Source organism: Diceros bicornis, chromosome 13, assembly GCF_020826845.1.
Source record: "Diceros bicornis minor isolate mBicDic1 chromosome 13, mDicBic1.mat.cur, whole genome shotgun sequence".
NCBI lineage: Eukaryota > Metazoa > Chordata > Mammalia > Perissodactyla > Rhinocerotidae > Diceros > Diceros bicornis.
The window spans coordinates 46,764,835-46,836,923 of record NC_080752.1 but is presented as its reverse complement, the minus strand read 5'-3'; the positions used below and the strand labels follow the sequence as shown (position 1 = coordinate 46,836,923).

The following is a 72,089-nucleotide window of genomic DNA, read 5'->3' as shown; positions in this document are numbered from 1 at the left end:
TATTCTTTCAGGTCTGTATTCTTTCAGGTCTGGCTTCTTTCACTCAACATTTTACCTGTAAGATTCATCCATGTCAGTACTTAGTTCTTTGTGTGTGTGTGTGTGTGTGTGTGGTGTAGTAACGTATTGAATGAACATATAACAATGGACATTTGGTTTGTTTCCAGCTTTTGGTTCTTCTGAATAATGCTGTTATGAACATTCTTTTACACATCTTTTGGTGGACTTAATCACTTATTTCTCTTGGCTATATATATGTGAGTAGACTTGCTAGGTCATAGAGGATACATATGTTTTGCTTTAGTGAATACAGCCAGTTTTCCAAAGTGATTGTGCCAATTTACACTTCTATCAGTGTTGTATCTGGAGTTCCCTTTGTTCTACATCCTTGCTAACATCTGATATTGTCAATCCTTTTAATTTCAGCCATTCTGGTGGATGTGTAATGGTATCTCATTGTTTTCATGTGTTTACCCTAATAAGTAATGGTGTCATTTTCATATGTTTATTTCACGTGCTTATTGGCCTTTTCATATGTGTATTGGCCATTTGGATGTCCTTTCGAAGAGTCTGTTAAACCTTCATCCTCTTACCCAGAGATGTCTCATCCATACTTCAGTGACCCTGCTTGTGCTGATCACATCCTTGTGCTGCCTCCGGGGATCCTGCTCCTAAACTCCACACCCACATATCCAGCTGGCTCTTTGATATCTCTAACAGGATGACTCACATACTTCTGAAGATCAACATCCCAAACTCAAATCTTCATCTTGGCTTCAGCCCAAATCCATTTTCTTCCTTTCTGTTCGGGCCCACTTCATAATCTGGCCATTATCTTCATTCTCACTGCCCCAGTTAATGTCCCATCCACAATCTCACATATCTCAAGAAATTTGCACGATCTGTTTCCTTTCCCCACCCCGCACCCCTCCTTGCCCTGAGACCTCCTCCTCAAGTCTCAGCTTACATGTCACTTCCTCTGGGTTAGGTGTTTCCTATGCACTCCTCCAGCACCAGTTCCTTCCTGTCATGTCATTTATCACACTATGTGGTAATTACCAGTATCATTGCCCCAATCCCTGGATCAGACATCTGTTGTTTTGCCTACTCAGCATTCATTCCTCACTTCTTAGTTAGTACATACTCCAATTTTCCCTGGAAACCATCCCTCCATTCTCAATCCATGTGGTCTGGGTGGGGCTGCTCAGAAGGGTGTACATATCTCCCAGGCCTTGGCTAGTCAGCATCTTCCGTCCTTAAGCCCCGTAACTGGGGCAATGTTAAGCATGGAATCAAGGTAGGTAATCAGAGCCGGTCTTAGGATTTTTACTGGAACAACTGGGAAGGAAACATTCTTTTTCTGGGGGGGTTACTGACAGGCTAAGATGAAAGCCCGGAGCCAATGGCAGCCATCATGCCACCACAAGGAGAAAGGCTGCCTGAGAATGGAGGAAACCCAGAAGAGAGCAGGGTCAAGATATGAAGAGACTGACTCCCACTGACATTTTTGAGCCCCTGGATCAACCAGCCTGAAGCCCATCCTACCAGCCGACTTTTCCATTAAGTGAGCCAATAAATTCCCTTTTGCTTAAACCAACTTGAATTGGTTTCAGTCGCTTGTAACCAAAAATGTGCTAATACATTCTCCTACTAGACTACAAACTCCGTGAAGGCAGCAGTGCGTGGCGTGGAATAGGAATTCAGTAAATAGGGGTTTAAGGAAGGAAGGAAGGAAGGGCTCCTCCTCTTCACTTGGCTGGATTCTTCCTCCCAACTTCGCTCATCCTTAAGTCTCCCCTTGCTGGTCCGAGGGTCACTCACTCATTCTGGGCTATGGATCTCTGCTCCCTGATTCCTCTTTAAGCTTACCTGCCTCTCCCACTAGAGACTCTGATGGCTGTTCCTTGGCTGTGTTCTCCAGATTTTCTTTGCTGGTCAGTCCTATCAGCCACACATTCTAGGTGGGAGATCTCACCTCCACATTACTAGAGCATATAGACTCTACAAAAAAGAACTGCCCCCAAGCCCTTTTCTGATTATATTTACTTAGCTGTATGGTCAAACTACAGAGTAGCAGTTGTTAAAGCACAAGTTCAGGAGGCCGACTCAAGGGTTCGAATCCCAGCACTACCACTTACCAACTGTGTGATTTTGAGGCAGTTACTTCACCTCTCTGTGCCTCAGTTTCCTCACCTGTAAAATGGAGATGATATATCATTATAGTATTGTTGTGAGAATTAAATGAATTGATTAATGTAAAAAGACTTGTTTACACTGGGGGAAAAATACCATATAGGACATTTCACAGAGGAAGTAAAAACAAGTCCAGGTTTCCAAGTGACTAAAAATGGTTTTGTTGGCAGTGGCAAATGCAGCAGGCTAATAGCCTGAGTGTCTTACCAGTAACTTCTAGTGAGTTCCCTTGTTTTCTCTATTTCATGTGTAATGTGTTCTTAATCTCACGAAGACATCACTAATGAAATTATTTTCAAATGTTTAGCATCTTATTGGGGTTTGAGAGCCAGAGTGGTGCCAAGTGACTTTAACCACAAAAGAATGACAGTGGTGTTTGCTGCAAAAACTTCGGAGCTAGCATTATTTACACTGTACAGAATATGTATTTCATTTGTATAAGGTGGGTTCACCCACTGTGATTCCAGCACACGCTCCTCCAGCCACTACCTTACTCTGGGACTGCACATACCTGGGATGCAGTAAAACATTGCAGTTTTAAGAGCATGGGCTTCGCAGTTGGTCATACATGGGTTTAGGTCTCCTCTCTGCTTTTTGCTTGCTTGTGTGAACTTAAACTAGTAATTTATCCTCCCTGAACTTCAGTTTTCTCCTGTGTAGAAATAGATAAAGTAATTGATCCCAAGGTTATCTCCTGGCACAATCCAAGGGGTGCCAACCACAACATATTCTATATGTTGATAGCACCTACGTTACAAGGTAGTTGTGAGGATTAAACGGGATGGTTTCTGTAAGGCAATTAGCTCAGTGATCTGCACATAGAAAGCACTGAGTAAATATGAGTGGCTATTATTAGATATTTTACATGCAGAAGTACTTCTGATAATAATCTTCATAATAGCAAGACAGTGTAGAGTCAGGCAAACTAATGAGGAAGGCTTTCTGAGGAGATTCTAAGCTTTAAACTGGATTTGAAGCTGGGGAGGAACCTATTTTGGCTTAGGGATTAGGGTGAGTGTTTTGGGAAGGAAGAAGAGGGAACAGGTGTGTGTGTGACCAAAATGAGATTCTTGGATGCCATTTAGCCCTGTCCTCGGGACATTGTTGGGTCCCTGCCAGTAGTGGGGAATCCCAGAAGCTTCTACAGCTTGGCTGCAGAAGGAAACAGACATCTCCTATGGAGAGAAAGGGAAGTCACAGAGCTGCTGTCTGGTGGTGCCTGAGATAGGGGCCAAACCAGCCAGTGGACAGATCTCTGTGGGGGCAAGGGAGCTGGGAGAGTGAGGGCCTGAGGGTCAGCCCAGGACTCTCTGGCTATGTGGGCAGCTGGGCTGGAACCTTCTTTCTCCCTGCAAAGTTAGCAGGGCTGGTTCAGTGGCTTTTTCCCAGATGCTGAGAGTCCCTGTCTCCTCTGTGCCCTCCTATGCGGTCTTCTCTAGAGAAGTAGAGAGCGCACTATACAGGAAAGACCAAAGGGAACCATGAGAGTCTTAAAACTCGAGTCTGAGCTTCCAAAAGGTCATCACGGGACCATGAAAGAGACAGCCGGACCAGGCTGGGCTGCTCTCTTGTTGGGCCAGTTAGCTCCTGTGTGGCCCTCCAGATCCACACTTCACCCTGTTCTAGGTCTGACTTGTTTCAACACTTTGGCAGGCTCCTTGGCCTTCTGGCTTCCGGCTGGGCTCAGCCAATGGGGAGTCTGTGGATAAGAGGCAAGAGGAGGGAGAGGTCAGGGTGCTTTTTCCCCTGGCTCCCTTCACATGCTGGCAGTGTGCCTTTACTGACAATCACTGCTCTTCTTAAGGGGGCCTCTTTTCCAAAACTCCATCCCTCTGGGTTCAGGTGATTATCTCTCCTCTGTCCCTTCAGGCCTAGGGGTGGTGACAGCTCCTCCGTTGTTACTAGCCCTGGGTCACCATGCTTTCCCTTGTGGTTCTCCTACACTGTCTATACCGTCATAAATAAATTCTCTTCAAATTATTCTCATTTGAATGTGCCATGTGTTTTCAGTTGGGACCCTGACTGATACATCTGCCAAATAAGAATTCTTTTGGTTGTCTTAAGGTAGAGAAAGAGAGAATGTGAATTATTGCTTCATTATTATCTCATGTACCTGAAACTTGAGGTACAGACTTTGGACATATCTGTTCAAGTGTTTAGGCAAATTTGCAGGCTTCTTTCACTTTCCATCCTTCAGCTCTATCTCCTTTGGATTTTCTTTGCACTCAGGCACTCTCTCCACCTAGCAACCCCCAGCAGCTCCAAGCTTATATCCTTCAAATGTCAACTCCAAAGACAGGTTCATCTCTTTCCCAATGGATTCAACAAGGTTCCAGCATTCACATTGACACAGCATGGGTCACAAGTCCACTCTCAAACCAATTGCTGTGACCAGAGGGATGGTATAAGCAATTGGCAAGACCTGGGTCACATACTCTCCCCTGGAGCTTGAAATAGAGGTGTTAACCCTACCCAAATCACATGGCCTGAAAGTGGGGGAGGGTGGTTCTCAAAAGAGTGAAAGTACTCTAACCAAAAGAGGAGGCAAGGATGCTGAGTAGGGCAAAATCACAAGTCTATTCTGCTTGGCTGTGTAAATTTGGATAAGTGATCTAGCCTCTGGAACTTTTGTGTTCTCTCTTCCAAAAGTGCTAGGAATATCTAATGATTATGGAGCAGTTACTGTGTGCCAGCCCCTATACTAAGGGTTTTAGATGAATTTTTATTTGGTTAGTACATTATTTTCCTCACTTTGCAGATGAGCAAACCAAGACTTAGAAAAGTCAAGTAGCTTTCCTGGAGTCACAGAAGTCTAGGTGTGGCAGAGATGGAGTCTGAACCCAGATTTGTCTGACACAAGAGCACACACCACTATACCAAACTGCTTCTTAGTTTGGAGTCCAGCTTGCAGTGTTGTGAGGATTAAAAGAGATATAATAAAAATAATACAGCCAACATTTATTGCACTCTTATTATGGGCCAGGCCCTGGGCCAGATGCTGTAAATCCTTGCAACAACTTTCTCAGCCCTGAAAACACCTAGCACAGCCCTGGCCCAGTAAGAACTCAGTGATAGCTTCCCTCCCCTATGCTCCCTGACTTTTCTCTTCATGTTTGTTCAAACCTCCCTAGAGTTCTAGGTTCTTCAATGTTGCACAGGGTCTCTGAGCTGTTTCCCTGGCTGCCTAGAAGCTGAGAAGAGCCAGGCTCAGGGCCCACAGGAGACTGGAGAAGTCCTGATGGGGCGGATGGGCTAAGTCAGAAGAGAGCAGGGGGGAAGATCGGCATGGGGAAGTGATGTGATTAGCGTCACAGCATGAATGTTTTTCCCCTGAGCAACTTTGGACACTTTTAAACATCTCCAGGGGATTGAGGTTTACCCTACTGGGGAAGTGAGAAGGAGTGGGCTGATGAGTCCAAGGCTTCCTAGCAAGCTGGGGGGAGGACCAGCTATATGTTCTTGTTTGCCCTCCAATCCCCCGGTCTGCTTCCATCCTGCGGCTATTTGTCCGTTATCTTTGACTCTTCCTTTCTTCTCTTTTCCTGTTGGGTGCCAGGACCCCATGATTTACCCAGATGATTGTTGTTGCCTGAGAGGTCGTTTGTTGAAAGCTTAGGCCAAGTTTTCTCCATTGGAATTGAGGGTAGGGACTGTATCTTTCATTTTTTTGTGTTTCCAGCAACTAAGTGCATGTTTAATTGAACTTAATAATAGTGATAATTTATTCAGAGCCACCTATAAACTGGTTACTTTACTGAGCATCAAATTTAATCCTCGCAACAAACTTGTGTTATAGCTACTGTTTTTATCCCTATTTTATAGAAGAGGAAAGTGTAGCTCTGAGAAGTCAGGCAACTTGTCTAAGGTCACAAGGCTAGCAAATGGTAAGCTAGTAAGTAGCTTGGCCCTCTCTCTTGAACTCCAGACTCACATGTCCAACTGCCTATTTGACATATCCTCTTGACTGTCCAATGGGCATCTGAAAATTAACATGTCCAAGACTGAGTTCCTGGTGTCCACTCTCCCCAAACTGTTCAGTTAACTGCAGCTGCATCTTTCAGTTGTTCAGCACAAAATCCTTGATTTAGCCTTAACTTCCCTCTCTCATACACCGTAGCTCCAGTCCATCAGCACACTCTGTCAGCTCTGCCTTCAAAATACCTCTGGAATCGACCACTTCTCACTCTCTCTACTGCTCCCCTTCTGGTCCAAGCCATCAGCATTGCTCACCTGTTTTATTATAATAGCCTCCTCGCTGGTTTCCCTGCTTCTGCCTTTGCCCTCTGTAATCTATTCTCAACAGATTCAGATGCCACACCTCTGCTCAAAACCCTTCAAAGGGTAAATTGATGAGTAAAAACCAAAGTCCTTACTCTGAGCTACAAGTCATTATCTGAGCTGGCTTCCTGAGACTTCTCTTACCTCATTTTCCAGTCTCCTCCCCTCCCCGTCCGATCACCCTGCTACACTAGCTTTTCCTCAGACCGTGTACTCTTACTTCAGAGCATTTGCATATGCTGTTTACTCTGCCTGGAAATCTCTTCCCCCAAACACCCACATGACTTACTTCCAGATCTCTTTCAAGTCTTAACTCCAATGCCATCTTCTTGGTGAGGTTTTTCCTGGACACTCTATCCAAAATTTCACACCCTCCACTGATATTTTCTTTTCTTTTTCCCTATGTTATTATTTTTCTCCTTAGGACTTAGCACCATCTAAGATAATACATATTCTCGTTTATTGTCAGTCTTCCCACTAAAATGTATGCTCTATTATAGCAGGGTTTTGGTCAGTTTTGTTCACTGCTGAATCTCCAGCTCCTTTAACAACACCTGGCACTAGGTGCTTGATAAATATTTGTTGAATAAATGTATGAATGAATGAATTTAGAAGGAGAAATGAGCTCTGTTGACTCATTCCATTGTTCCATGCTACTTCTCCAAACTTAATGTTTCTATGATACACAAGTAGCTATTTGATGGTCCTCACACCAGGCCCCCAGTGCTGCTGGGGTTCTTGGGGATTAATCAATAAATAGCACCCTCCTTGCTTGAGAAAGTTCTGAACCATTTGCAAAATAAGATGAAGAGATAAGATATGGAGACCAAAATAGCGGCCTTATTATGGATACAACTAATCTTGGAGATAGTGGCTTATGTCTGTGGATAGGTATACTTCCTAATATTGGCCCTAGAATTAGACTAACTTAACCATCCATTCACTGGAAGTGCCTGATGCTGTAGAATTTAAGGCATAGAGAAATAGGCAGAATGTTTCCTCCAGCAGGAGAGGAGCGTGCAGAGCTGCACATACCGGTTCTTTATCTCAAATTCATAGATCAAGTCACTTCTCTCGTTTAGGGGAGGAGTGAGTTGGAGGGAGAGAGAAGCCGGGAGTATTACGTCAATTGATGCGTTTCCTATGGAAGGAAACCATCAGGAGGAAATGTGTTTCCCATCTAACAATCCCCAACTCCACTTTTTTTTTTTTAAGATTTTATTTATTTATTTTGTTCCCCCCCAAAGCCCCAGTAGATGGTTGTATGTCATAGCTGCACATCCTTCTAGTTGCTGTATGTGGGACGCGGCCTCAGCATGGCCGGAGACGCAGTGTCTCGGTGCGCGCCTGGGATCCGAACCCGGGCCGCCAGCAGCGGAGCGCGCGCACTTAACCGCTAAGCCACGGGGCCGGCCCATTTTTTTTTTTTTTAAATAACAGCTTTATTGATATATAACTCACATACGTAAAATTCTCTTTTAAGTATATAATTCAGTGGTTTTTAGTGTATTCAGAGTTGTGCAACCATCACCACATTCTAACTCCAGAATATTTTCATTGCTTCAATGCCCTTTGAAACACGTTTTTAATGTTTACAAAGTCCAATTTATCTATTGTTTTCTTTTGTTGCTTTATTCTTTTGATGTCATATCTAAGAAACTATTGCCTAATCCAGTGTTTACTCATATGTTTTCTTCTAAGAGTATCATGCTTTCAGCTCGTACATTTAGGTCTATGATACATTTTGAATTAAATTGTTTATATGGTGTGAGTAGGGGGTCCCACTTCATTCTTTTGCATGTGGCTATCCAGTTGTGTTCACGCTCTTGTCTAAAATTAACTCACCATAAATGTAAGGGTTTATTTCTGGACTCTCATTTCTATTCCATTAGTCTTATTTTTATTCCTATGCTAGTACTGCACGTTGATTATTTTAGCTATAATAAGCTTGAAATTTGTTTTGTTTTGTTTTCAAGATTTTTTTGGCTATTCTGTGTTCTTTGCATTTCCGTATGAATTTTAGGATCAGCTTGTCAATTTCTGCAAAAAAGGCAGCTGAGATTTTGATAGGCATTGCATTGGAAGTGTAGAACAATTTGGAGACCATTGCCATCTTACTCCTCAGAATGCCATCTGTTCATTCCAATCCGTGAAGATGAGATTTCTTTCCATTTAGGTCTGTGACACATTTTAGGTCTTCTTTTATTTCTTTCAACAGTGTTTTGTAGTTTTCAGTGTACAAGGCTTGAACTTCTTTTGTTAAATTTATTCCTAAGTATATTATTCTTTGTAATGCTATTGTAAATGAAATTATTTTCTCAACCTCATTTTCAGATTGTTCATTCCTAGTTATTATGGACTGAATGTTTGTGTCCCTACAAAATTCATATGTTGAAATCCTAACCTCCACTGTGATGGTATTAGGAGGTGGGGCCTTTGGGAGATGATGTGATCATGAGGGTAGAGCCCTCATGAGTGGGATTAGAGCCCTTATAAAAGGGCCCGCAGAGAAAACAGCAGTCTGCAAACCAGAAGAGGGTCCTCACTAGAACCCAACCACGCTAACATCCTGATCTCAGATTTCAGCCTCTAGAACCATGAGAAATAAATTATTCTATTATAGCAGCCCAAATGGACTAAGACACTAGTCTATAGAAATTCAACTGATTTTTGTGTATTGATCTTGTATCCTGTAATCTTGCTGAACTCATTTATTAGTTCTAATAGTTTTTCTTTTTTGTGGATTCCTTAGGATGTTCTATATACAAAATCATGTCATCTTCAGATAGAGATAGTTTTACTTCTTACTTTCCAGTCTAGATGCCATGATCCCCAACTCTTATATTCATTCTTTCATTCTTCTCACACGTAGCCTTTAGGCTAATCTTCCTAGTGTTTTGCTCTCAACTTGGAGTAGAAGTTGGAGACCTATGTTCCAAGCCAAGTTTGGCTGCTGATCCATTCCTGTTTCTTCAGGTGCAAAATTCTTTGAAGAGATGGCAAATTAAAATGAGATAATATATATGAAAATTATAAGTATTTTCACCGCATCTACTATGTACCAAGTCCTGTATTCGACAGGGCCCTCACAATGTTCATCTCCAGAGGGCGCCAATCATAAAGAAGACAATGTGAATAATGCCCCTTGGAGGTGTGCAACAAGATTGTCTAGATACCAAATGCTTATCTTTTTTTTTTTTTTGCTGAGGAAGATTCACCCTGAGCTAACCTCTGTTGCCAATCTTCCTCTTTTTGCTTAAGGGAGATTCGCCCTGAGCTAATATCTGTGCCAATCTTGAGAAAATTGAGGTTCAGAGTAGCAGTTAAGTGATTTACTTAAGGTCATACAATTGGTAAGTCTCAGAGTCTAGATGTGAACTCAAGTCTTTCTGATTCCATTATATCAAACTGTCTTTTGAAAAATATTATTTTAAAATTTTAAACAAATTTTACCTTGAAAAAGTAATACATGCTCGTGGTAAAGAACTTAACAATACAAAAAGATATATAGTGAAAGTAGTTCTCTTTCTTATTGCCATGTCCTCAATCCCCTCATCCCCAGCGACAGTCATTATTATTAGTTTCTGGTGTTTCCTTCCAATATAGTCTATACACATCTAAATACATATGCCCACAGTTATACAGATCCTTATTTAAGACACACACACTTACACTTAGTGACTGTTAAACATTTATCTTGCTTTTTTTTTGACTTAACAATGAATCTTGGAGGTCATTCCACAGCAGCACATAAAGATCTACCTCATTCTTTTTAATGGCTGCATACTATTCCATTTTTTCCAAATGCCCCCATACTGAGGAAGATTTAGATTGTTTCCAGTTTTTTGCTGTTACCAACAATTCTGCAGCAAACTCCTTGTATGGGTTTATTTGTACATGTCAAGCTGCCTTGGGAAACACTTTGAAAAGGAAAAAGAACCATACAGGACAAGGGCTTTTATGAGTAGGATGATTGCAGTTGTCTTCCTGCAACCCTGCCTTCTACTTTCTCCAACCCTAAGTCCAGACCTTTAGTGCTCTCTAGTGGACAGGAAAGCTCTCCATCACTTGCTCTAGCAGTTGGAATACAGTGTCTCCTGGGAGCCTTTAGCTTGGAGTAGACAGAACTGTTCAGATGGGTTTGCTGTCATTAGGCTGAGGCCAGGTCATGGCCTGTTTTGGGGTGGGGGTCTGAGCTACTGACACTAGTGTGCAGCACACTGATGACTGCAGGCGTAGCCAGAAGTCACGCCTCTGGGGATGACCTTGGCGGGGAGGATTCACTGGGTGCCAGTTTAGCTAGATCAGGCTCTGACCTGTTCTGACCACGAGAGGGCAGTAGCGAACTGCCTAGCATTTCTGCCAGGCTCACGCAAGGCTCTCCTCAAGGAGCTTCTGTCTGGAGCAGCTCCACAGAGGACTGGACAGCCAGGTAAATCTCCCTATTCTTGAAGAAGAAAGATGTGTTAGAGTAAATCTAGTAGAATCTACGTGGAGGACAATATAGGAGAAAATAAAATCAAGGTAGCTGCCCCTCCCATGAAAATAGCTTCATTTTTTCTCATAAATATAATGTGCACACATTATAAAAACTTCAAATAATACATAAAAATACAAATAAGACAAGAAAAACTGCCTGAAATCCCATGGCCTAAGATAACCACTGTTTACATTTTTGGCAATATTTTTGTAACCTGCTTTTTTTTTTTCTCTTGGAAAATGTTGTGAACATCTATCCTTGTCAATATCTTTAATGTTAGAGGCCTCAGGACTTGTACTTACATAAATGCTTCTTAAATTTTTCCACTCAAGTTACCCCAAAGGCAGAGAAGATGAATGTATTGCTGCGCCCGTGGTGTGTGAGACAGTGTGTGTGGTGCTGAAATGTAAGAGAATGGGAGAAACTTCTTTGAAATATTGGGCTTTTACCTTAAAAATTCATACAAATTTTACATTATACCCCATGACATTTTGCATTCTACTCCATGCTTATTTTTTTATTTGGTGAGGAAGATTAGCCCCGAGCTAACGTGTTTTGCCAACCCTCCTTTGTTTGCTGAGGAAGATTGGCCCTGGGCTAACATCCGTGCCCATCTTTCTCTACTTTATATGTGGGATGCCTACCACAGCATGGTTTGATAAGCAGTGTGTAGGTCCGCGCCTGGGATCTGAACCTGCCAACCCCGGGCCACCGAAATGGAGCACACAAACTTAACCACTATGCCACTGGGCTGGCCCCTCCATGTTTATTTTTATCTAAAAATATTGTGTCTTTTCTCCTCCAATGCTTCATAATATTCTATTGCATGTATATATTATCATCTGTTAAGCAAAACATAGTGTTGGACATTTAAGTCATTTCCAATTCTTCTCCAATATAAACACTACTGCAGTGAGCATCCTTATGCATATGTATTTTCTCTTGTCTGATTATATTATTAGAATAGAGTTCCAGAATGGGAACTTTTAAAAATAAAGATATTCCTTTCCTCCTCAATGCTTTTGAAAAAGTGGTACAAATGAGATGAAAAAGATGCTGATGGAGAGAGGGGTTGTGTCTTTCAGCTTCCTTTTGTAGTCCTAGCTGGGACCTACTGGTGGACTGGCTCTAGGCTTGGACTCAGCCCCGCTTCTGCATTCAGCATGTACTGATTCCATAGCTTCTTGGTGCCCAGCATTGTGCTAACTCTTCTTTCCACATTATCTCATTCAGTCTTCACAACAACCTGGTAGGGTAGGCATTATTATTCCCATTTTACAGAGGAGGAAGCCAGTTCAGTGAATCCATGTGTTTTGGTCAAGCTGGTAATTGGATGTGTGCATGTCTTGATTCAGGAAGCCAAAGTCTTTGAACAGGACACCTTGGCTGTAGACTTGTTCCTAGGATGATTGTCTAAAAACCTTTTAGTTACAAGTGAAAACAAAACAAAACAAACCCCCCAAAAGCACTAGAGCTATTTTAAGTTGTTTTTTTTTTTTTTTAAAGGAGGGTAATGGTAGGGGAGAGAATTATATGAACACAGAGAAATCTCATGGAACCCAAAAGGAGAAGTAATTAGTCTCCTGAGGGATGAGGAAGCACCTCTCTCTCTTTCTCTGTCTCTCTCTTCCTTCTTGTTTTTTCTCCCTCTCTCTCTCTCAGAAATTGTGGCCTCCAGCCTCTGCTTCTATGTGTGTATCAACCTCATTCTTCTCCTTTAGCAGATCAGCTTCTCTGTTGCTCCATGAATGTGACCTTCTCCCAGTTCCCAGTTTTATGTCCCTTCAGTTTAAGCATGCAGCTCAGACAGACTAAACTAAGATCTCTCAGTCCTAAACCCAAATCCCCAGGAGAGAGAATCTGATCTGATTATGCTGCAATACATGTCTACTTCTGGTCCAACCACTTGTGGCTTTAGGGGCAGGGTTCTGTAGCACAAACATGGCTGTTAGTCTAGTCTGTGGGTAGGGGGCAGTTCTTAGAGAAAGGGGATCATTGTGGGCAGATTCCTATAAAGGTGTATGTCTATGTCTACTATCACTCCCTATCTATAAAAATCCAAATATTAATCTGCACTCTTTTGGATATAAATGACAGAAACCCAACTCAAGATGACTTAAACAAAAAAAGAGAATTTACTGTCTCTAACAGAATAGTCAAGGGCTTGGCTTCAGGCACAGTTAGATCTACTCGCTCAAAAAATATTGTTAGGAGCCCATCCCTTTCCATTTCTCAGTTACACCTTTTTCTGTTTTTGCTTCATTCCTAGGTAGGGTTCCTCCTCCTAGGTAATATGGCCACTAGTAGCTCTAGGCTTATATTCTCAGGACTTAGCTTCCACTGTGGAAAGCAAATTTCTCTTTTCCAATGGTTTCAGCTCTGATTGGCTTTGATGGAGTTATAAGCCCATCCTGAACCAATCACTGTGGCCAAGGGATAGTTGCGTCTGATTGGGTAGCCCTGGGTCACATGACCATTCCAGAGCTGAGGTGGGTCAGCCATGTCTAATAGGGGGAGGACAGTTCCCTAAAGGAAAAATGGGGTGCTATTAACAGAGATTCCAGAACCTACTGTTTTAAAACAGTGGATTGAGATTTGCACCAATAACCCCCTAAGATGTGTTAAAGAACCCTGGTGGAGGGCGAGGAGACACTTTTCTTTCTTTTATTCAATATATGTGTATTGAGGGTTCTCTATGTGCTCAGCACTGTACTAGGCTCAGGGGATACAATAGTGAGTCAGATAGACAAAGTCCTTGCTCTCATGGAGCTTAAATTCCAGTAGAATACCAACAAATAAATGTTTCTTGAGTACCTGCTAAGTACAAAACAGTGTGTGCCAATTCCACTTTCTTTCCCCTCCCCTCAGTATAAAGAGATAAAATGTGGCCTTTCCCTCTAGAAGTTTACAATATATCAAGGCAAATAAAATAGTGATAGGGGCCGGCCCCGTGGCCCAGCGGTTAAGTGCGCGGGCTCCGCTGCTGGCGGCCCGGGTTCGGATCCCGGGTGCGCACCCTGGTGTGCACCGACACACCGCTTGTCGGGCCATGCTGAGGCCGCATCACACATAAAGTAGAGGAAGATGGGCACGGATGTTAGCTCAGAGCCGGTCTTCCTCAGCAAAAAAAAAACAGGAGGATTGGCATGGATGTTAGCTCAGGGCTGATCTTCCTGACAAAATAAATAAATAAATAAATAAAAATAAAATAGTGATAAATAATAAGAGCAAATGGTAAATGCCAGAGAGTTCTATAAACAAAAATGTGCTCTGAGGGAGAGGGCTGGGCTGAGGAGGAATACTACTACTACCAATGGCCATAATAATAATAAAGGCTAACATTCATTCAGTGCTTACTGAGTGCCAGGCGCTGTGCTAAGAGCTTTCTGAGCAATATCTCCTTTAATCCCAATAACAACCCTTTGAAGAAAGTACCCCATTTTACAGAAGAAGAAACTGAGGCTCAGAGAGGTAAAGTGACTTGCGGGAGAGTGCACAGCTGGCGAGTCACAGAGTTGGCACTTGAGCCCAGGTCTATGTGACCTCAGAGCCCATAACTTTAACTATTACATAGTCCTGGGTCTGGAAAGAAGGGCAGGAGGTGTTGGGCCAGGAAACATGGGCATGTGGTATACCTGAGGAGCAAGGAGCCAGCAGGAACAGACTTTGTTCTTTCCTCTACACAGAGGGCTTTGTCTGCTTCTCCATACACTTGGCAGAAAGTGGCTGTCCCCAGCTTTGGGTCCAGTGCCTAAACCAGACTCTCTAGTGCTGATTACAAACTGGCAGCCCCATAGGCCAAATATGATGCATAAGATATGCTTAGCCTGTGGCATTTGAAAGAATGAATTAGTGCCCAATATTCAAAAATAAAGAAATTTCACATAAAAATCTGGAAAATCAGAATATCTGACAAGTCTGGGCCTATATTCCCATGGCAACTGTCTGCTAGAGCAGAGGAGCAGCTGCCACCTTAGACGAGGTGTGACTTTCCATTGGCCACAATTGCCCCTTCCTTGTTGTCTCTCATTGGGCTGTCTCACTCATTTTCACTGCTGATGTGACCCTTGAGGGCATTTGGACTAGAATCACTATGTCCCAGTTTCAGAGTCCCAGGAGATAGACTTCAGCCCAGCTTGGGTCAAATGTGCACCTCTGGTTCAAAACACTATGATGATAGCAGGGCAGGCTTTGGTGAGGTCAACATGGGGTCTAGGGCACCTCTTCAGCAAGGTCTGTGGGCAGCAGTGAGTTCTCAGGAAAGGGACTGTAGTTGGGAAGACTCTCCAAGACAAGTCTAGTACAAAGGGGGAAAAAATTAAGGCCAAGAGCCCACTTATAAACCATGTAATAATCTAGGCGTTAGGTCTGAACTGAAGCAGGAACAGTGGGGATGGAGTGGAAAGGGGGAGATTTATAAGATGTAAAGAGCATGGAGATTTGTGGGCAGGGCAGGGATGGGGCAAGGGTGATGTTTGAACCTCTGGCTTGGGTAACAGGGTAGAGGGTGGTATCAAGATTGAGAACACAGGAAGAGGAGCAGGTTTGGGGGAAAATAGAGAGTTCAGCTTTGGGCATGTTGAGCTTCCTGTGTCTGGGGTCATGCAAGTAGAGCTGCTTGGCAGTCAGGTGGCATTTGGGGAAAGATCTGGGCTGGAGACATGGTCTAGGAGGTCACCAACAAAGAAGTGGAATTTAAAGACCCGGGCACAGATTAAACCTGGGAGGGGGATGAAGAACAGGAAAGGAAGAGGGCTAAGGGCAGAGCCACGAGGAGCAACATTTACGGAATGGAGAGTGGCCCACTACCCATACCAAAAAGTGCTGGTCACAGGGGGAGGAGGAGAATCAGGGGGCTTCTCACAGAAGCCCAGGAAGGAGTTTAAAGAAGAGAGTGGTTACCAGTGCCAAGTGTGAAGAGAGGGCAAGAAGGAAAGGCCTGGAGACAGTGTTTTGGATTTGGCAATTTAAGAGATCATCCATGAGTGTGATGGGAGTGGAGTGGTTGCGCAGAAGTCAAGTTGCAGGGGCTGAGAAATGAGTGGGCAGGGAGGATGGGAGGCAGGGTGTCGACTTTCCCTAGCACTGGAGTGTGGAGGGAAGGAGAGAATTTGCTCAAGGGCAAAGAGTTTGTGTCAAACAAGATTCCATGGGAAGGCCTGGCTGCGGGCTAGAGGCCCAGGTGTAGCTAATGTCTTGTTCTGGGTATGGGAGGGCCTGGGCAGGACTCAGGTGCCAGGTGCTGTCTTGTCTGTGGAACCTGAATGAAAGCCCATCCTAGGGGCCGGCAGAGGGAACTGCCCTAAGAGGAGGCCTCGGCTTTGTGGCTGGGTTTTCCCCACTCTGCATCTAGTTTCCTTGATCCACCGATTATCTTGGGCCGGTTTTGCTGAATGACTCAGGAGCTTGAGCAAGCTTTGCTGTACTGGGTTTCACAGCTCTGGGGGAGGGGAGGTCTGAGTCTTTCCTGATAGCTGGGAAACAGTCATTAGGTATTGAAAGAAGGACGATTAGGCCCTAGCTTCAGGAAAAAAGGCTCTTTAAGCACTAGAGAATTCTAGTGCTTGGATCTGGGAGCAAACAGCTGATGCTGGGATGCTTTTCCTTTCTGCCTCCCCCTAAGTCTTAATAAAAACAACAATATCTAGCAATTAGTGAGTGCTTTTACCGCTGCCAGGCACTGTTCTCTGGGCCTACAGGCTTTATCTCTGAAGTCGACTACTCTGATTATCCCTTTTGACATGAGGAAGTTGAGAGTTAGATAGGTGAAGTAACTTGCCTGGGGCATCCAGCCAGTAACTGGAAGAGCTGAGAACTGACTGGCAAGAGCCCGTGCTCTTTGCCACTATGCCACACTGCCTTCTTAGGATGCCTCTAGGTGACCCAGCAAGGCTGTGGGATTCGTGAGGGGCCTCCCAGATGAAGATCCTAGGCAAAGGACTGGAAAACAAGCTTCTCTCCAGCTAGGATTTCTACTGGGAAGGAAGGGACAGGATCCTCTGAGCTTGTTCTGAGGCTCCTTGTCACCTGAGACCCACTTCCATGGCTCCCTCCCCAGAGCTTCAAAGCTCTGGGGATAAAGGGCCTATTCATGGGGCCTCCCAGAGCGGGGTCTGGAAGCTGGCCCTGGCATCAGCCAGTGGTTAGTCCCTCCCTCCTCGAGCCTGCCTCCCTGCCCCTCCCTCTGGACTGACACCTGGTATCTCTTTCCTGTGTCCCTGAGCCCAGGGCGCATGAGGCCCAGGCAGGCACAGTATCACTTTCTCCCTAAACTGTCCCTGAAGCAAGGACAATTTTGTGTGCTGCCTGCCCCTGCCGTCAGTGCACACTTCCAAGGGTTCCTGTGGAATCCAGGCTCCCGTAAACACTGGACGAGGAGGAAGCCAGCCAAGCAGTGAGCCTGCGATTGCATCAGGGCTGACGCGCTCCCTGCCTTTTCCCCCACCTCAGTCTCAGAGGAGCCCTGTGGGGCCAGGCCCAGGCCCTCTCTCCTTCATTCAGCCCAGGAGAGAGGCTAAGGCCACGGTGAAAAAGGGGATGCTAGGGTGGGATGCAGACCTCCTTGGCCTGAGAGAGAAATAGCCAGCCCATTTGAAAGCTAGAGAAGGCACAAAGGTGGGGTAGGCAGAGGAAAGTGTCCAAAAAGGCTGGGAAAGTAATGTTTACAGAGTGCCAACTGGGTGCCATGTAACAATACTAACAATAATCTCTGAGTTAGGACACACCAGGCACTGGATCAGGAGCTCTACTTCTGTCATCACAAGTAACTGCCGTTTTATTGTACGCTGGTGCTGTGTGGTTTACATGTATTATCTAATTCTAGCAACACTCTTATGAATTAGTATGATTATATTACCCTTTTACAGGTGAGGAAACTGAGGCTCAGAGGGGTTAAAGTTCAGAATTATCCAAGATCACCCAGTTGGGCATTGGAGAGTGAGAGTTTGGATCTGGTCTGTCTACTCTTTGCTTCATCATTATGTATTAATTAATGTAATTTTTCTCAGCAAGAGTAAGGTAGTTATTATGCGCTTTGATTTATAGATGGGGAAACTGAGGCTCAGGAAAGTGAATTGACTTGCCTGAGGTCATAGTGCAAATCTCAACTCTTGTCAGCCTTAATTTGATGCCCTCATGCTGAACTCTTGTGGGCCCAAGAGGAAGGAACCCTTGCTCGAGTGTTCCTAAGGGTCCTTCTCAATGCAGTGTGGATTTCATATCGTTTCTCTCCTCCCCACAAGGTAACCTCTCTGGGCAGTGAAAGAACTGGCACCTGCCTCTGTGAAGTCATTTGTCATATTAGCTTGTGGTCGTCTGCTGACCCAGCTTTCCCTCTGGACTGCCAGCTCTCTGAGGGTCAACTCTGGCTGTTCAGTCATCTCTCTGTATCTGCTAGTGCCTGGCCTGGAGGAGGACTTGTTTGAATGAATAAGTGGATTCACTGAGGAGCTGGGATTTGAACCTAGGTCATTTGGGCTCTGCCATTTCTACTCCCTCACCCTGTTGCAGGCCACTCTCACCCAGTGAGGCCCAGTTACACAAGCTGAAAGCAAATAGCCAAGGCAGCAGGCAAGCTGACTTGGAATCCTTCCCCTCTCCTCCCCTTTCCTTTTCCAGAAGCCAAGGAGAAACATGAAAACTCAAATGTGCCCTGAACCAGTCTCACCCCCCAAGTCAAGGAATGCAAAAGGTGAGGAGTTGCCATGGTAACAGCAGTGCCAGGTGTGTTGGTGAATACTTAGTTCCTGCGGCATCGGCAGGGAAGACCTGCCCAGAGCCTGTCTGAGGGTTTGCATTTTCTAGTACCAGGCAGCTGCCTTTCATTTGTTCCTCTTAATAGGACGTTACAGCAGACTTTTGCTTTTCATTACTTCCATTTTCTTATAAGTGAAAGGGGAGGGAAAAAACTATTTTCTTCCCCCTCCCACCTATTCAGAGAAATGCCGGAAAAACACCAGCATTCCTATCAGAGGCTCTGCCGCCACTGGTCATGAAACCCCATCATCACTTAAATCGCTCTATTTTAAAGATTTGTGAAAACTGCACGAAATTGATTTTTCCCATATTACTTCTATCTGTTATTTCTGTGGTTTTTCTTCTTCAGAGCTGCATTTCCCAGGAGCAGGACAGCAAGTCTATATGGAAACTTGAGGTATTCTTCTGTGGTTTGGGAACCAAAAAATAAAAGTGTTTGACAGGGTACCAAATGATTTTTCTTTCTTTTACTTACTCTTGTACTTATGTGTTTATTTTTACCTTGGGTCTGTTGAAAAGGATTTGGTTCACAGATTCCAAACTTAATTTAGCTTCAGGACTTAATCACTGCTGAGCAGAGAATCTTAAAACTACAGAGATGGAAGCAACCTTAGGAATCACCTGGCTCAGAGGTCTCCAGACTTTTAGATGTCATCAATAGTCAAAAGTTTAAAAAATGTGGAGGGGGACCCAGAAATGGTTGTCAGCTTTTAGTTTGACCAAACAAGAAAATTAAAGAAAACAGCTAGCATGTACTACAACCACCGCATCATAAAAGAAAGGACATTTTAATACCAAAAAAAGTAGAAGGGTATACTCTCAAAATGAAAGACTGTCCCTTAAATTGAATAAATTTAGTCACCTCTTTATCCTTGTTTTTCTTCTTTCTCCATGCACTAGCACCACCTAGTAGTGAGGGTAGACATTTGAGAACCACGGATTTGGTTTACTGTTCCCACCAATATTTCTTGGAGATGATGTCTTGGCTTGGATACTTCTGGTGGCTGGGGCCCTCACTACTTTCTCTCTTTGGATAATTCAAGCTGTTACCTCTTTTTCATCACCCCTCTCTTGCCTGTTCTTCTTCAGGCTGGTTTTGTCCCTCCCACCTGCTCCTTTATCTCCCCTGCAGTTACCACTTATCTCATGGTGTTATAATTGCCAATTAATACATCCTCAATAACTAGGCAGTCAACTTTTCCTTTTTTTTAACTCCCCAAAGCCCCAGTACATAGTTGTATATTCTAGTTGTAAGTCCTTCTAGTTCTTCTATGTGAGCTGCCACCACAGCATGGCAACTGACAGATGAGTGGTGTGGTTCTGCGCCTGGGAACCGAACATGGGCCACCGAAGTGGTGAGAGCGCCAAACTTTAACCACTAGGCCATCAGAGCTGGCTCAGGCTGTTAACTTCTTTTTTTTTTTTTTTTTTAAGATTTTATTTATTTATTTTTTCCCCCCAAAGCCCCAGTAGATAGTTGTGTGTCATAGCTGCACATCCTTCTAGTTGCTGTATGTGGGATGCGGCCTCAGCATGGCCAGAGAAGCGGCGCGTCGGTGCGAGCCCGGGATCCAAACCCGGGTCGCCAGCAGTGGAGCGCACTCACTCAACCACTAAGCCACGGGGCCGGCCCCATCAGGCTGTTAACTTCTTGAGGGCAGCATCTACATCTGTTCACTGTTGGGTCCTCAGGCCCATCATGTGGCAGAAGCTCATCAATAATTGTTGACTGAAGGAATGAACTTCTACACACCAGACTAATGATACTGTGAAATAACAGTAATAATAATCATGACAATAACTAACATTTATTTAATGTGTACTATATCCTAAGCACTTTATGTGATTTTAGTCAGGAACAAGCCTTTATGTCAAGGCGTTTGGAATAAGATGAAAATTATAATTTATGAAGCGTGTTGTTTTAAGAGCAACAGTGTCTCTGGGAATTTATCCTACAGAATTCCCCTAAAAGGGCTCTAAGATGTATGTGCAAAAATGTCCATTGCAGTACTGCCTGTAATAGCAAAAAATTGGAAACAATCCAAACATCTATCACTAGGGAACCTGTTAAATAAATTATAGTTCAGCCATACTATGTAGGCAGCCTTTAAAAGAATAAGGTAGATCTAAATGTACTGACATGGGAAACTGCCCAAGACATAGTGTTAAGAGAAACAATCCCATTTCTGTTAAACACACGCACACACACACACACGTGCAAGCATATATGAATACACAGAAAAAATATGAATGTACAGAGAAAAATCTGGAGGAACCATATAATACAAATTGTTAATAGTGGTTCTTTTTCTGGGTATGATTGTGGGGGACTTTTACTTTATTAAGCATTTATCTCTGTAATTAAAGAAGTTTTTTACAGGAAGCGTGTCTTATTTTTTTAGCAGCTTTATTCAAGTAAAATTTACCATAAAAATGCACGGATCATTTTTAAGGCTGGGGGAAAGATTTTTTAAAACACAACTAGAAGGAAAGGCTTCTGACATCGAGGCTAATCTAATCTTTTGTTCTTTTGCCTGCCGTTCTGTTCCTTTCCCCACATTGGGTCCCCCCACCTCTTCTCAAGCTCTCAATGTCTCTGAGTGGCCTGGGAAACTCTTTTTTTTTCCTGCGCCTATAAATGGAGAGGTTGCACTAGATGACTTCTGAAGTTCTTTCAGACATTAATTCCGGTGAGCTCAAAGTCCTTTTGCTTTCTCTCCTGCTGAAACTCATTTTTAGGGAGGATCTGATAATCTTGTTCTCATTACATGAAAATGGCTGATGAGACCCAGTTTATTTTTCTTTCTTGTGATGGTTGCATTTTAACAAAAGATGAACTATCATTTTGGCTTTAAAACAAGAAAGAAAGCTTCAACTGTGCAGTTTATATGCACACAAACTGAGAATGGGATAGGGGATATGTTTTGGGGGGCAGGGCAATCTTTTCAGCATCCTTGAAAAACATAGCAGTAGTCAAGTTAGGATTGTTGGTGTGGAGATAGGTACTTGAGGTTACCACTAGGTAAAATGGGACCTATTGTGGGGAGAAAGTCAAGACTCTGGCCATGGTGCCTGACAGAATTAAGACAACTGTGCACCGCTGGGGAAGGAATCCTCTTGATTTTACAGTGTGACCTTGATTGCCCCGTTTAACCTGGTGCTTTGATGTCTCAGTCTGTAGAAACATTACCACGATCAGAGAGCATATATTAAACATTTATACACATGCAGAGATTCTAAGTCACTCTGAAAGAGGTTGCCATAATGAAAAGAGCCTACACTGTTAAACCAACAGCCGGAATGTAGGTAGATTGTAACCACATTCTCATTAGGAGAGGCAGATGGCATCATGGTTGAGGGAGCGGGGCCTGGGTTCAAATACCCCGTGGGTTCAAATCCTGACTCTATAATATACTAGCTGGGTGACGTTGGTCAAGTGGCTTTGCTGTTATTCATCTGTTTCCCCACATGTAAAATCGGGATAATAATAATTTCCTTCTCCTAGGATTGTTGTGAAAATTAAATTAGTTAATACATATAAGTAAAGTGCTTGGAACAACAGTGCGTGGCAAATAGTAAGTGCACAATAAATGTTAGCTGTGAACATCTTTGTCTCCTAATTCCTTCGTTGTGTAGGGAGATTTGCTGCTTAACTTCCAACAGCTCTTGTTACAGTTATTAACAAAATTCTTTGATATTTTCTAACTGCCAAACGGGGAAACTGAGTCTCGAGGTATCAGAGAATGCTGTGAACTGAACCCAGCAGGTAGGGCAGCGTCAGAGGTCAAGGTGCTGGCCTGGAGTCCGCCGCTGCTTCTCAGCACCGCCTTGAGCAGATCCGCGCCCTCTCGGGGCCTCAGTTGCCCCATCTTTAGTAAGATAAAATAAGGAGGCTGAGCTACGTTGCTACGTTTCTAAACTTTTTCCTCTTCGTCGCTGCGAGTTCCTGAAGTCGTTTTCATTCTGGATTTCTGGCTGAAATCCAGTTACACCTGACAGCGGTGGAGATGGGGATCCTGATAGCTGATTGGCCGCGGGAAGGATCCTGAAGGAGGCCGCGGCCTGCCACGGCAAGCAGGCCTCAGCTGTGACTCAGCCGCAGCTTTCCATCTCCCACCAGCACACGGAGAGGGAACTCTGCGCCCGCCCGCGGACCCACCCCCGGAGCGAGCCTTGACGTCTCCCGGAATTCACAGCTCCTCTCTCTCCCCGCCGGGCTCCCCCCAGCTGCACGCCGGAGGCTCCTCTGTCGCGGGCGGCCGCTGAGAGCAAGCTGCCGGGGTCCCTGCGCGACTCCCCGGGGCTTCCCGCAGAAGCTGATTGGCAAGGGGGGATGGGGGGTCCGGCAGCCGGCGGTGACCAGCGCCCTGGCCCCTCCGCCTTCGCCCCAGTAAGAGAGGGCTGTAAAATTCCGGAAGAGAGATTAGAGGCAGGGGATGGGTGGGGCGGTGAATCAGTACATTCCTTTCTCCCCCTGCCTCCTCCTCCCCGGTTATCACTTTGGGAGGGTTGGGTCCTCTTATGGCCTTCTCCTGACCGGTCCCCTGGCAGGGTCCAGACAAGCTAAGCAGTGCTGGGCGGGAACCTCCCAAGCTCAGCTGAACTTTGTAGAGCCTGGATCGCTTATTTTGCAGCTCATGACCCCGTTAGGTTTCTGGTGGAGAATTTTGGTCGTTGCTTCCAAGTGGGTCCTTTCCATAGAGTAGTTCACAGGCCTGTCTGTGCATTTGTTAGTAGTTCCCATTTATTGAGCAAGCTCTAGCTCCACAGCAGGGTCTGTGCTAGGTCAGTCAGTCCTATTTTCCTGAATCTTTGCAATGTAGGCATACCTTATCTCCTGTTAGAGGCAAGGAATCTGAAAGCTCAGAGAGGTTTGGTAACCGGCTCAAGGTCACACAGTGGCAGAGCCAGGAGTAATCCCAGCTCTATTAGTCCCATAAATTTTCCACCCCACCCTGTGGCTTCCTTTACTTTAGCAACTTGAAAGGCAACACTTATTAGGGGGTAGGGAAGTAACATGTATGGACCACCTCCCACCGTGCTAGATACTTTAAATATATTGTCTTTAATCATTTAATTTTTTCACAACAACCTTCTGAGAGAGATGTGATCACCATGCCCATATTACACAGGAGGAAACTTTAGAAGTCAGGAATTTAAGGGGCGGAGCTGGGATTCCTGTACAGTCATAGTACAAAACCACAGTTAATGTTTATGTAGTGCTCAACAGTTTACAAAGCACTTGCAAGATCTTCATTTCAGAGCTACCCCATTTCACAGATGAGGATAAAGTTTCATTCATGAAGTTAAGCTATCTGTCCAAGGTCACAAACCTAATAGTAAGTAGCAGAGCCTGCAATTTTGAAATAAACTTTATAGAGCCAGTAGTAGCAAAGCTCATTCCATTTATTCATTCTGCAGTGTCAAGTACTATTCTAATAATTATAATAGTAGCTAACACTTATTGAACACTTACTATGTGTCTTGAGTTATGGTGCCAACTGAGTTATATACACTAACTTCTGTAATGCTCAAAACCACCTTATGAGGTAAGTACTGTTACCTTTTCCATTTTAGATGGGGAAATTGAGACAAGATGAAGTAACTTCCCAGAGTTACCAGCGACTAAGTGGCAATGCAAGGATGCCAGATGAAACAGTCTAGAGTCCCAGGGTGGGAACAAGACACCTGGGTTCTGTCCCCACCTCTGTCTGAAACCAAGACCACAAAGGGTCTTGGTTTCTTTGCCACACTACCATTACTTCTTTCTCTAACCTCTGTGTGTGGCAGGCCCACACAGCTCCTGCTCTCAAGGAGCTAACGCTCTATAAAATCAGTCAAGAATACCACCAGCTTTGCCTCACAGCGGCGCTGGGAGGATTAATAAACTAATGGCACTTGGAATGCAAAGGCACTGGATAAACTCAGGGCACTTATTATGTGTGAAACTCACTGCCAAGCGTGGTTCACGCTGTAGTAAGGCGCCTCCAGCCCAGTTCCTGATCTGTTTGAGGCGTGTAGTCTTACTTGGGAAACCATTTGGATGAGGTCACTCATGTCAGGGGTTAGAACATTTCCCTGCTGTCCTGGGGGTGTGGGGAGTTGGTGGTTGTGCCATGTTCTCAGGCCTTTCGCCCTTAGCGGGGGGTGTTTCCAACATCTCAGAGGGGTTTCCAGCTTATTCTGAGGGACACCAGTTATTGACTGGAGTCAGAGACTAACATTACACCTGGGCTGAATCCTGCTTCTGTCACTTCATCTCTCTGAGCCTCCAATCCCTTTTAAAGTGAGGATAATAATACCTTCCTCATAAGGTTATTTTGAAGGATAAACTTGGTCATATATTTAAAAACACCTTGCCTAGGGCTTAGAATAGAATAGATGTTTAATAAATGGTAGCCCTTATCGCAGCCATTATTGTTATCCTTATGTTGTTATTATATTATTTACTGACATTTTAAAGCCAGGCTGAGAGCTAGTTGGAGGGAAGATTCATTCATTTGTTCAACAATCTACCAGATTGCCCCAAGTAGGTAGGTCTAAGTAGGGGAGAATCATGATAACAGGCATTTACAATACAATGTGATAAGTGCTACGATACGGGATTGCATAAGGTGTTTTGAGACTTTAGCAGAAGAATCAATAATCAGGAGACTCAGCAAAAGTTTTGCAGAGGAGGTAGTTCTCTCTTTCAAGTCTGTGCTTCAAGGAAGTGGAAAATGCTGCCTGCTGGAGGCAGAGAGAACGCAGCAGCAGCTGAGCCTGTGCTCCTCACCCAAGGGCCTTGATTCTGATCTGCAGCTTCTCTTGCTTCAAGGCCTCTCAACTCCCACACAGCCCTGCCAGCCAGCCTTGCCCTGGAATACCCCCTCCTGGGCCACCTGCTGGTGGTGAAGATCCTGGCTTCTGTGCTGCGGCTTGATGTGGCTGAGTCATAAGACCATTCTTTTTACTGCTAAGCTCTAATGGAAGCCTTCTGGTCAGGAGCAATGCCCCAGGCCTACCTTGTGGGAAAGGCCTAATGATGACTACTGACCATTGCTTCTCCCCACAGAGCCAAATGAACATGTGTGTGTGGTGGGGGGGGGCGGGGAGAGGGGAACGGGGAGAGGCAGCCCAAGGGGCAGGAGTCCCTTCTAGCTGGGTGCCAGTTCTGGGCAGGTGAGACTTCCTAGGGTAGATAGGGAGGACAGAGCACACCCCCACCCCAAACTCTCATGGGTAACCTTCCCCTCCACTGCCTCTTTCTGGTTGCCATCTGGCAGTGGCCAGACCAGTCTCTCAACTTACCAGTGACCACATTTTTCAAACCAAAACTCAGAACGTGTGGCCTGACAAAGAATTAAAGAATTTCTGGCCACCTTCCAAATGCAAGAGAGAATACTAAAATCTCTAGGATAATCCCTGTCGTTAAAGGGGACATTAGATTGGAAACCTTGAAATTCAGGGTCTCCTCTTTATCAGGCATTTTTCATATATTATATCCTTGATATGTGAAAAGAGCCCCATGAGGTAGGTGACAACTATTTCCATTTAATAGCTGAGAATATTGAGAAAGAGGAAATAACTTGCCCAAGATGCTACGTCCCGGAAGTTTGAATTTTGGTCTGTCAGGGAGGGTTTGAAGGGGTGTGTGTGTGTGTGTGTGTGTGTGTGTGTGTGTGTGTGGCGGGTGGGGACGGGGAGCGCAGAAACATCCTTTGCAATTGCAGACGCGCACGCCATTTATTTGGGGGCTCTAGGAAGGGCAGCCAAGAACCGAGCTGCCCTGGTTCTCACTTCTGACTTGGAAATCCCCGAGCAAAGGCCTCGGTGGCGGCCCAGTCCCATCAGGATCTGGCCCCAGGCCTCACGGCCGAGGACGGGGGAAAAAGCCCTTCGACCTTGCGGGTCACACCGCGGCCTCGGGCCGTCGCCCCAGCCCAGGTGCGGATGGGCGGGCTGCGGCCTGGGCGAAGGACTCCCCAGGCCATGTTCTGTCCCCTCCCGGTCACATGGACCAGCCTTCCGCAGTCAGGAGTGCGGAGCGGAACGAACCACGGGGAGGAGCGGGGGAGGCGCCGAGGGCAGTGGGTCAGCGCCCCGCGGGGCAGGTGGGCGGGCCCAACAGCCCCGCGAGCCGGCCGGCCAGCCAGTCAGCGGGCTTGGGGGGCGGGCCGGCGGGCGCGCGCGCCGCGCCCCGCAGCGCCCCCTGAGGGGCGGCGGCGGGAGCTGGTTCCGGCTGCGCGCGCAGCGGTGGTGGTGGCGGCGGCGCGATCGGCCGGGCTGTAACCGTCGTCCGTCCGGTAGTGGCTGGAGCGGCAGCGGCGGCCGGGCACGGCGCGAGGCGACGCCACAGGGCAGCGGTGGCAGCGGGGGCAGCAGGAGACGCAGCGGCGGCCGCAGCAGTTGCAGCAAGACGGACTCGTGGACACGCGCCGCCGCCGCCGCCGGGCCGGGCCGGGTGTCGCGCGCCGAGGCTGGGGGGGAGTCGTCGCCGCCGCCGCCACCGCTACCGCCGCCGCCGCCGCCGCCGAGGTGACTGAGGAGAGAGGCGCCTCCTCGCTCCCGCCGCCGCCGGACTTCAATGCCCAGTCCCCAGCTCGCCAGCGTGAGTGCGCGCCTCCGGGCGGCCCCGCGCCGGCTCCCGGGGCCTCGGGGAAGGGGAGGGCGGGAGGCGCCGCAGCCATTAGTGCAGGCCCGAGACACGTCCCCGGAAGGAGGGCCGGCCGGGGCCGGGGCGGGGGAGCGCGGCCGGGCGGCGTGGAGGCCCAGGGTGGGTGAGGAGGGGGATCGTGTGTGCGGATGGGAAGGGACGTGTGCTGTGTGGAAGAATGTTGGGTGTGGGGGGAGATGTGCGTGCGTGCGGAGGAGCGTGTGAGTTGGGGAGAGGGCTGAGTGTGCATGCGGGGGTGAGGGGAGAGGGTGGGAGTTGAGGGGACAGTAGGGGGGAGAGTTGGGGCCAGTGTCTGGGGGAGTGTGGGTTGAGAGTGAGTGTGAGGACTGAACGTGTGTGGGTGGTTGCAGGGGAGAGTGTGAGTGAGCGGATGAGGAGAGTGAGTGTGGGGGGGCGTGTGGGAATGAGTGAGCGAGTGTGGGGAGCCTATGAATGTGGGGAGGAGAGGGGGTAAATGGAGGAGAGTGAGTAAGTGGGAGGGGGAGAGTGGGTAAGTGCGGGGGGGACCATGAGTGCAGTACGAGAGAGAGAGGTTGGGGAGAAGGTGAATGGCAGATGGGGGAGTGCGGAAGGGTGTTCCTGCGTTCGTCTATGTGTGAGCAGGCATCCTGGAGGCCCTTCTCCCCGGTCGTTGTGTATGGCGATAGTGATCCTGGTGCCCTCGGTTAGGGAGTTCTTGCCAGGAGAATCTTGTCCTTGGGTCCTTGGGTTCAAGTATGAGGAAAGGGTATAGGAATCTATTCCAGTGGTACTATAGTCTTCTAGGTCTGGGCTTTTTTAAAGAAAGGGTGTGCTTTTTTTTTTTGTAATTTTTTTCTCCCATGTTTCATGACATCGACATAAATTTCCGAATTTGTCAAAGGTACAGTTGTCACCCGGTACTAGTCTGGGGCTCTGAGAGCTAACTAAAACAGCTTTGTCTGTTGCCCAGGATCCTAGGCTCTTGCCTTGAGAGTGCTCAGAAGCATAGACTCTTTTGTAAAGTGCTGCTAGTTTTTCAGGTGAAAGGAATTTTATTGATAGGTAAATTGAAGTAATATTTTTTAGGTTGTGGCTCTTTCTTACCCTCCTGGAGAAAAGCTCTTAAGAAATAATAATGTAACATATTGATGATGAAGAAGAACCATAGGCTAGTTTATTATTTCCTGGAATTTGTCAAGAAACAAAGTGTCTAGCAATTCTACCGTCACTGTAGGCATTCAGCAGATGCTTGTCTGTTTGGAGTTACCAAACGACAACTACTGCTGGATTAGAATATGGTAGGTAGTTGTTTGCCGCCATGCTTTGTATTACAGAGTAGTTTCCGACAGGAAGTGAGTGAAGTTAAGCTTTGTTCAATGTGCAGAAGGAAATTAAGGCTATAGATTGACAAATTTTTGAGGCTTCAGAATCACTTGCCAGTATACCATTGTGTTGGTGAAGATGGTGAGAATTTGTGTGCCAGTATTCTGATCCTAACATTTTTTAAGTTGTTTCATATTGGCTAGTGAATGGACTAATCATTGTCATGGACTTTTCCCAGATTCTTGTGTTGTAGAAGTGGGGATTCTTGATGAAGAGTATTTTGATATGGATTTTACACCCTAATCATGGGAAGTCTCTTAGAAGTTGGGAGTCTTTCAATATGATAAGCAAAAAGTAGGGTGGTCCTTTTGATAGTAGATGTAATAAAATTACAGGCAAAACCATTGATATGTGATTAAAAGTCAGAAATTATATTTTTCTTAGAGTGTCCTTCTCAATCACTAGCATGCTCTCCACTTTCAGAAATAGTAAATAATATTGGTTCTATTTAGTAGGGACCAGATTAATTAGTATTAAGTGCCTACTCTGCACCAGGTGCTTTTTATACTCTCGTTTAATTCACACAGCTACTGCGAAGATGGTAGGTGTCCTCATTTGCGTTCATTCAGCACATATTGAGTGGTTTCTATTTGCCAGGCACTAGGGATACAGTGATTGTAAGTGTAAGTCATTGACATACAATGATGAGATGAAGAGATGTAGAGACTCAAAGGGGTTAAGTAACTTGTCCCAGGTCACAAGATAATAAGAATTTGAGCTGGATGAAAAACCTAGGTCTGTGTGACTCCAAAGTCTTTGATTTTTCCACTATACCATTATTACCCTCACAATAGGTTGTCTCACTTTGAGATTTCTTATCCACACAGTGACCTTAGCAGCTTCTACAGACAGATGAGAGATGTTGAAGTTAATGCAGAAGACTGAATGGCCGGAGGCAAGGGGATCATGTAGGAGATGCTGACTTGAGGCTCTTTGGGGCCTAAGCTAGGCTTTTATGTGGGTGGAGATTCTGCCTTGAAACTCTCTTGGGGCCACAGGGTGTGTGCTTTAAGACAGATTTTATGAGACACCTGGGATATGTCTGGGAGAGGAAAGTCTGATTAAAGAAACCCAGCAGCCTTTTATGTTTTTTATTTTGGGTGAAAGAGGAAGAGTGTATTTACTGGGGCTAAGAGTCAACTAGAAGTTGTCACTCTTTGTGAAAGTCTTTCTGTTCAGCTGTGTGGGATATTTACTTCAGGAGATTGTGAAGAAGATCAAGTGAGAAAATATATATGAAAGCAGTTTGTTAATTATAAATTGAACTACAGATTCAAAGTATTATTACTGCTAAGACTTTCCTACTAAGGTCACAGTTTAATTGTTATATTTGGTAACTGGAAAAGGCTGGCATTTTGGACACCTATACAAATGAAAAATTGTTTAGAACTGCTGAACCGAATATATTCTGACTCAGAACAGCAAAAGTCAAACCACTCCCTCCATGAATCAGTCAAGTAATATTTAATTTGAAGGAATCAAATTTATAGGTAGAAACCATTTACAACACCATTGAACTTTGGTGGCACTAGAGAAGAGTAAATGTTTGAATGCTTTTGCACGTAACTTTCTTAAAAAGTCTGAAAGCCCCATATTTATTTATTTATTTATTTTTTGGAGATTGGCCCTGAGCTAACATCTGTTGCCAATCTTCCTCTTTTTCTTTTTTCTCCCCAAAGCCCCAGTACATAGTTGTATATCCTAGTTGTAGGTCCTTCTAGTTCTTCTTTGTGGGACGCCGCCTCAGCATGGCTTGATGAGCATTGAGTAGGTCCGCACCCAGGATTGGAACTGGTGTATCCCGGGCCGCCAAAGTGGAACCCGAGAACTTAACCACTATACCACCCGGCCGGCCCGTGAAAGCCCCATATTTATGTTTTACTTGAAAAGACATTTGTGTGAACAAAGTAAAACAGATTATTTTTCTTAGCATTTAACTTTTTATTTATTTTATCTTTTAAAGGTAGCATTTCTGTATGCAGTAGTTAACACTGTACGATTTTGAGACACAAAATTGAAATTTAGTAGAGATTTATTTTATAGGGTTTGATTATACTGTTCCTTTTTGTTGGAATGTGCAGTTGGTAACCAATGAACCATCTAGCAAAAGCATTTACAATTAAGATTTAGAGGAGCAGTACATGAATTTTTAGCTGTTGCTCTTGGAAGAGTGAAACTTAAGTTAGAGTGAAACCTAAGTTAGGTTGATTTCTTCAGGTGCTATACCATCAGCTATATACTTCTTGTAGAAGTTGAGGATCTTTAAAAATTTTGAGCAGCTGGAAATTAGGATCCAGAGTTTTAACATGGTAGACTTAGTTGTTTGTTGAGTAGGGTAGTGGTAGAGATTTTGGGGTCTTGGGATACTTGTGATGTCCAACATTTTGCTTTAGGTTTCAACATTCCCTTCTTGAGAATCTTCGTGGTAAATTACAAATCATCTCATTTAAAAGGCATAATCTTGTAAGTGACATTCTTTCAATTTTACAGATAAGGAAATTGATTTATAGATAAATTGTTGAATCCCAGGTTTTGGAATCCAAGTTAAGAGTATCAATAAATAGATGATAGTGGATAAAAAAAATTGTTTTCTCCTTGGGGCTTAAAGTACTTAAATCTCTGGCTAAATTTTTTTTCAGTTAACTGTAGTCGTTTTACAGGGAGCTTGTAGGAGTTAAGTAGATGGTAAGTAGATGTTAAGGAAGTTGGCCTTTTTTGCTTGAAATTTAGTTTTTTGTTTTTTTTTTAAAAAGAATACTTTAGTTGCTTGCATACTTTTTTTTTGCTCTTTGGGATGTTGCATCTTTGAGATTTTTCTCACGATACTAGTTGGGTTATATAGAAACTGATGATGATTCTCTAAATTTATAAGCAAGAGTCCTTGATGTTAACAGTTCAGATAATTTTGTGCTTTGGGTTTGTTAAGTGAACAATGGATGCCACCAGTTATAATTACTTTGGGAAATGATGATTTGAGTCTGTTAATCTGGAATATCACAAGAGCCTTTTATCCATTTTCAACTTCAGAACTAGTATATGTGTAGAGGTGTCTGGTAGCTTTCTCCAGGTAGCCTTTGTTTTATTGACTGAACCACGTTCTCTAGCTGCTTTGACTTCCTGGCCACTCGCTTGAGACTTGAAGCCTTACAGGATTGCTTGGTGTAGAGCTCAAGTGGACATTGTATGTAAATCTTTTGCTCCTTGGAGTTGTAGAAGTCTAGGCTGAACCAGAAACTGTCATTACTCTAGCACCTCCACAAAAAGAGCTGCACAGCACTGCAGGCTTTGTCCATTTTCCACAGTTACCCTGTGGAGTTACCAGGACCCAGGTGAGAAGGTGACCCTTATTCTGCATGTCTTAAGGTGGTTTTTCCCTGCACTGTCTGTTCTGTCACTGTAGACTTAGAGGGCACAAAATCTTTCCCAGAAAAATGACTATTAGGTGTTGACAGATTACACCAGTAGTTTTTATGTGACTTGAATACAGATGTTTTTTGTTTGTTTGCACTGATTTCTTACCCATAGGTTCTGTAACACAGCATACACTACATTTTAAGTGGCCTAGAAACTAAATTTCGGCATTTGAATATAAATTTACGTTGCACAACATTGGATTTTCAAACTCCAGAGAATTTTAAGATTAAGCTTTTCTGTGACCCTTTCTTTGCTAGTTGAGCCTGTTTTGAAAAAATATTTTGACTTAGAATGGTCTTTACCTTTAGAGAACTGGTGTATTTAATTCCTTCAATAGTATTTTTGGGTTGAAATTTCCTTCTTCTCAGAAATGTTAATTCTTTTGGCATAAAATGCATGCATGATATATTTGCTTTAGCAGATCAGATAAATTACTTTATATTTTTATTTCTGCCGTGGTCAAAAATGTTGGCTCTAAACTAATGTATCATTTGACAGGAATTCAAATTCACAATCAGATGTGCTTTTTTCCAGTCGTCCTTTAATTTTAGTTGAGATTTGAGCATAACATTTTTTTTTTTTTGCACTGTTACAGGAAACATTCACTAGGTTGTACCACCATAGTATTTGTAAATTGGATTTATATACATAAGTTGATATTTACTGTTTTTAGTAGCAAAATAAATTGATGTGTTTTCTGTTTTCCATTGTTGGTGAAAAGCCTATCATGAGGGAACAGAGTGACTGGTTAGTGCAGAAGGATATGAGTCATCAGCAGGATTTGTCAGCAAATTGAGAAGGATATGATGGAGAAACAATAGATTCTAGTGACATTATTCTTCATTCCACACGTGTGGTTGTGAACAAGTTTCCTTTTGGTGATTGGTTTAAATTATTCAAATAATTTAGATCTTTCTGGATGAAAAAGCACTTCAAATTTAAGTCCCAGACTGTATTCTGAATTGTTTTTCTAGTGAAATGAGGTCTTCATTTGGGGAGGGGCATCAACAAGTGGAATTTAGTTAAACTCATACCTGTTTACTAAGAAAAATATTCAACTATCAGGTAGGATTTAGTAAGTTGAGAGGCTATATTTGTGAAGCTAATTGGTAACTATGGAGCTGCTCAGTACACCAGAAGATGCCCACCAATATGGCAGTATTTGTTTTCTCTTGGTGAGCAAAGAGTTGCTCCTTGACTACTATTCTACTTTTAAATTCCTAAGAGCTTTTATTGCATTTGAATTGGTCTGAAATTCTCAGCATGATCAAGGCCTCCTCCGAGTTGTCTAATCGAAGACTCTGCTCCTTTCTCGTCATGCCACCATGGCCCTTCACATTTTCTATCAGTCTTCTGTCATAAAAGTTTTACATTTTCTCAGAAGTCGAAATTAATCCTGCTTCATTCTACTTACGCTTACTTTGTGTCTTCAAAGTATGTAGCATTAATATGAAATTTTAATGTCCATCATCAAATATTTTTAGCCACATTGATTCTTTTAGGATCTTGATCCTGGATAGTGTTTGTATGGTGTGCACACAGAGCTCCGCAAATGCTTGTTGTCAGATTGGATATGCTGCATTTTAGTGTCATTCAGAGGAGGTATATTGTCCTTCATCTTAGTAAGCTTTTGGAGGAAGAGGACAAGAAAGATTGAATTTTGCAGTCTTTAAGTGGGAAGAGAAGGAAGGATGTTGAACTAAGCTAGTGAGCAAAGAATAATAACCCCTTGACATGGCATTATAGAGGTATTTCACCGTTTTTTACTTCACATTCATATGTAATGTGAAACAGTTGCTTTCACTGTATGGTTTTTAAGGATTGTGCACGTTGTGTTTTATGAAAATAAACATTAAGCCATTATTGGGCAATTAGTGAGTAAATAGTATATTTTAAAAGGCCACCAGCAGCTCCAAATAGAATGATTTGGGTTCTTTTCTGATTATCTTGTACTATACTCAGTACACAGAGAGATGGCTGTGAAGTATAATGTGATTTATAAAAAGCAAGTTTAGGAGAGGAAGTGAAGTATAACTTACCCAGTTTTAGGGGAAACTTGGACCAAAATGCCCTAACAGCAGAAAAATTTCTGGGGTTCAGACAAAAGAATTTGTGCTGACAAGATGTAATTTGGAATGTTTTTATTCTGTATCCTGTGCATAGAGAGCTTCCTTCCCCCCTTTCAGTGGGGGATTCTTGAACAGGACCTTTAAATATGCTCAATACATTTGACAAAATGGGGAAATGAAAGAGTTAAGCTGACCCATAAACTGCTAAGTTCTGAAACATATATTTTAAATAATGCTAAGAATAGCCTGGAAGTTTTTGCTTTGCATGCTGCTCCTGTGCTCTAGGTTATTTTGAAAGGTGATTCAAATAACCTTTTCCCAAGTATCTATTTTGCAACCTCAGGGCACTTGCAGCTGTTATAGTCATTCTAACTGTCCTGATATAGCTCAGAAAACATTTCAAAGTGGTGTTGACAGGATGAATCCAAGTGTCCTTTTGGACTTTTACTACTGAATTTGCTTTATTACAGTTGAAGGTCAGAATCTCAAATACATTTCTTTATTAATGAAATAATCGATTCAGCAGTTCTTGGGGTAATGTATGTATAGTGATGTTAGAAAGTAAAAATGATTAAGACTTCAGTTCTCCAGGAAAATTACTTAGCCTTTTGAGATTAAAGAAGGAAGGATGACAGGAAAGAAGAAAACAAACACTAGGATTTAATTTTAGGGTGCAGCAGAATTTGAGATAGTTCTTATTATATAGGAGGTTACCACAGTTATTTAGGAAAAGAATGTGCTTAAACTTTATAATAAAGAGGCTTGGGAGTCTTAAAATGCACGTAAACTAAAGTCTTGAAACATAAAGCCCGTGGAGAGGATAACCATGATACCTTTGCCTGAAAAATGAAAGTATGAATGAATAGAATCAAATAGAGCTATGTAACTTAGTTTTTAAAAGATTCACTGAAAACAGGAAGATTAATGCCCAATATTAGAGTTGTGGTGTTAGGATTTTTAATGTTATTACCAGTAGTCAATTTTCTAGAAAAAGTGAAAATTGGCCATAGCGCTGTTACCTACATTTAAATTTTATTTATGAAAGGCAAAATAACCTTTTTTGGACAAGAGATTCAGCTGCAAAATTGCTAATCTTTAGAGGAACAATGGAGTACACAACTGAAAAGTAAATATTTTTGAGTGTGGCATGAAAATATTTAATGCAATTTTTGTCTTATAGTATTTGTAGAGGTAGGAGTTACTGGAAAAGGACAACTACTTCTAATCACCAGGATACATACAAATTTGAAAACCACTCCCTTTTCGTTTGAATGGGAACAGGGCCCACAGGACTTCAGTAAATAACTGTCACTGTTCTCAGAAGTAAGTGTGATTGTCAGTTAATTGCTTTCTTTTCCTTTCTGAGTGGCAGGCCATGTATCTCCTGCTAGTTTTGAAATGTTAAGATATTTTCCCACCATCAAGGTCATAATTTCTTTTTATAGAACTGATTATTGATTTCTGTACTGGAACTTGATTCTCAAGTTCCCTCCTTAAATGAGGAAGTGGAAAAGTGGGAATAACCAGGGGAGTAACTATGAAACTTTTTTTTAGCAGTAAAAAAGCATCTTGCTATTTTTAGCTTGTTTACAGATATTTTGGATCCAAATTTGTGTAGAATTTAATGGATACCTCTTTCCTTACCAACTCCCCAGGACTGTAGTCAGGAGGGGAAGGGAATAACATTAATTTGAATCTAAGTCTAAGTTTCAAGGAGTCACATGTATTGAATTTCAGTTTGATAAATGCAGCAGTAGAGGGATGAACAAAGATAAGTAGCACAGAGTAGAGCTGTTGTTTTTGCAGGGCTCTGATGAGTTGGGAGTAGGTCATAAAAGATGAGTAAAATTTCAGTTTGAGACCAGTTAACCAGAAACTGAGTATTTAATTAGCAAATTGAATTCTCTTTAGTTTACAAGTCTTAAGATATTTTTTTCCTCAAATGGTCAAAATGCAGTAGAGACAGTAGTACTTTACAGAGGAATTTCCCTACTTCCTTGATGACTGAGAAGATTTTGTGGTCTGTTGTCTGAATAGTCTCTGAATATTAAGTTAGGCTGCTGTGAGTTCTTATAGTTACTCAGGGCCTTGACTCTTTTTTCACAGACTCCTTATCCAGTCTGTGGACAAATCCTTTTGGGTTCTACCTCAGAGTATATCTTAAAACTGATCCCTTTTTATCCTCTTGACTACTACTACCCTGGTCCAAGCTACCATTATGTCTTTCCTGGATTATAGCAACAGGCTCCTACCGGATCTCCCTGCTTCTACCCTTGCTACTCATAATCGGTCTCCATGTAGCAGCTAGAGTGATCCTTTTAAATATAAATTGCTCCTCTTGCTTGAAACCTCATTTTTCTCCAAATAAAAGCCAAATGCTTACAGTGGCCAATGAGGCTCTTTTATTTCTCTCACCTATTCATTCTCTTGCTCTCTCTGCTTCAGTAGCACTGTCCCACTTGCTGTTCCTAGAACACTCCGAGCATGGCCCCACCTCATAACCTTTGCAACAGCTAATCCCTCTGCCTAGAGTGCTCCCTCAAATATCTCTTTGGCTCATACCCCCAGGTCTTGGATAAATGTCAGTTTTTTCAGTGAGGCCTTTCCTGATAGCCTTATTTAAAATTGGAATCCCCTCTCCCTTCTGGCACTGCGGTTCCCCCTGCTTTGCATTTTTATCCATAGCAGTGGCGTATTTTATTTGTCTTTTTCTGCCTACTGAAATATAAAATCCATCCTGACAGGAATTTTTGTTTTGTTTTACTTTTCTTGCTACACCTGTAAGAGTATGTGACATGTAGTATATGTCCAATAAATATTTGAATTAATTAATAAATTCTTAACTAGCCAAATTGCAAGGAAAATGTCTAGCTCTTCATGAGAATGAATTATTTACTGTTGACAGATTATTCATATTTATTGTAAGGGGAAGTGCAGGTGTCTTCATTGAAGTGAAATGAATTTGTTTTAGGAAAAAATTGTTGCAAGGTTTTAGTCTTATATACAGTATTATGCTTTCATGTTGCCTGTTTGTAGAAACCAGGCTAAGTTAAATTTGCATGACTTCCTGTAGAATTTCTGATAAGAAAAGTAACACAGTAAATGTATGCTTGCTTGTTCTTCGGACTTTTGCTTTTAGATTTTATTTTCTTAGATCTAGAATTCTTGATTGTGCATTTATATTATGATTTGCTGGTTTAATTTGGTGAATACTGGTGTAACCCATTAAATTACAGTGTTTATTGTGTCATTTACTTTAATTTGAAATAAAAAGAAGTGATTTCTCAGTGGAAAGCCTGATGTGAGTGGCTTGACAGGATTTTTAAAAGGATGCCCAATAAGTTTGGTTACATTAAATGGGGCTGATTTTGTAAAGTTCCCTCACACCCTTGAATTCTTTCTATTTATATTTGAACTTAGAATTACGGTTGCCAAAGCAGGACCTGAATTTTACTCAGTAATTTAGTATCTTTAACAAAAATAAAACTTTCTGGAATTGTATAGGTACAGGCCTGCCTGGGACAGGCAGAGGGACTAGCCCTCTTGAGGCTTTTTGTAATCCCATGATTATGGCGTTGTTAAGAATGTAGTTAAATTGTAAATCATTGTAGAGTTCTTTATCACCCTAGAATTAAAAAAAAAATAATAAAGTAATATATATACATGGAAAAAAAATTAAAACAGTTCAGAAGGCATATATTACAATAAAGTAAATCATGCTCCTGGTCTCCAGCCTCCAGTCTCCTCCATCCCCAGGCAACCACTGTTACCTCTCTTATCTTTGTAATCTTCCAGATAGTCCATGGGTATGAAAGTATGTACAGTAGTACTCGCCAATATTTCTCTATATAATCGTTCATACTGTCATGGACCTTGCTCTTTTCACTTATTAGTGTCTCTTAGCCATCTTTCCGTATCAGTTCATATAGATCTGTTTTATTCTTTTTAACCTCTGCATAGTTTTCCATTTTAAGAACATGCCATGATTAAATAATGGATATTGTATTATTTCATGCATTTTCGTTTTTGATTCTCATCTAGGTAGATGTTAGCAGTAGAGTATTGACACTGGACATTTAAACTCTAACATATCCCTCTTCAAAGTTTTAAGTAGTCTCTGTTGTGTTATTGACTTAGTCTTGCTGGCAGTGAGCTATCTTAGCTTGGTAGGCCTCTGCTTACTTCCTCTCTTCTTTTAGCACCTCTTTCTTCATTCTTCTTTCTCTTTCTCCCTTCCCTCCCTCCTTCCCCTTCTTAATTTAAAAGAGTTTCTCTGTCACAAACCATCCTTTCTAATCCTTCAGTGAAGTTATATTCTTTTGTTAAAAATGGAAATATTGCGTAGGAAATGGACATGTCCTAAATTCAACATTTTAAAAGTTATAGTTCTATAAAAGATAAATTAAAGAGTGGAGAGAATATTTGGATGTATATTTGAATTTGTATATTGAGTATTATACATATTTGTATATTGAATATTTGTGTATTTGAATATTATACGTTAAGTAAACCAGCCTCTTCTATCACCTGGTAAATTAAAACAAAAATCAATTTTTACTTAGGTAGAACAGAATTAATGCCGGAGAGAGAACTTTAGAAGCAGGTTTTCCTGTAAGGTGTACAGGTGCTGAGTTTATGCTAAAATACAGGGCTCTGTAACTCTTGAGTACTGTCTAGCTGTGGTAGGTTGTTTATGATTTTTTTACAGACTGTTTGCTTTGCCTTCTTATTAACATTAGTTTATCTGAATCGACGTTGCTGGAATATTTAACTGTTGCTGTGTAGTTGAACTCTTAGGGTAGGAGAAAGGAACAGAAGCTTGCTTTTATCCTGTATCTCTTAACATTGATTGAACATACTGTTTCATTTGGCAGAAATTCCTTTGCTGGGGATCTCAGTATGGTGTTAAGAATTGAAAATCTAATAGTGAATTATCCTTATCCCTGGAAGTGGTCCTTCCAAAATGAGCTTGGAGGAATAGATGGGATAAAACTTGGTCTCTTTGCTGAGCAAACACTGGAGACTAGGTAGAAAACTTAATGCTAGAACTGTAACCTTTTAAGCCTGGCCATCGCTACAATGCAGGTCTTTCATGACTTGACTCAGCTGACACACATATTAGCTGCGATAACATCATTAAACCAAAGGGATTCAAGCAGGTTAGAATTTCCTTGTGTTTTGCTCTGCACTGCATGCAAACTATTGTTGTCTGAGTATTACTGCTTTACTAATCTTTTAGTAGTACTTTAGTAATCTTTTAATAATCTTAGTAGTGCTTTAATAATCTTTTCTCTGCTTATTATAAAGTCACAGAATTGCAGATGACTATCCAAGCAAATATTTGAAGAAAAGTTTCACTTAAATGAAAAAGATTATGACTTAAAAAATATGTGGGTACCTCCTTTAGTCAAAATTGAAGGAAAAATAAATAGGGAGTAGGAAAGCTGGGTTCTTGTCTTTGATCTGCTACTAATTAGCAATGTGATCTTAGTTAAGTCATTTTAACCTCTCTCAATCCCAGACATCATCTTTTTTTAAAATGGTCAGAATAGTTATCTCTTAAGTTTCTCCTAGCTTTAAAATTCCTTGGCTGTACAAAGAGTACTCCATGAAATGTGTAATCTCAGGTGGCTGTGTTTTGGAGTTACAGTTAGAATTATGAGTTAGGAAGAGTGATGGTGTATATTTTTGTTTTTCGTAGTTTGAGTGTGGAAGTTTTATGTTTTTACTATAGTGGGTAATTCATTCTGCTGCAGTATTGAAGTTCTTAGAATGCCATTTTGAATTTCTTATGTATCTTTTGTATTTTAGGAATGTTTTAGTTTTGTGATTGTGTCCATGGTAATATAATCACAAGTATGTAGCTTACAGAATAAAATGCCATAAGAATATCATAAAAAGAAAACTTGAGGCTAGAAGAAGAAAGGGCTTGAAAGTTTGTAGGCCTGGGTTCGTTCTTATCTGTATTTCAGTTTCTTCCTGAAAATAGTTCTATAGTCATATCTTTCATGACTTTTTCTATCTGGTCACAATCATCTTTTTTAGAGACTTCTAAATAAGCATTTATTGGTGGCTTAGGGAAGAGGCAAGTGAAAAAACTTAGACCTTGTCCCTATTTCCAGAGGAATTTATGATTATGTTGACACTGAACCAGCTGTAAAAAATTACTGTGTTTCAAAGCAGCAGGCTTAAAATAATAATAAAAATTCTGCAACTTCTCTTTCTTGCCTTTTTTTGGTAGGGATTAATATTTGGGCAAGAGAATGCTGTGTGAATCAGTGACCTTTAGATGCTTTTGTACTCTTGAGGTAGTGATGTGAGAAGTAGTAAAAAGGTAAACTGGACTAGAAATGAGATGATGGGATTTATACATTAGTTGAATCAGCAAGCATTTTATGGTACGTTGGAAAAAAAAACATGGGACTAAAAGAAGACTTGGGTTTGAATTTGGGTTCAACTAATTCATTTACCTTAGATAAGTCACTTCACTTCTCTGATCCTCTTTCCTCATTCCTCAAAGGTAGTAACAACTACTATGACTTGTGAGAGAGAGAAGATAATTTTTTGCAAGTACTTTAAGGACTAGTATTATAGTTGGGGGTATTATATTATTATAATGCATATACTTTGGATGGAAAGAATTAAACCCTCAAAGTGGAATTTTGGTAAATATCCTCTGTCCATTTATAGATATATCTTATTTTAAGCAAAGAGTATATGTGAAAAACTTAACCATCAAAGCAGAAAAATAAGGAAATCATTGTGAGCTTTTTATGAAGAGTCTATGGAGGGAAGGTTTCTTTAAGGATCGTTCAGTCACTTAAAAACGATTTTTTAATCGGCCCCGTGGCTTAGTGGTTAAGTGCGTGCGCTCCGCTACTGGCGGCCCGGGTTCGGATCCCGGGCGCGCACCGACGCACCGCTTCCTGGCCATGCTGAGGCCGCGTCCCACATACAGCAACTAGAAGGATGTGCAACTGTGACACACAACTATCTACTGGGGCTTTGGCGGGGTGGGGGGGGGGGGAAGAAAAAAACGATTTAAAATGACTTTTAAAATTCAGTCATTTAAAAATGATGTGAGTTAGAAATTAGCACAGAAACTTTGTTGAACCCTGTTTTGGAAAAAAAAGACATACTTAATCTCTGACTTGTGAAACTTGTGGTGTACACCTTTATCTTGTTCTTCATAAATGGCAATAATTTAGAATTGGTGACATTTCAGATGTCTTTGGGCTCATAAAGAATTCTTGACTTCAGGCATTCTGTTTACTATGCTATCAACCTCCAGTTCATTTTACTTATGCTTTTCTCCTCCAGGTTTTTCGTTGGAATATACGTTGCACATTTATGGCGATTCTGAGCGTGAGGGCAGACTTCTGCCAGGCTCAGCACAGCGTTTTCGCTGACAAGTGAGCTTGGGGGTTCTATGTGCCATAATTAAAATTGCCTTGAAGACTCGACACCGAGACTGGCCTCAGAAATAGTTGGCTTTTTTTTTTATTGCAAGCATATTTCTTTTAATGACTCCAGTAAAATTAAGCATCAAGTAAACAAAAGTGGAAGCTACCTACACTTTTAACTTGTCTCACTAGTGCCTAAATGTAGTAAAGGCTGCTTCAGTTTTGTATGTAGTTGGATTTTTTTGGAGTCCGAAGGTATCCATCTGCACACATTGAGGCCCAAGTCGAATTTGGATTCAAGTGGATTCTAAATACTTCTGCTTGTCTTGAAGAGAGAAGCTTCTTAAAGAATAAACAAGTTGAATATAGAAAACACGGATCAATAATAGGCATTTTAGTGGTCTTTTTAATGTTTTCTGCTGTGAAACATTTCAAGATTTATTGATTTTTTTTTTCATTTTCCCCATCACACTCACACACGCACGCTCACACTTTTTATTTGCCATAATGAACCGTCCAGCCCCTGTGGAGATCTCCTATGAGAACATGCGTTTTCTGATAACTCACAACCCTACCAATGCTACCCTCAACAAGTTCACAGAGGTAAGATTGTAACATCGTCTACTTTTGGATTGATTTATAGGTAAAAGCCCATTAAAAATTAACACCATTATAAAGAAATCTCTTATTACAAAGCTATTTATTTCTGTGATTGGAGTATGGATGGTCACTCTACCAATCTTTCTTTGAATTTGGTTGAATTAGTTACACCAGATTTTTAGAAGAACATTTATGGAATTGGGGAGACCTTAGAGATTTTCTAGTACTGTTATTTCTTATATCCTTTCTACATTATTAGCAGTTCTTTTGTCATACTTTCAATATAAAATAATTAACATTTATTGAACACTTAGTATGTACCCAGCATTTAATAAGCAGTTTTATGCATTATATCATTTATTCCTCACAATAACCCTATACGGTATAGGTGCCATTTTTATGTCCCTCTTACAGATGAGCAAACAAGTTCAGAGTGATTTAGTAATTTGCCTGAAGGCATGCAAAACCTAGTAGAACTGTCTCTGACGCTAAAACTCATGTCTACCTCAAATATTCTAACCACTTTTGATGAAAATCTACCCCAAAACTACTTAGCAATAGTAATCATTGTATACAAGAGTCCAGAAACTTAGGGGAAGGAAAGGCGTTATAGGTAGCATTTTTATGTCAGATTCTTCATTTTTTCTATTGGTAGTGATAGAGAAACTCTTTGTACTTCATTCAACGAACATTTGAATGTAAGCTTTTTAATTATTCCTTGGTGTTCAGTCTGAATGTGATTTCTGTTGATATATTTATAGAGTAGACTTAGAGATCTGGATGGATTCTTAGGGATTGTAAATCCACCCCTCTCATTTTACAGATGGCAAACCTGAGTTCAAAAGAGGTTTTGACTTGGCTTGAGGTCACAAATATTTACCATAAAAAATTCTACCGTAACCTTTTGGTGAACAGTTACTATGGAGTTCATTTTAATGGGATTTTATTTGTATTTTGAAACTTTGTAAAATTCTTGACTCAATATAATACTAACAACTTTCCTGAGTCAGTTTTATAAGGCCTTTCTGTGAAAAATAAAATCCTTTAGCAATTAAATAACTTTACTCTTTAGATAGCCAAATGATAGACACTTTTTATAGGATATCACTGTTCCTGCTTATTTATACTTATAATTCCCTGAGCTTCTTAACTTTGTGTACACAGTGTACAAGTTGATTCTAGGCCTGTGTTTCCTTAGGTTGTTCAGTCACCTTTAAGCCTGGCTGAGTTATGTGATACTATTTTCAGCCTGTGGATTCCTTGGCCATAGACTCCAAAAGTGGCAGAGGCCACTGTCCTTCTGCAGCTATAAAAAGATGTTGGTGGCCCCTTGAAGATAGGTAGTCACTGGATTAGACATTACTGTAGGAACATTTTTAAAGGAGCAAGGCTTCTGGCTATAATGGTGTGTGTTTGTTGGCTTCGTAATCTTAGAGTTGGCTTTTTAAATCTTAATTTAAAAATTACTTTTATTTGTTTAAATTAAAAAAAGCAATAAGTACTACATAAAAATCAGAAGATACAGATAATCAAAAGACAATTTAAAAATACTTAACTGTTGGGCTGCCCCGGTGGCTTAGCGGTTAAATGCTTGTGCTCCGCTACTGGCGGCCCGGGTTTGGATCACGGGCGCACACCGATGCACTGCTTCTCCGGTCATGCTGAGGCCGCTCCACATACAGCAACTAGAAGGATGTGCAACTATGACATACAACTATCTACTGGGGCTTTGGGGGGGAAAAAAAAAGGAGGAAAAATACTTAACTGTTAATACCAGGTTTCTAGATGTTTTTCTCTCCATGTATGTCTATATTTATGAATATACATATAGATAGGCTCACACTGTATAGTTAAGAAAATCTTCCCCCAAGCTTCTTAGTATTCTTTTTTATAGCTGTCATAGTAACTTTCTCTATGGCTGTGCCATACTTTCTTTAACCATTCCTCTGTTTTTGGACCATTAATGTTGTTTCCAGCTTTTTACCATTTCAAATAAGCTGTGCTGAACATCCTGGTACCTAAATCTTTGTGTATATCTTTAATTATTTCGTTAGTATAAATTCCCAGAAGTAGGGGCTGGCCCGGTGGTGCAAGCAGTTAAGTGCACGCGCTCTGCTGCGGCGGCCCAGGGTTCACCGGTTCGAATCCTGGGCGCGCACCAACACACCGCTTGGCAAGCCATGCTGTGGTGGCGTCCCATATAAAGTGGAGGAAGATGGGCATGGATGTTAGCCCAGGGCCAGTCTTCCTCAGCAAAAAAGAGGAGGATTGGCAGATGTTAGCTCAGGGCTGATCCTCCTCACCAAAAAAAAAAAAAAAAAAAAAAAAAATCCCAGAAGTAGAATTTCTAGGTCAAAGTGTGCTTTTCAATTTTTTGTGTTATGTTGCCCAATTGCTCTTATTGACACTTCCACTGGGGGTGCAAGAGTGTCCATTATATATGTTGCCACACTGAGAATGATTTTGGTCTTTGTCTAAGAGTGATGTCTCATTGTTTCAAATTATTATAGCGCATTTGTAAAGCTGTGGTTGCAGATTCTAAAAGCAAGTTCCCTTATATTGGTTGTTCTTTAAAGGAACTTAAGAAGTATGGAGTGACAACTTTGGTTCGAGTTTGTGATGCTACATATGATAAAGCTCCAGTTGAAAAAGAAGGAATCCACGTTCTAGTGAGTGTGTAGTGTTTTAATTTTTCACTGCAAACAAGTTATACCTTTTAAACAGATATTTTTAAAACTTGGCTCTCAGTAGTTTGCTTTTTGAGCTTATAATAGGAGATATAGTGTTCATAGCAATCCTTTTTAGATTCCTTTGGATTGGTAGTTTTGTTCATTTGTGTCCTTAAAGTCTATACATGCAGAGTATTTTCAACAAATAAAAATCAAAATTTAGTGCACACTTATTTCAAGAAAATGGAAATTTGCATTTAGTTTTCTCCAGGAAATTAATGCAATATTTACCTTTGTTTCTAGGCTACTGGTTTGAATCTAAGTGTAAGTAATTTCCATCAGACATTCTTAAGTCACATGGAAATATTCTCTCTCACTTTGCAAGTACAAGTTAGTTACTTAATATTTTGTAGATCACTTGTAAGGGACAAAAAGATGGGAGAAGAGGATAAGAAGGGAGAGGGAGAAGGCATCTTGCTTCAGAGTAATCAGCATAGTTTCTTACACTTTTCGGTAGGTTTCTAAGAAGCTTTTCTGTGGTTAGAGTTCTTTCATAGTTCAGTTTGAACATAAAGTAATTGGAATTATTTTAAATTAAATTCTTCCTTAGCCCCTAAATATGCTATTTCATTATCAGAAACAGGAGCCCAGATTAGGTAAAATTTTATACCTTCTTCCCTAAATAGTTGTCTGAATTGCAGAAGCATGTTAATGACATGACCTTGTAGTCTTAGAACTATTTTATTTGATTGTGGGAAGGCAATGCAGTAGGAAGAAAACTGGAGATTTTTGTAGTAGTTGGTTAGGAAGAAAGTAATAAGGAAGATATTGGTACAAGGTTACATTCCTGCTTTTTATTGAGAGGTAGTTCTGTAGTCTTTATTGCTTTGGTCAGTAGTTGGGAAGGCAGTTCATGCAAAGAAAATAAATGTCCTGTTGGTAAGGCGATCATCTCATATCTGATCCATAAAGTTTCCTCACCTCCATTTTGGTGAAAACACAAAAACCAAGTAGCCAAGCATTATGTTTTTTAAAAATATATTTTAATAGTATGGCATGGTAATAATTTGCTTTCATTCCATTTCTAAATGACTTTAAGCTCCCTTGGCTGGCTGGAAATCACTGGGGATAAGTATAAACGTGTAAAATGTAACCCTGTGTTTAAAAAAATAAAAACAATTTTAACTTCTAAAACTAGGTGAATGCAAGTTCTTTTTCCAGTATTGTGAGTATGTTCTCCACTGGGTAGATGAGAAATCAGTTTGTTTTGACAGATGGCAGGGTGAGAAAATGAACTGTGGATTGACCGTAGTCTGTTTGAATCAGTAATGTTGGTAAACACCTTTATGAAATAGAAATGAACTAAAGAACTTGAACTAGTTTGTAGAAGATAATGGTAGGTCTGGGATTTATTCCAGGACTTTAAATCTAGGCTTTTGTTTTGTTTTAAATAGCTGTGATCAGATAAAATTAAAAGTCTAGCTTAAGCTTGAAAAAACAAGGACATTTAGAATTAAGCTTGGAATTTCTTTCCTTTTCCCAGACAGAGATTTTAAAATGGATTGTTAATTTGCTTTTGCTAGGTGAAAAGGGTTTGGAACACTTTATAAGAGGATATCTCCAAAATAAGACCTTTTAATCTTTTGACCAATGCTCTTGCAAATCAGAACCACATTGGAAAAGACTAATGGTGGTTTCAGCTATGTCAGTTTGAAGTTCAGATGCTTCTAAATTATTACTTTAATGATTTTTTGATAGAAACTGCTTATATGAGTAAGTGAAACATATTTCATATTGTTTCTTAACTAGGTGCATTTTAGGGTGTATCAGAGGAAGTAAGCTCTAAACTAAAGTACTTACTGGTTTTACTGCTATTTACAGTTAAACTCTGTAGTGACATTTATAATGATAACACTGACAGCTCTTTAATTATGGGGTGTAGTTGACAAATCAAACATGATATGCTGTCATGGCTAATGGGCTATATGAAGTGTTCTAGTGGTGCCAATAATGAGTGCAGAATCAGTTTAGTGCTCCGTCACTTTTCTCTTTTTCCTTCTCTAGTATCTTAAAGTGTCCTTATCCAATCTCATTAGAATAGTCTTAGGTTTAAAAAAAAATTCCCAGTGTTTTTGCATTTCTGTCCTTGAAGCTGGATGGGAGAGAGGGTATGTAAAAAGTGCATCTCTTCTCCCCTTTCTTCAAAGCTGATTTATGTTGGTTTCTTACGACCTCTTGCTAGGTAGCAAGGAAGATAAACCCCTGCCTGTATTATGAATGCACATGGGGTTGGTCTTAACTAAAAAACCACCCAAATCAATGAATATAAAAAGAGAAAGGGATACTTGGGAAAACGGTCTCCATTTGCTCAGGACCCTGTCATGTGGCACTGTGCTTGTTAAATGGGATGTTTATAATTTAGGCAGAGCTTTAAAAATATTTGCTACTTGGCTTTTTTTTTTTTTTAAATATATAAGCACAAAGATGGTAGTATGTTTCTGTTATGATATGCCAACTATTGGAGATTTCTTATCAGAGAGCCTTTCTTTAAAGGAAAGACGTCATAACTTAGACCTATTTGAGTGATAATTCTCAAAAATATTTGTAGAGAACAATGAGACACCAGTTGGTATACTTCTTTGCCAGAATGGACTTTTAAATCATATTGACAGGTGTTGTGTCCTCTCTTACTTTGTTTTGGGTTTAATTACAGTTTTCTCTATTATGTCTAATTACTGTTCTATTCAGATAAAATATTTGGAGAACACTAGCCTCTTATCACTCTGATAAGAGATTTCTAGAAAGTAAAATTAGATGCTGATGATGCTGACTACACTTCAGTGAGAAAGCTAAGTTATTTGGCACACTTGAATTTCGATCCTGGAACATTTTTCAGCAGTGATCAGATTTATATTGTTATGAATAGGTATATAAGGATAGGTATATATAGTATAGTTAGTTCCATTAGGCCTGCCCTCTGTAGTATGTGGCTATTCTGCATTAGGGTGTTAATCCTGGAGAAAATATCAATTTAATGTGAAAGATCTTTTCTTCCCAGGATTGGCCATTTGACGATGGAGCACCACCCCCTAATCAGATAGTAGACGATTGGCTAAACCTACTAAAAACCAAATTTCGTGAAGAGCCAGGTTGCTGTGTTGCAGTGCATTGTGTTGCAGGATTGGGAAGGTAAGCTCTTATCCTTTTGACTGTGAATTCACTACCAAAAATTTCACTTTGGTAGAAATTTGCATTTATTACACTAAATATTAAATTGCCTGAAAGGAAAGTAAATGAGAACAAAGGCTGGTGTAATGATTTCTCAAAATAGCTTTTTGTGTTTCACCGGTTGTCTGATTCTGATGCCACACTAGATTTAGTGGGTGATGGTTCAGAAGTTGTTCTGAAACTGATTTAATGTAATTATCTTATCTTTGACTGAAAAATAGAGTCTTAATTCAGTATGTTTTCTTTTTCTCCCCATTTCAGGTAAGCAAAGGTTCAGGTCTTTGAGATGGGCAACAAAATTAAAATAATTTTAGATTTTGAAGACTCTTATATGGTTAATTTTGGGTTGAGATGACTGGGAACTTAAGAGGTAGAGAACAGATCGCTGAACTTTAAACTCTTGAAAGGAGATGTATGGAGAATGAAAGTTAACTTTGATTTTAAAGCCTTTTTTCTCGAGCATTGCATGGAATGGTGTTGCAACGCTCCCATCAACAGCAGATTAAAGTCAATTTATGATGTGCACTGTGGCTCAAAATATTAGTACAGGCTGTCGTTGCCTTAAGGTGGTGGTGATTCAGGCTGTTAGGTCTGCTCAACCCTTTTGTTTGCTGTTTTCCTTTTTTGCAGTTTGGTGTAGTACAGTTTCTTCTTCAGGGTCAGAAGTTGCAGTCCTTATCCTGAAGGGTGATCAGTCCTTATCCTGAAGGGTGAAGAACTTTACTGGGGCAATTTTATAACTAGTAGCTATCCTTGTTAGGTACTCCAGAGTTGGTGCCCTATAATGGACATTTTTTAAACATCATTTCCTTTGTTATATTTTTAAAAAATATATAGAGAACTGTTTCTAATTACCAATTCTCTGACACTCTCCTAGCTCACGAAAAGGATTTTGTTGAAGAAATGTAGTATGTTTTTAGTATTTGATGAGGAAATGATATTAAAATCGATTTGTAACGAAAATTCAGAGACACTCAAGATAGGTAATACATTTGGTCATTTATTTTACTGTAATAATGGTTAAAGACCAATGAAGAATTTTTGATGGCATATAGTGATGCAAAAACTTGAGATATCATGTGGTAATGTTTTAAAAGAGTAAAAGTACTTTTACTGTGTAGGAAAATATCAGATATTTTAGTATACAGGAGAAAGGAAAGCTCAAGCTTTGCATCGCTTTAGTAATATGTAATCCTGGGTTTTAAAAAATCCTTTAATTCCAAAGACCTGTGGATATTTACAATGAGTTTCTCTCTGCAGGGCACCTGTGCTGGTTGCACTTGCTTTGATTGAATGTGGAATGAAGTACGAAGATGCAGTTCAGTTTATAAGACAGTGAGTATGAAGTTTTATGTTCGAAAACACATAAAGCAAGATCACGTAAGAGGAAGGAATTACAGAAAGTATCCATTTGTAGTATGGAATAATTGGCTCTCTTTGGTTAAAATATTGTTTCATTGAAGGTGTCAAAAAGGGCATGTGATAAAGAGACTCATAATAATAATACAGGCTCCCAGATTTAAAGATTTTCTAATTTAGGTGGCAAATTTGGACATTGTAGACTAAGTCCACTATATGACTTGAATATCCAGGAATCTTTAAAGTGAATAGCTAGGTAGTAGAGTCTCAGTGATCTAGTGTCGCTTTTAATGGATCTCCAAAATACCTTCCAGATGCAACTCTCTATGACCAAGAGGCGAGGAAGACTCTATAGAGGAGCAGTTAAATCACCTAGGATTCTTAAGTGACCTGTTCAGGCACAAAATAAGGATAGTAGTGCCCAGACAGAATCTTGGCATCAGTCTGGAATGACGGGCTATGCTATTTTGTTGTCCAAAATTCTTTGGCAATTATTGTCTTGCGCTTTCCCTTTCAACTTTTTCTTTAAAATAAAAGAAAAGAAAGACTATGACAGAGGGCATGAAATACATGGTAGCAGCTCTTGGAAGGCAACATTTCAAGGAATGTCATCTGTGCCTGCTGCTTCATATAAATACTTGCTACCAATTCTAATCTGAAGAATATATTAATCTAATTGGGAAGAGTGTAGTCAGATGTCTCTGGATAAGCTATTTTGATCTTTATTAAATGATAATAGACTCTAATGAGAGTCAGTGAAGAAAATTTGTCTTCTAGGAAGGCACAGAAAGTTTATGTTTAAACTCAGCCCTTTCACTTGGAAGTGATGTATGGGAAATATGCTGGTTTTCAGCTGTGTGGAGTTAGAAAGACCTTAGGCCATAAATAATGCATTTCAGTGAACCAGGCAGCTCTTTTTTTTTTACATGACAAAGTTTGCCATTCTTGTATTTTCAGAAAACGAAGGGGAGCATTCAATTCCAAACAGCTGCTTTACCTGGAGAAATACCGACCTAAGATGCGATTACGCTTCAGAGATACCAATGGGCATTGCTGTGTTCAGTAGAAAGAAATGTAAACGAAGGCTGACTTGTGGCATTTAGAGGGAACTCTTGGTACCTGAAAATGTGAATCTGGAATCTTAACTGTGTCATCAAAGTAGTGATGGATTCAGTACTCCTCAACCATTCTCCTAATGATTGGAAAAAAGCAAACAAAAAAGAAATCCCTCTATAACGTGAATAAAATGTTTAAGAAAAGAAAAAGAGAAAGGAAAAAGGGATTAATTCAGTGAAGGATGATTTTCCTCCTAGTATTGGAGTTTGAATTTCTGCCAGGATTGAATTATTTCAAAATCTCCTGTCTTTTTTAACTTCTTCAAAATAGGTCTCTAAGGAAAACCAGCAGAACATTAGCCTGTGCAGAACCATCTATTTGGGGAGCACACTCTTCCATTATGCTTGGCACATAGATCTCCCTGTTGTGGGATTTCTTTTTTTCTATTTTTTTTTTCTTTTTTTTGAGGGGGGGTTATTTTTCCCCTCTTTTCTCCTTTCCCCTGTCACTCTTTTTTCCCCTGATACAAGTTGTAGATGAAATAGGAGAAGCCCTTGTTGCTATAGATGTGTGTGCAGTCTGGCAGCCTTAAGCCCACCTGGGCACTTTTAGAAAAAAAAAAAAAAACATCAAAAAAAAAAAAAAAAAAAGGCTGTGTCATATATATTATATGATCCAGGTGGTTTTTAGTCCTTTCTGATGACGGGGTGTTCATGTTAGTTTCTTTTCTTGAAAACCCTATTCAACATTAGGCAAAGTAGCCAAGAGCCTTTTGTTTTGGTAAATTGGTGGGGAAACGGCATTTTAAGAGGAGTCTCTCTTCTCAAAGAACTTAGCTGAGAGTCGAATTCTTCTCTTTCCAACCGATGAAGCTAAGTGGGTATCCCAGAAACTTTTGTTTTCTGAGGGGGAGTACTCCAGGCCATCACTAAAGCTGTGTCCGGGCAGAGAGTTAGCACACTTTCTACACCTTGTAGAATTCTGGGCTGTAGCATTACTCTGATTTTCTGTCTAATGATGTCAGAGAATGCTGGTAGTTTAAAATTTTTATTTTAGGACTTAGTTGTACTCTGAATTTTCAGGAACGGTCAAAGGAGTAGCAGCGAAGACACAATATTTTGGACTTGAGAAATGCCTGTGATGGGTATTTTCCAGTCTTCCCCCTACGTACAGTTCAGTTTAACCACTGATTGCCTTGTTATTTTCTTACTAGGTTCTTTATGAGATTTGAAAAAAAATTCGCTGGTTCAAAACCAACAATGCCTAGTGAGTATGTGTCCACAGGCTATAACAGGGTAGAAGAGAGACAGAGAGCAACCCAATGAGTAGCAAAGGGACTGTGTTGCTAGTGAAAGGGTGTAATATCATTTTTGCAGATTCTTTGCTGGGTTTAGTGTGCTGATCTAGAAAAGCTGTTTTTTTGCTCCTTTGTGGAAGGCAGTTGTGACTGGGCTGCATTGACAAAGCAAGTTGAAGGACACCATCAGAGGCTCTTGCCCTCTTCCTCTAAATATTACATCCTTAATAGTGCTCTGCTTCTAAGGGTTTGAATAAAGGCTTAGGGTCATCTTGTACTGCTGGATTTTGCTGTGCAGAGCCATAAACTTCCCATTTTGTTAGAATCAGGCCAGTAGGAATGGACCAGGACCTTGTCTCACACTGATGATACCTCAGATGTTGGCTGGCTATGTGAACTGCCTATTTCCTATGCCGGAGTTGTTTTGATTTTTAACTAAATGAAAATCTGTAGATTCTCTCCTCCCCCAATCCCAGAAAACAAAAAAATAATGTTTTTTTGAAATTGTTTCTAGGATTTTAAAGTGAAAAATGATGGTACTATCCAAAATTCTTTATTTCAGAACATGACAATAGATTCCTTCAACATAGGCTCAACATCAAAACAGCATATCCTCTAAGCTCAGATAGACTGTCTGTTGACTCCAAGGGTTTTTTGATCAATACCATTACAAACATTTTCCCTTTGACATGCTCTGATTTTTGTTGTTTGGGGGTGTATGTGTGTGTGTGTGTGTGTGTGTGTCTGTGTCTGTCTGTGTGTGTGGGTGTGTGTGTGCAGTGTCCACCAGTATCAGTGCCTGCCTGAGTTAGGAAAATTACATTCCTGGTTCTGTGTGAGGAGAAGGGTGTACAAAGCAACATGAAACATTAGCCCTCATTTTGTTTTAAATTACAAACTAATGTTAATTATTCTCAGAACTGGATTTTCTTCCTCAAAACTACAAGTTTTCTTTTCTTTTGGATTTAATGAAGTATTGCTAGCTGAAGCCAGTTTGACATGGTGAGAGAGATGTCAGACTGATGAAAGGTGTGCAGCCTGATTTAAAACCAAACCCTGAACCCTTTTAAAGAACAATAAAACATATTTTACATGCTTTGTCTGTGCATTTGTTTTCTACCTCCAAGTTGAGTTTCATTTATGTCTCCTTAGAAAGCAGTATTCTCAAGGCCTGTTTTGGGTCCTGCTAATTACCGCAAGGAGATGAAATAATTAGAGGTTGGGAAGTTCAAAGATTTCATGCCACCCAGGTGTTCGGTAAGGGCAAACTTAACTGTAGTTGGGATACACCTTGTACGTTTTCTGGCTCAGTTCTTGGACACAACACTAGGAATTCAGCATCTTGTTTCATTCCAAAGGATTTGTTTACACTATGGGTTTTGATGAAGCATTGCAGCTTTTTATCTGCATTCTTAAAAACTGAGGAAGGAGGAACTATATATATCATAGGATTGTGGATGGGCAATTTCCCTTAAACCATGGGTAAGCATCCATCCATCCATTCAGATAACAAACTTATGTGCTAAGGTACTAAGAATGAAAAGATAAGACACTGATCCCACTTTGGAGGACCTCAGTCTAGAAGAGGAGTTAAGATATGTAGACATAAACAGAGTAAGCGGTTACAGTACTATGTGACTTAAAATTTGTTGGTCCTCTCACTTGTCTTTAACCAGCTTCGATCTAGTGAACCATTCTTACAGTCACTCTTGGCTACACAGTAAATTGCCTTGCCCCATCTCTTGCTTCATTTTACTTGCCTGACTAAACTCCATTTTTGGTTAAGTTCAGTACGCCACCTTCTCTGCACTTAGGCACTTGTGACACTGAACTTGCTGACTCTGTCTCTGTGTTTAAAGTCATGACCTCAAGTAGATCTTAGTACCATCTGACAATCCTAATACATTTCTCTATCCCATTTACTCTTTCACTCTCCTTGAAAACTCTTAAATTTTAATATCTTTACCATCCTCACTCTTGGCTTAGGACTTTTTTTTTTTTTAAACTTAGAAAATAGAAACAAGGAGATTTCCACAGGCTTCTACTATCACATCTACTTACCTATCTGTGTCTGCTTGTATGCTCTTTCCTCCAGGTATTATAGACAGGTTGTCCTTGCCCTACTTAAGGCAAGCTGTTCCAGTTGTGTGCTAGATTCCATCCCTTACCTAGTCAAAGGGTGTAGATTTAGCCATTCTTCCTTCTGTCCTGTTCATTAACTTTTGCCTCTACTAAATCATTCCCCTCAGCCTCCAAACATGCTATTATTTCTTCCATATTAAAAAAAAGTCCTTGTTTGGCCCACAGTCACCCTTTCAGCTACCATCCCCTTTCTCTGCTCTTTATAGCAAGACTCAAGTTATGTACCTATTAACTATATTTTTCTCTCGAAACCACTCCAGTGGGTATTTTGACTGCACTGAAGCTGCCCATGTGAAGATCACCAGAACCTCTATGATACTTAATCCTATTGGTCAATTCTAGATCCTTAACTTTTTATGACATGTCAGCATATGACAGTTGATCACTCCTCTTTGAAATGCTTTGTTCATTTACGGTGTAGGCAGAACAATGCCCCCTCCCCCAAAGATGTTCAGGTCCTAAATCCCTGGAGCCTGTAAATATGTTACTTTACATGGCAAAAGGGACTTTGTGGCTGTGATTAAGTTAAGGATCTTGAGATGGGGAGATTATCCTGGGTTATCTGGGTGAGCCTGATCTAATTGCATGGGTCCTTAAAAAGCAGAGAATCTTTCCTGGCTGAGGTCAAAAGATGTGACTAGGGAAGAATGGTCAACGAGATACAGTGTTGCTGACTTTGCAAGATAGAAGAAGGGGGCCTCTAGAACCTGGAAAAATCAAGGAAACATTCTCTCCTAGAACCTCCAAAAAGGAACTCAGCCTGCTAACACCTTGACTTTAGTCCCAGGTGGGACTTCTCCAGAACTGTAGGATAATAAATTTGTGTTGTTTTAAGCCACTAAGTTTGTGTTAGTTTATTAGAGCAGCAATGGAAAACTAATACAGATTTTTGCTTTCTAGGATACCACACTCGAGTTTTCTCCTAGTTTAGCAGCCACACCTCAGTTTGAGTTTCTGGTTCCTCAGTGGCTCCTCCACTTAATGCTCTCTCTACCTAGACCCTATTCTCTGGACTCCAGACCCACTGTCCAATGCCTACTTGATATCTGTCATGGATGTCTCATAGTTTAAACTTCAATTCCTGCTCAAATGTAACTTCACTGAGACTGTACATGACCACCCTATTTAAAATTGCCACCACCGTACCGCTGGCATGTTCAATTGTCCTGTTATGCTTTAGTTTTCTCCCCAGCACTTAACCCCCATCTCACAAGCTTCTTACAGTTTTCTCTTCCCACCAGAATATAAGCTCGACAGTGCACACATTTTGTGTGTGTGTCTGTTTTGTTCACTGTATCTTCACCTAGGATGGTGCTTGGCAGGTAGTCGCTCAGTAAATATTGAATGAATGGATGCTAACAGAGGCATAGACAAATGATGGTACCATGGAGAAGGGAGTAACTAAACTTGCCATGGAGCATGTTCACAAGTTCCACAGTGGTCATATTTGAGCTAGGCTTTGAAGTGTGAGGTAGAAAAGGTTGATGCATGAAATAGCACTTCACATCCACTAGGATGGCTATACTCAAAAAGATGGACAATAACAAGTCTTGGCAAGGGTGTGGAGAACTTGGAACCCTCATACATTGCCACTGGGAATGTAGAGTGGTGCAGCCGCGTTTGAAAAGTTTGGCAGTTTCTCAAAAGTTAAACAGGGTTGCTATATGACCCAGTAATTCCAATATATCCAACATCCAATTTTATTTTAATTTAATTTTATTTTATTTTAGTGAGGAAGATCAGCCCTGAGCTAACATCCGTGCTACTTCTCCTCTTTTTGCTGAGGAAGACCGGCTCTGAGCTAGCATCTATTGCCAGTCCTCCTTTTTTTGTCCCAAAGCCCCAGTAGATAGTTGTACGTCATAGTTGCACATCCTTCTAGTTGCTGTATGTGGGACACAGCCTCAGCATGGCCGGAGAAGTAGGTGCGCGCCCGGGATCCGAACCCAGGCCGCCAGTAGCGGAGCGCGCGCACTTAACTGCTAAGCCACGGGCCTGGCCCCAACATCCAATTTTAGATATATACCTGAGAGAATTGAAAACGTTAGTGGTTGCCTAGGGCGGGGGTGGGAATGGGGAGTGACTGCTACTGGATGTGGGGTGATGAAAATGTTCTGGAATTAGCTAATAGTGACAATTGCACAACAGTGTCAATGTACTAAATGTCACTGCATTGTACACTTATAAAAAAAGGTTTATGTGGGGAAAGTAAATTTCAGGCAGAAGAAATAATACAAGGGAGTGGAAGTATGAAAGAGCAAGGTATGTTTGGGAAAAGTGGTATGATTTGGTCCCTCTGGAGGGACTTGTGCCAGGCGGTTTTGGTCATCATCAGACTCAGAAGTGTGCTAGACACTCCTTTCTTGTGCTTCCCTCACCACCCCCAGGTCACAACTATTTGGGTCAGAGATAGACAGTTGGCCCAAAGCTAACCTCAGTTTCAACTGAGGGAGACTCTTGGACGTGAGGAGCCAGTAGGGCCAGTGCTAATGTTGGGTCATATGTGAGATGAGTAAACAAAGGACAGAGGGAGGAGGTTGGAGTAGCAGCCTAGGGAAGCAAAACGAAGAAACTATGGCCTGGGAGTAGGGGAGGAATGCCTTGGCTCCAGCCAAATTGCAAGTTTCACTTTCTCGTGAGATCCAGCTTTATGTCTTCCCCTGGGGTCCTGTCAGTGGTTTCTGCCCCTTCCCTCGCCCCTTGTTTGAAGTTTGAGTCAGTTTCTTAATAACCAATAGAGCCTTGACTTGAAGGGATCATACAAATAGCATGTTAAGTGCTGTGACTGAAGTGCCTATAGGAAGAGGGATGATTTATTTGGTAAGTATTTGAGCACCTGCCACATACTACACACTGTTCTAGGCACTGAGCATATAGTGGCAAACAAGACAAACTCTCCACCTTTATGGGGCTTAAATTCTAGTGGAAAAGGTAGAGAATAAACAGGTACATCAATAAGTAATACACTTTCAGATAGTGATTAGTGCTATGAAGATAAGAAAGTAAAGCAGGTAAGGGGCTAGTGACTGAGGTTATGTGTGGAGTTAGGTGGAATGGTCAGGGAAGGTCTCTGAGGAAGGTGAAGGAGCCTTGTATGTGCAAATGATACGTGAAGGTGATGGAAGCACTTTCCAAGCAGTATGTGTAACAGCATGTGTAAACTTGGAAGAATGAGCTTGGTACGTTCAGGGAACAGCAGTGTGGGGTAGTATGGCTGGGATGTATAGTAAGGAGTGAATATGAAATTTAGGCAGAGGCCAAACTGTGTTGATTTGGTGAAGCTGGGAAGGTTGAGGTCATATTGCAGAGGGTATTATGTATCATAGCAAGAAATTTGAAAGTTTATCTACTGTTTCTCAATCAGGAGGAAACATCAGACTCAGCTACTTGGTTTATTCAAAATGTCCATGTCCAGGCACCACCAAGGTCATTCTGAATCAGTCTCGAGTTGGGAATCTCTGGGCAAGGGGAGACTTTGAAAGTTGGTAAACACAGCAGTTACGTCGTCAGATGTGTACTCAAAAATGTTATTCAAGAAGCTCCTTACATTAGAGACCATACCTGTTAGGTAAACTCAGTGCCCGATTTGTACTGTGCATGCAATAAATGTCAGTTGAGGGGCCGGCCCCGTGGCTTAGCGGGTAAGTGCGCGAGCTCCGCTGCTGGCGGCCCAGGTTCGGATCCCGGGCGCACACAGACGCACCGCTTCTCCGGCCATGCTGAGGCCGCGTCCCACATACAGCAACTAGAAGGCTGTGCAACTATGACATACAACTATCTACTGGGGCTTTGGGGGGAATAAATAAATAAATAAATAAATAAATAAATAAATAAATAAATGTCAGTTGAATGAATGAGAAGGAATTGGAGAAAGCAGAAGCCGAGAGACCATTATGGATGGTGGGTTGATGATCGCTTGCAGTAGGCCAGGACAGAGGTATTGCGGCCTCAACTAAGGGAGCAGCAGAGGAACAGAGTAGAAGACTCTTTACTTTCAGCCGCCGGAGCCCAGATTACATGAAAAGGTGACCAGTATATCTGCTTTCACATTTCAAGAGATTAATTTACATCAACTGGGATATCTGGCCATGGGAAAGATTTGTAAAATGGCTCCCACTCTGGTTTCTCTGCAGATCGCACATGCAAATGAAAACAATTAGAATACCTCACTGTTTGTAGCCTTGCCAACCACCCTGCAAGTGTGGCAACAGTGCAGTGCCTCTGTCTCCTTTGCCGTTTTGGGGTTGGGGCAAATGGAGGAACAAGGGGATAACCCTAGCCAACATCTGCTGAGTATGGCTGTGTTCAGAATTTCCCATGCACTAGCTCATTTAATCTTCATAGGCTTCCACTTATTGCTGACCCCATTTTATAGATGAGGAAACCGTGAAATAATAACAAGCAGGTGGCCAGGCAGTATTTGAATCCGGCCTGTCTGATTCTAAAATCCGTACTTGACTGCTTGGCTGTACTGCTATAGTAGAATGGGAAGATGTTTATTTTCAGGGCATCGCTATGGGTTTCTTATTCAATAAGAGTCCCTGTTAATTGAGCTGCATCTTTATGTTAAGTTGGGGTTGGGAAGCGCCTGTGTGTAGCAGTTCTGTCTAGTCAGTGGATTTAACTTGTGCAAGCTGTGTGTAATGGGCCCTACCAGTAACAAACCAGGACATTTGAGCAGAGAGGTTTATAGTTTATAATTGGCTCACTATTACTGTTGGCTGGTTCTCCTGCACATAGAGTATTACTCCGCGATTGGTATTTGATTTAAGAAATTTTCAAATTGATTTTATCTTCAGTGCATTAATGCGTGGCCTAAATTCCTGCCGAGGCATTAGATAACCAGCCTGGACATGCTTTAGCAATCATAACTGGATCTGAGCTGCCAGTGCTACAGCTTTTATTCAGCATAGAGAAGTCACTTTTCTGAAAACATGTTTCTCCCTAAGCCCTGTGACTTATTTTTTAGGGCACATCAAGTTTAGGCCCCTTGAAATTGGAATATATTCCCCAAATCATGCTAAAACACAAAAATGGGAGTTTGTTGACATGAATAGATTTAATCTCTATCTTCCTGTCGAAATGGAACACATAAATATTCAAGGAATGGTATGGGAATCAGCCTAATTTTCAAGGGTACACAATTGTAATGCCTTTTAAAATCAGAAAATATGACATGTGACCCCATATGAAAACGCTTTAAATGTAACTGAGTACATGGAAAACTCGAGGGTGTTGTGCAATTTCATGAGGATTAGCATAGGTAAATGTTTTTAGTGAAAAATATTTTTCAGCTTTAGAAGTGCAGACACCCAGCTGCATGAAAATACCAATTAATCATCTTCTAATGCTTTTATGCAAATGATTATATTTGACTTTCGTTTAGAGTTTCCATTAACACCTGGAACCCCAAGATTGATAACAGGTAAAATTTTAGTGAATACATAAATTAAAGATTTGAATCATGTTTAGATTAATTTATAGCACCTTTATGCATTACTTCAAGTCCTCTCGAAATCTAAAAATCACAGGATGAGACAGAAAATAGAGAAAAGGAGACAGCATTTGAACTGTTTTTTCAGTGGTGAAAAAGGATGACTTGGAAATGCTAAACCTGACGTGTTTTTCCTGCCCTTTGCAATAATTTGCCCAGGTGATAGGCCGGTGTGTGCTACAGAAGACTTTTTTATTTGCTCATGCCCTGAGACAACACTGATCTTTTTTTTTTAAATGAAGATTTTTCTTCCTATGCACTCTCCTTGCTTTAAAAAGTATTTTTTTCAGAATGAAAGTAAAAATAGGCTTCTTGTAGAAGTTTTGGGAAATATAGAGGAAGTGAAGGGAAAAAACCTCATTGTTCTGCCATCCAGGAACAACTGTTGTCAACATTATGTTATATTCCTTTCACCTCCCCTCCTCATCCCCATGGATGATTGTAATTATATAATTATATATCTTGCTTTTTCACTTACATAGCCACAGTAATATTTATAGTTTATTGAAAGTTTACCGTGTGCCAGGCACTATGCTTAATGTTTTAAGTATATTGTCTTTTGAGTGGTTATCTCCATTTTACAGCTTGGGACATGAAGGCTCAGAGAGGGCAAGTAGCTTGCCTAGTAGCACATGTCTAGAGCCAGAATTCTAACCTGAAATGTCTAACTCAGAAACCCTGGTCATATCACTGCACTACACTCCCCTTGCATTCAATAAGTGAAAACTGTTATTATTAACTGAAACCAAGTTGTCTCCTGAGGACATTGCTTTCTGAGAGACCTCAAAAATGGAGGCTACTCATTCTCCCATTACCCATGTTCTACAAAGGCCAGTGAGAGATGAGGATTCAGCTCTCCATGACCACGTCCAGACTGTTGTTCTCACCATTGAGTAATACCAGCTTGAGACAGTTATCATCAGGCTGTTAAGCCACTACCCCTCATTGCTGCTGTCCTCTGCCGTCCTCCCCATCGCTCAATGCATGGAGTTCCTTGGGCCTTGAAGGCCCACCCCTAGTCATTCTCTCATCCTGGGTAAATTCAGTGCCTCTTTCAGCCCCTCAGCATTGAAGGCCTTTACTACCTGAACGCGAATGACCCATTCCCATGGGAGTGAGGCTGCTCTGCCGCTGATGTAGTCGGGAGGTTGAACGATGTTGGGGGGAAAACAATTGTGTGTGTATGTATGTATGCATATGTGTATACATACATACACACATATTAGTTTACTATAAATTTTACTGATAAAAAGGATGAGTAATATACAATTTAAAAATAATAAAATATGCATTACTGTATTAATTGTATTTATACTGAATTTATTGTAAATTCCATATAGCCAATTGATTCTCACAGAATGCTTCTGTTGGTTTTTGCCAAACTCTTATATCCTAGCCAACCTATGGCTGCATTTGACAAATCCAACATAAAGTTTGGTTGATATTTTCCTTTATGTTCAAGACTCGAAAGTAATACAATGTAAACACGTTAGAACTTCACTCATAGGGGCCGGGCCCATGGCGTAGCGGCTAAGTGCATGCGCTCTGCTGCTGGCGGCCCGGGTTAGGATCTCTGGCGCGCACCGATGCACCGCTTGTCAAGCCATGCTGTGGCGGCGTCCCATATAAAGTAGAGGAAGATGGGCACGGATGTTAGCCCAGGGCCAGTCTTCCTCAGCAAAAAGAGGAGGATTGGCGTGGATGTTAGCTCAAGGCTGATCTTCCTCAAAAAACAGAACTTCACTCATTCATCAGTGATGTGAGTGACTCCTTTGCAGAATTGGATAATAGTTTTTGAACACTGGAAGACTATTTCCTTGATTTTTTTGGTGCTGTTTACAATGAAATGGCTACAGATATGATGCACTGTTAAGTTTAATATACATTACTCACATTTTCTCCATTACTTTCTTAAGTGTAGACAATCAATAAAACAAAACAAATAAAACAAAAAAAAATCAATAAAAATCAAGTTCTGATTTGTAGCACTTGCCAATTTCCATGGTATCAATACTTCCACCATGGCCAATTTCAAGCAATCAGTTGATGTCACTGAACATAGAGTTGGGAAGAGATGTGCAGTGACACACCATTATAGTATTTCCACCATGCAGATACAACAAATAATAGCATAAATAATTGTGAAACATAGTAAAATAATTAGGAAGTGATGAGTGTTATGAACTTTGTCTTTAATATAATTAATTGTAAGTTTTTACAACTTAATTTTTAATAATGCCTGTATTTAACAACCAGCTTTCAAAATTCCTAAAATTCAACAATCACTTGGTCTGAGCTGCCCTAGCATACCAGTGTGTAGTTGTCTTAGCACCTCGTCTCTGGCCACAGCCCATCAACCCATCTCTCACTTTCTCACCTGCAGCACATATACTTACCCTTTGATTCATTTTCTATTCTCTCCTCAACCCACCACAACCTAACTTTTGTCCTTTCCGTGACAGACCCTGTGCTAGTAAGTCTCCTTTTCCTTCACTGGCCCCCAGAATCCCAGTTTTCCCCAGGGCTCTGTCTTGAGTGGTCTGCTTTTCTCTTCCTACACATTTTGCTTTGGTGATCTCATTCAAATCCCTGATATTATGGATGCCAGTGGCTCCCAAATCTATAATTCCAACCCACATCTCTCTCTGGAGCTCCATTTGTCCTAGGGTCTGTTGGCCATCTCACTTGCTTGACTAACAGCAATTCAAACTCAGCATTTCACGAATGTACTCATTGTTTCCCCAGACTGCAACCTTCACCCTCCAAATGACTTTGCCCCTCTTTTTCCTGCCTCAATAAATGGAGATGCCTTATTGACTAAGTCTTCCCAGCAAGATCTTCCTTGATTCCTTTTTTCTCTTCATCCCTTCTACCTTTCACCCTGGTCCCAAATCCAGATTTACTCATTCACTCCTTCATCCATCAAACCTTTTAGGAAATATTTATTAGAATGGCTACATAGTATATTGGGTAAGAACACTACAGCTTGGAGTCAGCCTGTCAAACATCAAACCCTGGCTCTGCCATTTACCTAGCTTTGTAACCTTGGGAAATTTGCTTGACCGCTCTTTTTCAGTTTTCTTAACTATGAAGCGGGAATGATAATAAAATCTTCCTCACAGGGAATTGAGAGGATGAAATGGGTTACTCTGAGTAAAGCACTTTAAACACAGCCTGACCCAGAGTGAGCACTCAAGAAATATTAGCTGTTGGTATTTATTGAGCTTCGTAATTATGCCAGGGCTGCATCCTAAGTGACAGCGTGTTAGTTTCCTAGGGCTGCTCTAACAAAGTACCACAGACTGGGTGGCTTAAACAACAGAAATTTATAGTCTCACAGTTCTGGAGGTTAGAAGTTCAAAGTCCAAATCCAGGGCCATGCTCCCTCTGAAACCCTAGGAGAATCTTTCCTTGCCTCTTCCTAGCTTTGGGTGGTTTGCTGGCAATCTTTGGCATTCCTTGGCTTGCAGCTGCATCACTCCAGTCTCTGCCTCCATCATCACATGGCATTCTCCCTGTGTGTTTCTCTCTTCACATGACTGTCTTCTTATAAAGACACCAGTCACATTGGATTAGGAGTCCATCCTACTACAGTATGACCTCATCTTAACTAATTATATCTGCAATGACCCTATTTCCAAATAAGGTCACATTCTGAGGTACTGGGGTTTAGGGCTTCAACATATCTGTTTTGGAGAGGACAATCCAACTCGTAACAGTCAGGAACCATGATATAGGAATCACATTTGATCCCTGACCTTCTTACCTCCTCTCTCCCTACGGCCAGTCTTAGTTCACTCTGTCTTGCAACACGTCCTGCTAGACCCTAGTCTGGCCCAACCATCGCCCATCCTCCATGTGGCTGTTAGAATGATCTTTACAAAACACAAAGTTGATCACATCACCTCCTGCTGAAGCTCCTTCAGTTTTCAGGTAAAGGTTTAGCACAAAAGACCCTTCTTGCCCAGCTCCTCCCTGCCTCTCTACACTGAACCTTACACCACAGCCCAAAAAACTGTAGTTCCCTAATTGTATCCTTCTGTTTCACAACTCTGGATGAGCGCCATTCTTTCTGCCTTGCACACACTTACCCTCACATCTCTTGACCTGTCTGAGGAAGACTCCCCTGACACCTGTCCCACCTCTCTCCTGAGCTCCTCTGGAATCCTGTGCACACTCTGGACATGGGACTTACTGAATTCACTGTTTCTCTTGTGCCTTGCTGAAAAGACAGAGTGCCCCTTGAGGACTGGGACTGTCTTTGTATCCCCTGTTGTTAGACATTAGTGTCATTTTCAATCTTTTCACTATTGTAAATAATACTGTGATGAGTATATGTTTAAATATTTTTTCCAATTAAAAATTTTTTTTAGGCACAACTCAACAACAAAAAGACAAACAACTCAGTTTAAAAAATGGACAAAAGACTTGAACAGACATTTCTCCAAAGAATATATACAAATGGCCAATAAGCACATGAAAAGATGCTTAACGTCATTAGTCATTAGGAAAATGCAAATCAAAACCATAATGAGATACCACTTCATACCCACTAGGGTGGCCATAATAATTTTAAAAAACGCAAAAAAACAAAAAACAAGTGGAGGATGTGGAAATGGAGAAATTGGAACATTGCTCTTGGGAATGTAGAATGGTGCAGCTGCTGTGGAAAACAGTTTGGCAATAACTTATACACAGAATTACCATATGACCCAGCTATTCCACTCTTAGGTATCTATCCAAAAAAATTGAAAACGGGTCTTCCAACAAAAATTTGCACACAAATGTCCGTAGCAGCACTATTCACAATAACCAAAAGATGGAAATGACCCAAGTGTCCATCAATGGATGAAAGGATAAAGAAAATGTGGTATATCTAGACAATGAAATATTACTCCACCATAAAAGGGTATGAGGTACTGATACGTACTGCAATGTGGATGAACCTTGAAAACATCATGTTAAGTGAAAGGAGCCAGACACAAAAGGTCACATAATATATAATTCCATTTATATGAAATATTCAGAATAGATAAATCCATAGAGACAGAAAGTAGATTGATGGTTGCCAGGGACTGGGGGAAGGGAGAATGGGAATTAACTGCTTAATGGGTATGGGTTTTATTTGGGGGTGATGAAAATGTTTTGGACTAGACAGAATGGTAGTTGCACAACATTGTGAATGGACTAAATGACACTGAATTGTAGGCTTTAAAATGTTTAATTTTATGTCATATGAATTTTATCTCAATAAAAAAAATTGAAACAAAAAAAGGAATGAAGTACTGATGTATGCTACAATATGGATGAACTTTGAAAACATTATTCTGAGTGAAAGAAGCCAGACACAGAAGGTCACATATTGTATGATTCCATTTACATGAAATATCCAGAATACATAAATGCATAGAGACAGAAAGCAGATTGATGGTTGCCGGAGGCTGGGGCAGAGGGGAATGGGGAGTGACTGTTTAACGGATATGAGGTTTCCTTTTGGGGTAATGAAATGTTCTGGAACTAGATAGCGGTGCTGGTTGCACAACATTATGAATGTACTAAATGCTACTGAATTGCACACTTTATTTTATTTTTTATTTTTTTGTGAGGAAGATCAGCCCTGAGCTAACATCCATGCTAATCCTCCTCTTTTTGCTGAGCAAGACCGGCTCTGAGCTAACATCTATTGTCAATCCTCCTCCTTTTTTCTCCCCAAAGCCCCAGTAGATAGTTGTATGTCATAGTTGCACATCCTTCTAGTTGCTGTATGTGGGACGTGGCCTCAGCATGGCCAGAGAAGCGGTGCATCGGTGCGTGCCCGGGATCCGAACCCGGGCCGCCAGTAGTGGAGCACGACACTTAACCGCCAAGCCACGGGGCCGGCCCCACTACTGAATTGCACACGTTACAATGGTAAATTTTATGTAATGTGTATTTTACCACAATAAAACAATATTCCTTTAGGAAAGATTTTTTGAAGTGAAGTCAGAGTCAAAGGATGTGGTATATTGTTGAATTTCTGTTGAGAAGGGGTCCCTCATTGCCCTCCCACCAGCAACGTTTGAGAGATTCTATTGTGTCTTCACTAGACTTGGGTATTGTGGTTAAAAAAACACAAAACTTCACTAATTTGACATAACCCTGTTCCTCTTCAGGAAGTTCCTCATGCTTCCAAGCATAAGGTTAAACTGAGTGAGAAGAGTTGTTAAGGAACATAGCCAGAGTAAAGGGATTTTAGAGCTGGGAGAGACACAGAGAGCATCTAGGCCATTGGATCCCATCCTTATCTGACTAATATTTACTATCAACGTTTCTATCCTAAAATAAAAGTCATAGATAACTTACTTAAAGTCTTTATCATGTTGTACCTTAGACAATAGGAATTTAGGAGTAAACCTCCTGGGTTCAAATCCCTGCTCTGCTGCTTATTAGCTGTGTGAACTGGGGTACTATTCTGTGCCTCAGTTTCTTCATCTATAAAATGGGCCCAATGATAGCATCTTTGTCATAGGATTGTTCTGAGAATTAAATTAGTTTATATATATAATATGTTTAGGATTACAATCTCAACTGTAAAAAAAAGGAGAAATAAAAGGAAGTAATTTATAATAAAACACATTATAAATTTGTAAATATAGGCATGATTTCCTTAGAAGAGACTGAAATAGTCAGATGTTTGCACCTCTACATACTACAGCTATAAATGTGGACTGATACAGGTGTGCTGTACCTCAAAAACCATGAGCATTGCTATTGGTGACATGCTCTTGCAAAAGCAATTCTTGGGCAAATTTCTAAACAGATCAAATCTCTTGATTTTCACTTGAGTTACATTCCTGGGAAGTATTTTTAAAAACCATGCTTGTATGTAAAATGGAGTTATATTCCGGGTCAGATAATTTTACAGGTTTTTCATCTTCATAAATGTGCAGCAAGGCATTTGAAAGTGGGACATGGGACCATTCTTTATCATGTGGGACGTCCTACATATTTCCGGATGTCTAGAATCCCTGGTCCCCTCCTCTAAACGTCAGTATTCTGTAGTGGGTGTTTCCACCCCCACTGAGAACCACTGAAGCTATTCCAACCATCTCCTCTTCCAGACCAGGTTGCTGAGGCTCAGAGAGGGAATTTTAAATAGACACCCATTACTTTGACTGCTTGTTCTCAGCATCCCCACCTTCAGCCATTTGATCTCAATGGGAGATGCCTCGTTAGTAAATTCCGCCCCTGCCACATTTGTCCACTTTACTCTTTTCTTTGCTTACACACCATCTTTCTTCCTTCTCTCTCTCCTTTCTTCTTCCCCAGTGCCCAACCCCTTAGCAAGTCCAGTTGGCTGTACCTTCAACACGTGCCCTACTGGTTCTCTGCTCCCACGCTTGCCCCACTGAAACCTATTCTCATAGCAGCCAAAGGAGCCTTTGAAAAAAATCACATCAAGCCAGTCCTCTGCTTTAGCTGCTCCAGAGGCTTTCCAAGACACTGGTAATAAAATGCAAATTCCTCTCCCTGCCCTGCAAGGCCCGACATGATCTGGTCTCATCGCCTTCCATTCTCCTGAACATGCGCCAGCCACACTGGCCTCACTTGCCTCAGGGTCTTTACACCTGCTGTTCCTTCTACCTGGACCTAACTTTTCTTCAGCCAGATCTTTGGAGAGCTGAACCCTTATCCTTCACGTCTATTCAAATGTCACCTCCTCAGAGACCATCCCAGACCACCCTATCTAAAATCACCCCATGCCCCATCACTCTCTATGCCCTTACTCTCATTTTTGTTCTTTAAAGCACTTATCACAGTTTGAAGTGGGAGTGTTTGTTTGTTTGCTCGTTTACTAGACTGTAAGCTACACTGGGGTGGAGACTTCATTAGTCTCAATCTCAATGGGATCCCATGGCCGAGCACAAGGCCTGCAAAGGCTGCTCAATATTTTTTGAATAAGTGAACGAAGGCCCAACACATGACTCAAAATGGACCAATCAGAATCTTTCCCCGTGACTTTTGCAACTCAACTCAGAGAGAAGTTTCTTTTTTTTTTTTTTTGAATGCCTGGGCCTTGGGATATAAAGCTCAGAAAGCATTGGCAGCTGAATGTTCTGCTTTTGGGTGAGAGAACTGGAAAGGAATCAGTCGGTGGGAAGGTTAGAGAAAGAGAGAGAAGAATGATGTAGGTATATGGAGAACCAGAGACGAGTGAGAGAGAGCAAGATGGAGAGAGCATCTTTGCAGCAGTGGCAGGTGGGCACCAGATGTTCCTGGGGTCCAGCTGCTAACCTGTTCTCTACGTGTGTGTGTGTGTGTGTGTACGTGCCCATGTATATGTCCTGTTTCTTAGAAATCAATTTCATTGAGGTATAATTTACATATAACAAAAACCACTGATTTTAAGTATGCAATTTGATGAGCTTTGACAACTACGTAGAGTTGTGTAACTACCACTGCAATTAAGATATAGAATGTTTCCTTCAACCCAAAATGCATAAACTGTTTCTTGAGTTCCCCATGACACCCCGTGATTCTTCTTGTAAAAAAAATCTTTGTTGAGATATAATTGATATACAATAAACTGCATATATTTAAAATGTGTGATTTGATAAGTTTTGACAAATGTGTAGACCCATGAAACCATCACTACAATCAAGATAGTAAACATTTTCATCACCCCCAAAAGTTTTCTCCTGCCCCTTTATAATCCCTCCCTCCCAGCCCTCTTTGCCTTCATTCCCAAACAACCACTAATCTGCCTTCTGTCACCATAGATTAGCCTACATTTTCTAGAGATTTATATAAACAGGATCATACAGTATGCACTCTTTTTTTGCCTCATTGTTTTCACTCACATAATTATTTTTAGATTCATCCACGTCGTGCAAGTATCAATAGTTCATTCTTTTTTATTGCTGAGTAGTATTCTGTTGGATGGATATGCCACAATTTGTTTATCTATTCATCTATTGATGGGCATTTGAGTTGTTTCCAGTTCAGGATTATTATAAATAAAGCTGCTATGAATATTCTTGTAAAAGTCTTTGTATGGACATAATATTTCTTTTTTCTCTTGGGTGAATACCTAGGAATGGAATAGTTGGATCGTATGTTACCCTTACATTATTCTTAATAATATGTTTCTATCTTTTGCTTAAGCCAATCAATTTAAGATTGGACAAAGTCCCTCAGGAGAACTCAGTTCTCTCCCTCTTGGCTGCCTCTGTGCAAGTCATGCTGCTGCGGCAGGCTGAGTGCACCTTACCTTCCTGAGCACGTCGCATTTGAGCAGCAATGTTGCCTTACATAAGCACACTGACCTCTTGCTTCTTGCTCGAGTCTAAAATCATGGAATCTTTTGCAAGTGTGCTCTTGCCGCCTCTGGACTGGAATGTTAAGTGCCGGCAGAGTTGTCTGACTTAACAGTCCGATCAAAATATGTCTGTGGATAGACAAGGTCAGTGATTGACTCCATGGAAGGAGAGCCTTAGATGAAAAGACAGTCTGAGGAGCAGGGAGGCATAGGGATGGGCTGCGTACAAGGCTTGTGCATTCAGAGCCGCGTAAAGACAACCTCACCCGGGGAAGCGTGCTTTTACATTGGAGTTTATTTTATTTCTGAAAAAGGAATGCATTCAGATGGTTCAAAGTTCAAGAGCTAGAGTGGATATATAGTACTGGGAAAAGCCTTTCTCTTACCCATGTCCCCAGTCACCAAGTTCCTCACCCCAAAGGCAACCACAGTCTTCCCCACCTCCAGTTCCTTGTATATTCTTCCAGAGATTTGCATATACAAAGATTTGCATATACAAGTACATATGTGTATGTGTTGTGTGTATGTGTGTGTAGCACTTTTTACACAAATGCTAGCAGGCTAAACACATTGTTGTACACTTTAATTTTTTTCACTTTGTATATCTTAGAGCTTGGTCCATAGTACAGTGGAAAGAGCCTGCGCATTCTTTTTTTATATTTACCTAGTATTCCATTATACTTATTCAACCAGTTGAGGCAGCGTTTGATCACGGGTATTGGTAAGACAATGCGATGACAGGGTGAATAATTTTAGTTTGCACAGTAAATAATGACAAAGTCACAGGTAGATTCTCTTGGCCTACTGAACTGTAATATAATCTCAGTGAACGTAGACTGAAGGGAAGGTAATATTTCTAAGCACTTGATATGCCAAATGATTCATAAAGTAGTGGTTCTTAAACTTTGGTGTCTTTAGGAATTACCAGGGAAGCTAATTACAAGTGAGGCTAAGCAGGCTCCCTGCTAACCCCAGAAATTCTGAGTCATTGGAGCTGGCGGTGGGGGGAGAACAGAATTCTAATAAAGGTAGTCCTCAGACTAAACTTGAGGAAAATCGTGCTCTGCAGAGAGAAAAGAGCTTTCCACTGAAGGAGTAACTGAATAGTTCATTAATGCAAATTATTAAAATAATTTCATTCCCATATTTTTAAACCCAAAAAGAATTCATGAATAAGTAAATGACTTTTTCGAATAGTTCAGAAGGCTATGCAGTCTCCCCACCTCTGCCTCCCAGTTCTCTTTCTCTAGAGACAACAGTTTCTTGGCAGTCATTATTTTTAAAGAGACATAAGGTCCCCGCTACACTGCAGGGAGCACCACTGTGACTGAGGAAGTAGGCCTTGCCCCTAGTTAGACGCAGTGCAGTGGGATGGGAAGAGCAACAAATTTGGATTTGGGAGCCCTGGGTCAAATGCCTTCCTAAGTATCAGTGACTCACAGTGTGCCTGGCACCAAGCTCAGGATTTTACATGCATTATCTCAGTTAATCTTACAATGACCCATTTTGCAGAGAGCAAAACCAAGGCTGAGAGGTTTAGTTATTTGGCTGGGCCGGGGGGAGCTCACACAGTTAAGGGGTGGAACCAGAATCTTGAATTCAGGTCTAAAGCCATTGCTCTTAAACACTCTGTTTGGGGCCGGCCTCATGGCGTAGTGGTTAAAGTTCGGCACGCTCCGCTTCGGCAGCCGGTTCGGATCCCCGGTGTGGACCTACACCACTCATTACCCATGTTGTGGCAAGTGACCCACATACAAAATAGAGGAAGATTGGCATGGATGTTAGCTCAGAGCTAATCTTCCTCAAGCAAAAAAAAGAGGAAGATGGGCAACAGATGTTAGCTCAGGGCCAATCTTCCTCAGAAAAAAATTTAATAAATAAATAAAAACACTCTGTTTGAAGTACTAACCACTTTAGTCACTGGGCAATTTTGGGAAAAGCTCTTAACCACTCTCAGGTTCTGGGGCCTCCACAACACTTTATGGAAACCACTCATTCATTGTCTTTCCTTCCCACCTTGTGAGTTCTGCGCAGACACGTCTGTACCTTGTTCTCCACTGCAGATGGAGCACCTTGCTCTCTGGGCAAACAGTGGGTGCCCAACAAATGACTCTTGCAATGGAGTTTGGGTGGAAAATCCAGGAAAGGTTAATTCTCATAAGTATTGCAACTCTGCAGCCCACTAAATTTTTTTTAGATTGTTTTAATTTTTAATAAATGTTTTCTAATTATAGACTGATATATGCTCAATGCAGATCAGAAAATTATCTCTTAGAAAACCTAAATACCCGTAATTACATTACCAAAAAACCTTTTTTACCTTTCTCTGATCTTGCCTGCCTACATTTTATATATACACATATTTGATATATATAACATATTGTATATAATATGTACATATCATTTATATTTTGTATATGTATATATATAAAATGTAGGCAGGCTAGGTCATTATATGTATTCACTACATATCTAAAAATACATATATCTAAAAATACATGTACAATTTATATACAATATGTATAAAATGTGTGTCTATATATAAGATGTGTGTGCGTGTATGTGTGTGTATACACACACATTTGTGTATAGATATCCCTGTCCATCTCACTCCCATTTCCCCTCTGTAAAACGGGCTGAATAATCTCTACTCATAGGGCTCCAAGGAGGACCCTGAGGGGATTTTTGCCAACAGAGTGCCAGGCACACACTGGCTTGCTTTTCCTACATGAAAGGAAAAAGATGGTGGTATTTCAGGGAATTAGGGGGGCCCAGGCCTGGTTCATGTTCTACTGCAGGAGCCTCAAGATCAGCCTTCTACTCTGCAGGGCTGACTGCAGGGTCACTGAGTGGCCTCCAGGAGAGACACTGTGTTCCCAAAGGACCCACATGTCTGATACCCGTGGTCTTTCTAATTCTCACTGTAAACAAACATCTTGACCTCCTGTTTGTCTACAGTCTCCTCTGAGTTTGGTTAATGTGGGTCAGTCCTCTGGAGAAGGAACACTTCTGGAGCTCTCATGAACTTTGGTTTCTACTTTTACAAAATGGACCCAGCCTGAACACCTGTCGGCTTCTGCAGTAGATTTGCTGTCATCTCTCTCAGCTTCAGGAGTATCCCCAGCTGCAGGGCTGCAGTAGATTACATTTCTGTTCAAACTATTCACTGTCCATCCTGGGAGAGGATTATACATCCCTGCCCTGTTGAATTCAGGAGTGGCCATAGGACTTGATTTAGTCAATGAAACGTGGGTGTAAATGGCCATGTCACTTCTGAGCAGTTGTTTTAAGAGCTAGCTGTGGTCTGCTATCTTTTTCTTTTCTCTCTACCACGAGTCTAGCAATGTCCCCAAG

The 72,089-nt window shown here is 41.4% G+C and overlaps 1 protein-coding gene across 1 annotated transcript; it reads left to right on the top strand.

Annotated features, from left to right (window-relative positions):
* The first annotated feature begins 27,208 nt into the window (after positions 1 to 27,208).
* PTP4A2 (protein tyrosine phosphatase 4A2) lies at positions 27,209 to 52,897 on the top strand. The gene is made up of 6 exons (XM_058553520.1): positions 27,209 to 27,296; positions 41,510 to 42,195; positions 44,769 to 44,861; positions 47,920 to 48,050; positions 49,350 to 49,424; positions 50,406 to 52,897. Exons 2-6 carry the CDS (start codon positions 42,100 to 42,102, stop codon positions 50,512 to 50,514), a joined length of 504 nt encoding a protein of 167 aa, XP_058409503.1. The 5' UTR covers positions 27,209 to 27,296; positions 41,510 to 42,099; the 3' UTR covers positions 50,515 to 52,897.
* Positions 52,898 to 72,089: the final 19,192 nt, after the last annotated feature.

What these genes read in the sequence shown, in the direction of transcription:
- PTP4A2 (XM_058553520.1), top strand. Translation starts at nt 42,100, where the DNA reads ATGAACCGTCCAGCCCCTGTGGAGATCTCCTATGAGAACATGCGTTTT. An exon ending in CCCTCAACAAGTTCACAGAG is followed by an intron (nt 42,196 to 44,768) that starts GTAAGATTGTAA and finishes TGTTCTTTAAAG; the next exon opens with GAACTTAAGAAGTATGGAGT. An exon ending in TGTGTTGCAGGATTGGGAAG is followed by an intron (nt 48,051 to 49,349) that starts GTAAGCTCTTAT and finishes TTCTCTCTGCAG; the next exon opens with GGCACCTGTGCTGGTTGCAC.